The sequence below is a fragment of the Corapipo altera genome, unplaced genomic scaffold (assembly GCF_003945725.1).
Source record: "Corapipo altera isolate COAL_440 unplaced genomic scaffold, ASM394572v1 1, whole genome shotgun sequence".
NCBI classification, from domain to species: Eukaryota; Metazoa; Chordata; class Aves; order Passeriformes; family Pipridae; genus Corapipo; species Corapipo altera.
Genome location: NW_020884873.1, coordinates 8,507,172 through 8,572,310, shown reverse-complemented (window position 1 = coordinate 8,572,310; position 65,139 = coordinate 8,507,172). Strand labels below are relative to the sequence as shown.

At 39.5% G+C, this 65,139-nt stretch overlaps 1 protein-coding gene across 1 annotated transcript; it reads right to left on the bottom strand.

The window, feature by feature from the left end:
- Positions 1-7,952: 7,952 nt before the first annotated feature.
- STMP1 (short transmembrane mitochondrial protein 1) lies at positions 7,953-14,475 on the bottom strand. The gene is made up of 3 exons (XM_027666593.1): positions 14,353-14,475; positions 10,960-11,013; positions 7,953-8,410 (listed from the first exon to the last, which is right to left on the bottom strand). The coding sequence occupies exons 1-3, from the start codon at positions 14,365-14,367 to the stop codon at positions 8,330-8,332; spliced, it is 150 nt and encodes a 49-aa protein (XP_027522394.1). The 5' UTR covers positions 14,368-14,475; the 3' UTR covers positions 7,953-8,329.
- Positions 14,476-65,139: the final 50,664 nt, after the last annotated feature.

Below are 65,139 nucleotides of genomic sequence, written 5' to 3'. Positions count from 1 at the left end.
TGCTGCTGTTTCAACATGCAGTTACAATTCCCCTGACAGAGACAGGACTGTCTCATCCAGGATGGCACTTAGTGCTGCTCCATGAGTAAGAAGGGAGAGGGCTGAAGTGGAGTGGTGCTGGTGTATCTCCTCATCCTGTGCATTCACTTAAACATCACGCCCATCTGCTCTCCACCAGCCCAGAGAACAGAACTTCAAATGTAGGAAAATCTGACATAGAGCAGATAACTACCAAACCAAAAGCCCACCCTCTTTATCATCAGCAAAGTGAATGCCCTGCTTTTCTGACTGGATCCCTGTGATATTCAGAAAATTTCATGTATTATGTCCTGGTTTTCATAATTTCTTTAATGTCGATACATTTATGCTGTATATTAGGATGATTGGATCTCATGTAATCACACTCTTCAGACATACACTTTAATGGATGTTTATGCTTTCCACTTATAATCTAGGCTCTCCAGTTGCTAGTGTGAATGTCTATTCTGCAAAAATAAAATGTCAATAAAATAAATTATTCACTACTGCACAATCAAGTTCTCCGTGAGAATATAAATAGGATATATTTCACCTCATAACCCACCAAGCCCTTAGGGAAGTAGTGCTGAGACAGCAAGAGGTGTTGGTTTACTGCTTCTGTCAAAACAGAGGAATCCCACAGACTTGTCTTGGAAATAAATAGATACACTAAGAGGTCATAGGATGGCAGAGGGGGAGCAAAGTGGGGAAATTACAAAAGCATGTCCTAGCCCTTCTACCAAAAGAAGTAGGCAGCATCTGTTAGCAAAACAACTGCTATTCCTAGTAGCTCCTATAAATTTCATTTTGAAAAGCAAGGTGCTTGTGCATCAGTGGCTCAGTGCATCCCCATGCCCTCCTAATCCATGAAACAAAACCTCAGCCTCACTTTTTCAACTCAACTCACCAGTTCCTGTGTTCCCTCTCTTGAGCCTGCTGCTCTGCTGCACTCCAGCATACAAAGCTCATACCTGCCTCTGGGATCCAGATCCTCCCCACCACTTGAGCTTCACTCCCTTATTGTTTTCCTGAGCCCCAGCAGGAGGCTGATTAACACAGACCCCAACACGGAGCTCAAAGCAGAGGCACTCTGGCCTCCCCCAGCACAAGCTCCACCCTGAAGCCACTGGAACTGAAGGCAGAGGGCTGCAGTGCCTCTTCACCAACGTGGGCATGTTTCTCTGTGAACAAGCACTTCATTAGCTCAGAAAATACCAGCAGTCCTGTCCCCACACACAACAAGCAGAACATCTCTCTGTTCACAGTGCCTAAAGTTACTTTCAACCCTTCTCCCCCTGCCAAGAAACCCTTTCTGGCTTGCTTTCTTCCTAAGGCTTTAGTTGCTCTGCACCTTTTACTGTGCACTCATCTTCTAATCCTTTTCACTTCACGCTTCATCCACCAGCACCTTCAAATTGCCTCACTGCTCAGCAACAAATCACTTTCTACCCTCCTAATACTAATTTCTCGGCTCTGCTCAGCTCCCATCACACCTTGCTATCCCAGACCTTTCCCAGGGGATATGAACACAGGATATTCTCATTTGCAAGAGATGAGCAGCTGGCACACCAGTCAGCTTTAGGGAGATCTGGAATTACTCACAAATCAAACAGAGTGTCCTGCAACACTCTTCAGTAATAACAGCAATAACAGTAGGTAAATGGAAACTGCTTGGTGCTGTGTTGCACATTTCAAGCAATATTTCTTCAGAAACATTTCCATGAGGCGCTGGCATAGTTTGTGTCTCACGGGATTGGTGCAGAGAATTTGGTGTGGACTCAGGCAGTGAATTTCCCCAACAGATTGTTTCTCCTCTTTTGGTGCTCTTGGCACATTTCCATGTTCACAGCTGCTGGCACTTGTCACTGCCATGTTCCACCAGGCAGTTGCAGGAAGGCAGTGTGCTGTACTGGCCCTTTTTCCATATCAGATCAGTCAGTGCATGCCCCATGCCCAGATTTCACCCCTAGACATACGAGCATACATAGCAGCAGGTGAAGAAGTTTAGGATTGGGCAAGCTGCATGGCTCATAGTGTGACAGCAATGGCTGCTGATTGCTGCTTGGTTTTTTAATTTTTATTTTTTTTAATTATAATAAATGGCAAACAGACGAAGTGGGAAATTCTCATAGGTAATTTATGGTGCACTGTGACTTGACTTCAAATTAGCCTATACCAATAACCAAAGCAGAAGTATTTTCTTAAGAAGGGAGGCAAGCCTGATTTCAAATTAAGCAATTTCCAGATGCTTTCAAGATTCATTTTTCAAGATTCAGCACATACATCGAGCCTTAAAAACAAAAGTTCTGCTTTCAGCCCAGAATTTAAGATTCCTGTCCAAAGAGTAGAACCACATTGACTAGTAGCAGTACACTATTTTTATATTTTTATATTACCTTTTACTAGAATTCTATTAAGGCTACATATATTTTTTTTCACAGTGATATAAAACCTGAACAATTTAACTGAAGGAAACTGAGGTGATTTACAAGGAGGAATTATTCATTCTGTAGCCGATAATGTTTTATTTCCCAGAGAAAAAAAGCAGAGCATGATAGCTGTACTTAATACTTATACATGGGCTGTTCAGTTCTCTCTAGATTGCAGAAAATGTGAATAATAGAATTTAAAACAGGACCTTATATTGTTGTGGTTTTTTAAATATATATGTTCATTAATAAGGAATACCTTAGATTGCATCTTTGGGCTCAAAAGGTGCCGATGACAGAGGAAGGCTCTAATCTGTGTAACTAAATGTTGCAGCATCCCTGTTTTCACACAGAAAACCAATAGAATATTCCACTCCAGCATTTGGGCTCACGGGGTAGGAAAGTTACTAGTGTAGTTATGGTTTGAGCCAGTTATTTTTCAGGACTGAGGTATTTAGGTACTTTTCAGATGTGTTAAAGGCGAGCTGGAATTGACTTTGGAAGGTAATTTATGAAATTTGTTTTATTTTTCAAGAAAATAAAATTGATCATCTGTGGTTAACGCATGTTTCAGGTAAAAAAGCAGATAACCTCCACAATTATGTTATGTCAGTGCCAATTGAATAAAAATTACCTTGGCTTGGGACTTTTTAAAATAAATGTTAACATATACCATCAAGAAGTTTAACAAATAAAATTGTATATATCTTTCTTTGTCCCTCTGAGGCAAAAATAAATTGAACCACATAGAAAACTTCCTCTGGATTTTATCAGTAATATACACCCTCCCATATCCGCCATCACTTCTTAATATTCAAAGTAACTCTGCGTCCCATACAGAATACTGATATTGATTTTTACATACAAATGTCAATGCACAATCTTATTTCTGCAATAACCTAGGCTTATGAAATCAACACCTTATTAATTCTGAAAATTCCAATTTCTTTCTTTTCAATGTTTCATTTTCACCAGGGATGGAGCACACATCAGGAGACAAGGGGCTGTGGTTCTGCATAAAACAGAACCACTGAACATCCATGTTACTGAAGTTCTGTGAGGTATATCCACCACCTTTACTTGAATTCTGGTACCAGTAAGCTAATAATTAGCTTTGCTATCTGGAATTTTGTATATTTTCAGTACTGACCCCTTATTGTGTTCAGTGGAAGATGGTCTTAGAGGAGCCTTAGGGCAGCATTTTCCATCACGGGACAATAGTTTCAATCCACAGGAAATATTTTAAAAGCTTGTTAGTAGCTCATACATTCCTTTCCTCCCGTTTTGCCTTGAACCTTCAGCTCCTAGGACATGTCTCAAAAGAATCAATACAAAACAATGAATACAATTGTTTTTAGCAAAGGAGGGAAGACTCCATATTTTAGCTGGCAATCCCAGCTACCCACATAGACATTTGAAATGGGCAGAAATTCACAGGACTCATGTTAAGTGGGAAACTTGCTCCTACCTATCTTCACAGTGCGTCCAGCCTTTACACCCTATTATGACACCACTGCATCCAAAGCACTCTGAGCCCCCAGATGCAAGATCTGCATCAAGCGGTCATTATTTGTGCATACCCTCTACCCTCTGAAAGATAAGGTTAAACTTTAGTATTACCTAGGATAACCTCAGGTGAGGTAAAATGTTATATGGCAGTTGCAAAGTTGACAGGAACTGTGTTATAATGTGTTCCGGATTTGCAGCAACAAAAACCCAGCTTGAGCTAAAATGGGAAGTGTTGCAAACAGTGTGAAACACTTCAGAAGTCCTGTTTTTAATATTAATGAGCATATATTGTTTCTACAGCATTACAGCTGTAGCTCATTCACTTGCTAATATGATAGGAAAAAAACAAACAAACCCTAACATCTGCTTGGAATACTCAGCTCAAAAGAGCTTCAAATTACACTTTTAAGAGTAACACTGGCCTGTTTGGCAACAAATACAGATATTTTGAATATTATTTCCCTTCTCATTGTCATGTAAAGAAAGGGAAGAACATAAAGGAAGTTTGAGGAAAGAAATAATCTAATTTTAAACAGTAACATGATTTTATATGGCAAGCAAAGAAATACGAATGGGTTAGAGCCAGTATTTTTCAACAGTATGCTCAAGAATAGGAAAGAAAGATGTGGGAGGGTGGGGAGGAAGTTTAGGGAAACCAAGTTCATCATATCTATGAAAGCATCAGAACAGCTGTGCAGTGGTATTTCACTCTATGGAAAAGCTTTTGTGCACGGCAGAAAATTCTTTCAGTCAGGTCTGAAGTCTATGAAAGGTAATGGAAACCTTGCTCAAGAACCAGAGTGTACAGTACTACTTCAGTAAAAGCTAAACCTCACTGTACTTTATTTGTGAACTGCCTTCACCAAGCACATTCTGGGTATCTTCAACACATACTACCACCACAAGGTTTCTGATAGCTAATGCTAGTTGGTAAAACCACTTCTCCCTGCTGGAGTTTTTTTGAGTGTTTTCCCAAGCGAGAGTTGGTAGCATCACTACTAAGACTGTCTGACTTGAGGCAGCTTTTAAACTTGTCAAATAACTCTTTGCAAAGACAGAAAGCTTTTATGTGAGCTACATATTTCAGGGCAGAGGTGAAAGAAAGGATGGAAAATTGCAGGTGAAATATTCTTTATATATATTTATATTCCTTAAGGAGATTCCTTATATGAGGAATACTTTCCTCTGTTGCATGACTGCATTGTGGAAGAACTCTGTCATCACCAAACTCTGGCAAAAGATGCAGAAGTTTGGTGTATGGTATTCTGTGAATTTGTCTTTAATGATTAGGGAGAACTCTTGAACTTGGAATCCACTCAGATATATCCAAATTAAAGGCTTTGGGGTCAGGACTGAAAATTACAATCGGTACACAGAGAGTCCTGTACTTAAAAGCTTTCATGCTATGTTTATACCAAACAGTGCACTCCACTGGGTCCACTAATAGAGCAAAACAGTTAGTCCCCAAACCTTGGGATATTTTCCTTCTGAATGTCTCCAGACCTGTCTAATGGACTAAACACCCATTAGAGATCAAAGCACATCTTCTGATTTAGTCTCTTCTAAGAGGAATCCAGTCCATGTGCCCTACAGATTTCCTGTGATGAGAATCAAAGCATGATAAAAGGACAATTCGCTCTGAAGGCACAATCTTTATCCTAACTAAAACACTAATGGATAAACACTCCAGGTATGCTTTAATCAAGAGCCTGGACTAACAGAGGTCATTCACTATGCTTGTTCCTCCTACTTGTCCATACCAGCCTATCACAAGGTATTCCTAATAAAAGCAAGAAGGATGTCTTTTTGGCACTTTTTTTTGTCCTTCCTATCCTGCAAAAGACTGTCAAGTGGACTCAGTGATTTAAGCCACCTCACAAAGCTGATAGAACTCTTCTATTTTACAGGAAAAAAATGAAATACATTTTATTTGGCAGATTGTTGCATTAATAAGATTTACATCTATTCAAAATTTTTATTCAGAATTTACAACAGAATTTGTGCAAAGTTATGGTTTCAAACAGAAGTGCTACAATAAGATGTGTATTTTCTCACACACCAAGGATTTTAGTGGCTGCAGTGGGTCAAAAGTAGCATACCATCAAACAACAATGGGGATAGCAGATAACTAGTTCTAATCCTTAGAAAATACATGGTAGACAACTGAACCAAAGGCAATGGGCTAAAGACCAATACACACAAACGAGGAATTAATGAGAATACCAGACATACCTGAGAGAAATACTGAGCTCTGGCCCTTGTTCCACACCAAGAAGCAGTAAAAAAAAGCATACTTAGAACAACTACACACAAACTGGACCATTAAGTACATAAAATGAATGGTTTGGATTCACAGCATAACTGCTGATCTCCACCTGCCCACCATTTATGGAAGATAGTTCTTCTCTCTCCCATCCTCCACAGCAATCCAGAGACATCATCAAGCAACCAAGCAGAAAGAAGGGGAAGAGACAGTATAAGAAGCAAAAGACTGGAAGAAAAAGTGCATTTGAAATGTAAGTTAAAGTCAAATGTGTGATGAACTAACTGAAGCTGCCATTTGCCATCTCTCTAAACCACTCAGGGGCAGGAGGTAGAGAACTCAGGAAAGAAGAGGGTGGGGGGAAGGTGTTTTAAGAGACAGTTTTATTTTTCATTATCCTACTCTGATTTAATTGGTAATAAACTCAATTAATTTCTCCAAGATAGTTTTGCCTGTGACAGTAATTGATGAGTGATCTTTCCCTGTCCTCATCTTGACCCACAAACCTCTCCTTCTATTCTTTCCCCTGTCCAGCTGAAGACAGGAGTGACAGAGCAGCTTTGGTGGGCACCTGGCGTTCTCCGCCCTGTAGGGGTGGAGAGTGTGCTGGTGCTGGTGTTGGCTGGGGCAGAGTTAATCTTCTTCACAATAGCTGGCTGGTATGGGGCTGTGTTTTGGGTTTGTGCTGGGAACAGTGTGGATAATTCAGGGATGTTTTGGTTCTCGCTAAGCAGTGCTTACACAGAGTCAAGGCCTTTTCTGTGTCTCACCCCACCCCGCATCCAGGTCTGAGGAGGCTGGAGGGGCACAAAAAGTTGGGAAAGGACACAGCTGGGACAGCTGCTCCCAACTGACTCCAGTGATACTCCGTGGTGACATGGCTCAGCACCTAAAGCTGGGGAAGAAGGAAGGGGGAGATGTTCAAAGTGATGGCGTTTTGTCTTCCCAAGTCACCATTACACGTGTTGGAGCCCTGCTTTTCCAGGCATAGCTGAACATCTGCCTGCCAATGGGAAGTGGTGAATGAATTCCTTGTTTTGCTTTACTAGCATGTGGCTTTTGCTTTACCTGTTGAGCTGTCTTTGTCTCAACCCGTGAGATTTCTCACTTTTACTCTTCCAATTCTCTCCCCACCCCACAGGCAGCAGCGAGTCAGCGGCTGCGTGGGGCTGAGTTTGCCAGCTGGGGTTAAGCCACGACAGCCCTGGCACTAGCCTCGAATGTGGGATCTGCAGTCTTCCCTCACCACGGGGTCCAATGCAGACCAGAGCTCAACAGCACATGGAAATGAGACTGGCACCACTTACACCAGGAAAATGCTGGAGCCTGGCACCAAGACACACGGTGCATTTGTTTCCTTTACCTGGATACCAGAACACTCCTTGAAAGTACGACCCAGATCTGTTCCTTTTGACATGACCCATAACCTGCAACCCAGATCTGTGACCTTTCACCAAGACTCACACTGGAACAGGGAAAGAGTACGAAGAGCCCTCCCCCTGAGAAGGAAGGAGCAGCAGAGATGAAGGCCTTTTACAATTTTTGAAACCAGTTGTTTGTGCAAAGTCTGCGCTGCTGGAAGTGATCATTCAGCATAAGGGAAAAAGCAGGAGCTCCCCCCCTCCCACAGATTCATACCTTGACAAATGATGTCTGGCATCTCCAACAATGGAAATGGATCTTAAAGACAGTGAAGTACCGCTGCTCACAACAAACGACAAGAAACCTGAAAGTTCCTTCTTGATGCATTTAATTTCTTTTGTGAAGTTCTAAGGACTAGGGCATTACAAAGTGTGAGGTACACATAGTAACAGGGCTAACAACTCCAGGTGGATCAGGTAAAAATGGGTTACAAAATATTAGGAAAAGAAATAATGAAAAATACAAACTTATCCAGTCACACATCAGCTGCAAATCGAAATTCTGAAACCCTTGAAAATCAGTCCCAGGTAAAGTTCACGGCTGCTCTCTCAAAAGAAGGACATTCCAGTTCTAGGAGACTAAGAGTGGAGGAACCTCCCATGCCAACCCTCTACTTGACCCTTGTTGCCTGAAAGGTAAATTGCATCCTTGATGCACACACAGAGGTGACCTGGGGAACACTGCTCTTTCAGGATTTGTCACTGGGAGGTTTCTTCTTAGCCTCCACATCCTTCTTAAAATCTTCAAGCTTCTTCGCAATGTTAGGGATCTTTAAAGACAAAAGAAAAAACACCTATCAAAACCTACACAAATTAACAAAATACTACACAAATTAACAAAATACTGAGCTACATTAAGTCTCATCAGGAAAGACAATACCACAAACACAGCAAGAAATTCTATGATTTCTAAATTCTATGGTTTCTAGAAGATACTTCCAGTACCTGTTACCTTGCACAGAGGTTAAAATCAAAGCAATATCAAACAAAGAGCAGATGAAAGCACCTCACATGAGGCTTCAGGAAATATTTTAGGTTGTTAAGGCTAGAAGTCAGCCAGTGGTGATGGGAACAGGAGAAAGGAAAAAAGATCACTGTACAGGAAATTTAGTAAGACCAGTCTGGTTTCCTCACTGAGAGAGGAGGAACTGCTGAGAACAAGCAGATTTAAACAGTGATGCACAGACTTTTGAAGGGGAAATTAGATTGCACTATAGTAGTCACAACCTGAGAGAAAAGAGATGTTCAAGAGCATCAATTATGTTCTCAAGAAATTTATTAAGAAATAAATTTCTTGGTTTGTCTTGTGGGAAATAAAATCCCACACTATGGGGAACAAAATCCCACAGTAGAACAAAATTCTATTGCATTGCAAATTGGCAACCTTTTGCAGTTTCACACTTGAATGAAAATTCAATTTACTGCTTGTAAGCTTCAAAACTTCAGCTTTCTCTTGCAAATAAGAGAATTTTGATCAAATAATCCAACAGTAAATTTTGGTAACTTGAAAAAAAATGCTGCAACTTTTAAGGGTGAGGAATAGATTATCTCATGACTCTAGCTAAAACTGGGAAGTGACAATGTAGGATTTTACAAGCTAGCTGATTAAAATTAAATTTAAGACAAGTTTCCACAAGTAGTTGTGAAAAAAAAACAAACATGGGCTTTTACTTCATATGTAACCTGACCACAGAGCAAAAGTTAATCCAAACAGACTGCAGTTCTCCTATTGGATGATCTGAGGCTGATAGTACCAGTAACAAAAGTTTCTCTTGCTTTCCTTTTCAAAAGTAAGCTCTGTTGGAGTAAACAAAATTAAGAGCCCAGCCTGACATTTAAACTAAACCAAGAGAACTCCACTGCTGTCACCAGAACCTCCCTGTGCTTACAACTGAGCACACATGTGTACAGTTGCAGAATTAGCACCTCATTATGACAAGTTTATCTCAGATGTCATCAAAAACAAGTCATCTTCAATACCAGCAATAAAATTACCATGTTCATCCTGCAAGTCAGTGTTATATTCCCAGGGAACCATTTCCTGCAAACTAAAAGCCTGAGTCCCCCTCTTGTGGCAATACTTTATTAGTGCTGCCACCAGAAAAGCACTATACCATGTTTATGATACATATTGATACATCCATATTCTTATGACTACATTTTTGTAACACTTTAAAACACATACTAGAAAGAAACACTAGCCTTTCATTAGTACTCTCACTGGAGTGACTGACAGGAGACATCACGTGCATAAACAAGGAGCAAAATGTATCAATTTTTTTAAGCAAGATGACTTCAATACTGAAGATGAGAAGAAAGCAAAAGATAAATGCCATCAGAGCCTCAACAACTTGCTTTTGTTTTGATTTCTTTTTAATTTTTTTTATTAGGCTAATATAGATTGCATAAGAAACAAAAAAAAAGAAAAAAGCATGTTAAATGTTATTAACTCCTCTAGCCTGTCAACTAAGTGGCACTGCTCTTCCAAAGAATCCTCCTGACTCTACAGAAGTTTAAAAGCATATATTGAAGACTCAGCTTGAAATCTTCTGCCCTTTCACACTGATAACTCAGTTAACTGTGAGAACCGAGGAAAGAAAGTTCCCTTTCTTTTCTCATCGTGAAAAAAGAAGGAAAGATAGATTGCAGGCCAATACACTTTTTGAAGTAGGAGCAGGTGCTGAATTTTTGAAAAAAGCTGGTAGAATTTATTTTCATTATTGGCACAGAAGACAGACATTTCACATACTCTGAGGATTTTTAATTAACAAACAGATAGGCTATCGGAGTCAGGAAACCAGTATTTTAGTGCAGGTAAAACCCATGAACAATTGCTAAATCGTTTCCATTTCTCCTGTCTCTATCTATGTAGATGCCTGAACAGCAGCAAAGGCTTTAAGAATTACATTGTCACAGAGAAGACGCCAGAGAGGTAAATGTTTTGGTTCCACTTTTTTGTTTTGTTTTTTGCTATTAAGGTTGGAACCTTAATAGCAAGTCCAATCGAGTCCAATCTTTGATCAAACACCACCTTGTCAACTAGACCAAAGCACTAAGTGCCACAATCAGTCATTTCTTGAACACCTCCAAGAATGGTGGTTCCACCACTTCTCTGGACAGCCCGTTCCCATGCCTGACTGCAGTGAAGAAACTCTTCCTGAAAAAGTCTGAGTTGCTCTGTAACTGAAGTCAGTAAGATCTCCATTCTGTTTAAATAAAATAACCCAAAATAAAAACCGATTTAGTTCGAAATGAGGGAAGACAGTCTTATATTTTCAGTTCAGAATAGGTTTAACTCTGAGAATACAAGGATACTCACATCATAGTTCTGAGCAATATACATCCCAACCACATTGCCAAGAGTAAAACCAAGCTAAAAAGGAAGAAAGGGAGAAGAGTTAACATTCTTTCATTAAAAGCATATTTGGTTAAAATAAAGAGAAAGAAATACTGCAAGTCATGTAAAGACTAAAGGGTTTCAACTCCACTCCTACTTAATTGCTCATCTTTCATCCAGAAAGGTCCAGTTTTACCCATCTCCCTCACCAGGAAAACCTTGCCATCATTTCCAAAACACTATGCACAGTTGTGTTTTTTAATACACATCTCTAAGACTATTTGAATGAAGCTATGATCCCCTTTGTAAGGTTCTCTGCATACCCACAAAGGCACTACCTCTTACAAAAATGGGGGAGATAGCAGTAGGGACCTACATACCACAAAACTTTTGGTCCGTGACGGGAAAGCCTAAAGCAACACCCCACTAAAATGATGCTCAGTGCTGGAAAAGGACATATATATATTATACTGTGTTATTTCTTTGTATAAAGCAAAAAAAAAGGTTCACAAGCTTGAAGGTCAGAACAGAGGCTCTGATTGCACAATGATCACAGTCTAAAAAGGTCTAAGGGTACATCAACTTAAACTGGTGTAAACCTGCTACTTCTCTTCTGCAATAACAACTGTCCATCTTCTAGACAGACCCTTCTGATCCTAAGCCTCTAGTTCTCAGCCAAATCCACTCTGATTGAGGGGCTCCTCTGAGGTAGGAAAATACTGTTGGTTGGAAGCACAACTTCTTTTGACAACTATGCAAACCTGTAGTTGATGAAAGGTGTCCATAAAAATGCACTTGGGAATAGAGGCAAAAGCAAAAGAGAAGCAGTTTCTGGCCCAAACCCTGTTTGCCAGCTGAGGAAAATCCTCAAGCATAAGAACAGTTCTGAGTGAAAGAAATTCCTCTCTTCAAAGACAGGTGATAAAATTTTCATTCACTAATATCCTACATTTTTTATTGTTACACTCCAAAATAAGTATGTCCTATACAAAGAAAGCTCATTTAACTGTTTTGAAAGGGGACACTACTAACACTGTGCTTTTGTTCACTGTCAGCAAACAAATCATTCCCTATGACAGCTGAGGCTAGTTCTATTTAAGAAAATTGTTATTGCTCATGGTCACTATTTTGAGAAAAATAAATCCACTGTCCACAAAACAACTTTGCCATCTCATACTGACCAGACATTTTTTCCATGCCAGAAGCAGCACAGAGCACAGCTCATCTTCTCAGTGACTCAGACTCTGTAAGCATCACTGGTGAAAATCTATCTATAGAAAACTAAAATTTGCTGAGAGGTGCCAAATGAATTATGACTGCAAGTTACCTCAGTATTTTCTTAAACAGATTTTTGGACTTATTCCTTATTTATTATTACTTTTCAAGGAGGTTGGCTTTAACAATTTAAGAACAAGTAGTATTTTTTGTGTGTGTATACTGCACTGGTTATCAAATGCTCTTGCAGTTCCAATTATCAGCTAAAGAGATACTCCAGGAGAAACTAACAAATACCGCACTGATGCAAACCAGATTTTTGATTTCTCTTAATGCAGAACATCACTTTAGCAGAGAAGAATTTCTTGCATCCTTAGTAGTGTCTGGGAAGCTACTTGAAAACATAAACCCAGTCCTTGTTTATCAGCAGTTTTCTAGGCTTTTACCCTAGAACATTTCCAATATATGTCTCATTCTGCTGTGAGATAAATCTTATTCAGTACAGACAGTACTGAGATCAGTACTCCATTTTAGTGTGTCCTTATTTGAAACGTCTAGCACTGCACTGAAGAGGAATCCACCTGTAACATTTATTTTTAGAGTCGACAATTCAAGCAATGGGAAAAAAATTCACTACTCAGACTTAAATTACATGGAAAGCAAAACATATAGCCAGTTAAAATGTGCATGTTGACTACAAACAACAGGGCTGATGAGAGTTTAGGGTCTTCCAATTTCTACCCAGCATTTCGAGTTGCATCACTGGCAAATGCTTCTTTAACAATTAACTCTGGGCAGCAAAACACAAGGTTTGTGAGATTATCCCTTTATCTCTCTGTTACAGCCCTTACAAGGGAGAGCAAGAGTCAAACACCCAATTTACACCCAAACAGGGAAAAAAACCAGAATAAGTATATCTTTTTTCTAACTTTCACACACTAATCAAGAAGTCATATTTTTATCTAGCAACAAAAAAACATTAGCAGCAAGCAGTAGAGTTGATAAACACAAAAACTTTGAGAGTGGCTAACCATATTCAGCCTTACTGTTTTCACTGGAGTGGAGAGGGATTATAAACAGCTACAGTAATGACTGAGGCTTTCATCTTTGTTATTATGAAGTTGGGATAAGAAATAGGCCTTATTTATTCATTATAAAAAACAAGCAAGGCTCTCTCAACATGCAACAGGCCATCTCTTCTTCCTCTGTATCAATGCCTGAAATGAAACTTATGAGCCAGCTGAATTATCTTCCCCCAACAAAAGATGAAAGAATATCACTTATTTTTTGTACTTACTGGGACATATCAGAACACAACTAAAACCCTAGGGCACCCCTCACATTCCTAGAATGAAAAATGGGAAGCTGTTTCCATGTTTTGCAACAGCACAAACAAGCACGTTATTGGTCACGGAATTTATTTCCACATCTGGCAGTAAATACCAGCATCGATCAAGTATTGAATGAAGAGCAGACTAACTTCAGGCATCTAACTTCAAGCACCCAGAGGAGTTTAGGAGATCAGGGGTGTTGAAATCAGAAAAATAAAAAAAACATTCGGTCTATTAATTCTGCTGTTCTTAAGGGGGTGTAATGAAAGGCAGCAATGAAATACGATCCCTTGCCCTAACTTCTATATATAAAAATCCGCATCTCCAGCGATAAATTTTTAAGGGTGCACAAAATGGCAAAGGGCCGACACTCCTGCTCTCACCAAAGGAGGGAGGTATTATGCTTATACAAAGAAATTTGAGCAGCAAGCGGAGCATCACCGTGAGCAAGCAGAATCAGCTGAATCTCCAAGGCAAATTAAGGGCACGGCTTGGAGGAAAAACAAGGCAGGGACTCCATTTTCAGAGCAGTTCTGCGAGAACAAGGGGGTCCAGTCCGGCTGCGCACGGCGGGTACCGAACAGCGGGGCCGGGGCGGGTGGGAAGGAGTCGGAGAAGGAAAAACGCCCAAGGATGCTGCCCTGCCGGGAAGCCAAAACTGGGCGCGGCCGCCAGGCTGACACGGAGCCGGGTCACACCACGGTGACCGAACACACGGTGACCGAACGCAGCACTTCCCTCCCCCGCCCGGGCAGCGGCCCCGCCGCCGCCCCTCTCGCCCCGCCCCGCCGCGAAATGGCGGCGGCGCCGCCGCCCCGCGGAGCCTTACCAAGAACTGCAGCATGGCGCCCTCCTGCCCCTGCTCCCTCCCCGCCCGACAGCCGGGGAAGTCAGGCGGGCGGTGGCGGCGGCTCCCCTTCCGGGCGCCGGCCCGCCCTCGCCGCCATGGCCGGGGGAAGGGCCGCGTCGAGCACCGCCCGCCCGCGCCCCCGGGGCGGCCCCGCCGCCTCCGCCACAGCGGGGCCGGGGCCGGGACCCGCCCGGGGAGGGCGCGGCCGCCGCTGCCTGGCGCTGAAGGGATAAGGGGCTGCGCAGGGGCCGCAGGGTGCCGAGCACCGTGGGAGCCCGAGTTTTCACTTCACGTGTGGTTTCAAGATGGGGTCCTCAAGGACCGGACGGAATCCCTTATAATCCTGTGTAATTTGAGTGCCCCTGCCTCGCTGCTTGGAAAATCTCAGCCTCCTCCATGCCGGAGAAGTCTGAAAGAAAGCTTTATTTATTATTTCTGTTGTTGTTGTTCCTTCCCCACTTGGCGCTCGCTAGACCACATCTAGTGTAACACACGGCCCCAGGTTTGGGTCCCCAGGGCAGGAAGGACTTGGAGAAGCTGGAGCAAGCTCAGCAGAGGGTTCCAGGACGGATCATACTGGAGACCTCCCTGCGAGGAGGCTGGAGGAGCGTGACAAGTGCAGCCATGGCAGGGATAAAAGAACACTCTCGGCCTGCAAGGGATATTGGTCAGGTGGGGCCATGGTCTCCATTGCTGTGCACGGCTGGAGGGTGAGACGGCAGGGACAGGATGGAACGAGAGGACTGGACTGGGTTTACAGACTGTTTTGTCACCTAGGGAGGCAGGCACAGATTGCCCAGAGAGATTGTGCCATCTCCACTTTCGGATACTTTCAAAACTCATCTGGGTTAAACTGTGAGCAACCCACTCTAAGCTCAGAGCTGACCCAGCCCTGAGGAGGAGGTTGGACAAGGGACTTCCTGAGGTCCCCTCCTGCCTGAATCATCCTGTGATTGATTCCACAACAGCTTTTAAAAAACCTGTGCCCCCTGTTTTTTTCCTTCTTCTTCTCCTTTTTTTTTTTTTTTTTTAAATTTATATGTTTAGAAAATGAAGAGTATTTGTTCTTTGTGAAACACCCTGGGTTTAGCTTCTTGTAAAGGTTACACTTAATTGAGATTTGGGCAGTAAATGTCAGTTACAAAGATTTCTCCTGCTGAAAGTGAGTAAAATATTGAGGACTATATTGCAGATCTGTTTTTTTTCCACATAGCATTTCAGGTTAAAAAGAAATAAATTAAGAAAACACAAGATGTGTCTATTGTGGAACAATTAGGCCACTCTCCCTTGAAAGCAAGTTAACTGAAATTAAGTCTCACTACTCAGGAAGCTCAAATGCTCCACCTAATAGAAAACATGTAGCTTCCTGCCTTTCTGGGACAGGCACCTTGTGAGATAAAGAAGTATCTATCTCCTACCCGTTTTATGAAAGGAAGCACAGAAAGATATTAAGTAACATCTTTTTTTGTTCTGGTGATACTGTAGTAAGATCCCAACTTGAGACACTTTCTCCTGAATTGTGCTTCCCTCCCTGGGCCAGAGCTGACATCTGAAAACAACACAGAGGTTTGATGGATGTGTCACAAAAGCCAGGGCTGTGGTTCCTTGCCCTCTGGAATGACTGATTCTCCCGGGAGTTTCAGACATGAGCTTGGTTCTGGAAATAGGAACAAATCAGCTGCTAATAACCATTTTCCTGATGCTGAGGCCTTCTACCTGTGTGCAGGATCAGAGCACTAAGATAATATTACAGACCCCAGCCTGAGCATGTCAGAAATCAGAAGGAGGAAACAAGTCTTTCAGTAATAATGCCTCCACATTCACCACATTCACACAAGCAGATAAGGCTTTTCCTGCTTTCTGCTCATTTAAAATGTTGTTATTATGCTTAGACTATAATAAATACAACATGTGTTAGACAGTCCTGGCTCTACAGTACTGTACACAGTTATTTTCCTACATGCCATGGATTTCCTGTGACATTTAATGGACAGCCAAAAAATTTTTTCCTTTAAAGTAAAACCATTCCATTTACATCAGCCAATGCTGAATCACTCTGGATTAGAGACTGTAGAGGGTGGGTATTATGGATGGCATGTGTTATTGGAAGGAAGAGCTCAGTCTATTAGTTATAAATGCAACCACTGTGCTTTTATATTTGGGGGAGGAAGGGAAAAGCCAAACCAAAAAACCCCAAAACCTTCTTTTTTTCAGGTCCCTCAAATATTCCTTCACTTCAGACCAGACAGTCTCATTAGCAGGCAGCACTTACTCCACTCTGGGCATTGGCCATAACTTGGTTGGAGGGCATTTACTTATTCTTGAAGAAGAGAATGAATCAGGAAGAGGCCTCATCTCCAGCATCACCAGTGCTGTTCTGAACAATGTTCAGGGTGTGTAGGAAGTCCATTGTGCTGCATGGCACCCATTTTGTTTTGCCTGCTTGGGAAGGGGTTGGTTACATGGCCTGCTTTTCATTTCCTTTGCTTTTGTCATTCTCTGCTTGTGCTGCCAGAGGAAGATACAAGTCATAATCCTCCTCAGACCAGGGGTGCAAGGCTATCTGAGTCTTCTTTAAGGTAATTCATGCAGCTTCTTCTTTTGTAGCTACCAGCTTTGGTGATAGAGGTTGGTAACTGTGTGGAGAGTAAGGATGGAATGAGAAGCAGCAGCCCAAGCAGGAGTGCATTGTGTTCAGCTGACTACCCCAGGAAAACCTGTGCTCAGTGAGACTGACAGCTGACTTACAGCATCTTTGCATTAACTCCTTTCACCTTGCCATCACACAGACATATCTTAGGAATAGAGTCTTTTTGTGAGAAAACAGCATGTTTGAATTCAGAAGTGTAAATACCTTCAGTGTAAAGAAGAGTGTAAAAGTCATGGAGTGACAATGAGATCCCAGGAGCTACTGCATGCATTTAGTCAAAACCAAAGCTGAAATAACAAGTCCAGTGAGTTCTTCAGTCACTTGAAGATGAGACATAGAGATATTCTGATAAATTTGAACAATAAATATGTATAGGCAAGTTGTACCGGCCACAGTAATTCATACCGGCCACATACATTCAACGAACAACATCTTTGAAAACAAATTTGTCCCTTGTAACCAAGAATCTAGAAGAGTAAGCTACTTAAAATGAGAAGGGTTGGAAAACTCATTTTTCTAACTGAAATAGAGACAAAAAAAATGTATAATTTTTAATACATTTCCTGCTGGTAAAGACTTTCTCAATGTTACCTACTGTACTCTGGTGTTCTACAAGTACAGTCAAGCCCATGAGGTATGCAGAAAGCTTGTTTGTCAGGAAGTACTGGCTCTTCTACATTATTTTCATTTTCTAAATCATATTTGAAAATGCATTCCTGTTTATTTGATATTATTTTTATTGTGCATGTGCGGTACATATGTAGTCCACTTTAAGGAAAGTGAGAATCCCTTTTTTAAAGAATAGTATTTAATTTACCCAGTTTTTTACAATAAGTTTGATCGTTTATGAACGTACCAGGACAAGACAGTGTTGTATGTTGAGCCCAGTAGAAAAAGAAGGGTGTTATGCCACGATATTTTGAGAAATGCTAACAAAGAAGAGCTTGTATTCTTATATCCACATAAGTCTGTAGGCCTGGATGAAATCCACCCCAGTATGAGAGAAGTGGCTGACATGACTGTAAGGCCACTGTCTATAATATTTGAAAAGTTATGGAGATCAAGGGACATTCCTAATGACTGGAAAAGAGCAGATACCATACACGAGGGCCCAAAGGAGGGCCCAGAAAACTAAAGACCCATTAGTCTTACGTCAATCCCTGGGGCAGTGATGGAACAAGTCCTGATAGAAACTATTAGAAACCAAGTGAAGTGGGTGATTGGGAAAAGCCAGCAAGGATTTACCAAAGGCAAATTCATGCCTGACAAACCTGATCACCTTCTGCAACAAAATAAAATTTTCTGTCAATATGGAGAGACCAGTGGATGCTGTTTACCTGGACTTTAGCAAAGCATTTGATATATTTTCCCACATCCTTCTCCTGGACAAACTGGCAAGATACAGACTGGATGGGTGGGCTGTCATATGAGTAGGAAATTGACTCACAGGCCTCACTCATAGGGTGATGATCAATGGTTTTTGCAGGAAAGACTGGATGAGTTAATTCTTTCCTCCCTGGAGAAAACAAGGCTTGGGGAATACCTCATTGCAATATTCCTGCACTTAATGGGCAGCCACAAAGAGGACAGAGATTCTCTCTTCACCTGGAGCCACATGGAAAAGACAAGGGACAAGGGGTACAAGTTGCTCTGGGAGAGTTTTCATCTCACTATTTTATACATCTCACTCTATATTTTATATAGTGAGAATAATCAGTCCCCCTTCCCAGGGATGTGATAAAGGCCCTGTCACCAGAGGTTTTAAAAATGGACAGGGTAATAGATAATCTCATAAGCTTCCTTTGCCACAAATTATAGAAACAGATGATCTTTTGAGGTCCTTTCCAACCTTATTCTCTGGTTTTGTGATCTTAAAAGTGAAATATGTCCCAGACTGTATGTCCACAAATATTTGACCCAGTGAGCAGTCAAGCAATGATCTTCTCACTCTTTCTTCCAACTTGCTTTTTCTGTACAGTCAGTAAATATGTTATTCTCTGACTTGAAAGCAGCACCAATAAAAGGTTTGATGTGGAAACTTTTGGTATTAGTGTTGCATTTGTTGAATAAAGCAGTAGTATTTGAATAAAGCAGTAGTAGTGATGATTTAGCCATCATGAAAATGTAAGCAAGGCATGGTTAGTAGGAAGGAATAGTATTTTAGCATTCTAACTGATATCTTAAGGAAAATTGATAATTGATTCTTTGCCATAGAAGCCCTTTCTCAGATCTGAGTATGATTTAAGTCACAAGATATAAAAAGTGATTTAAAAAAGTGTTCTTCTTTTAACTTCACAATAACTGATATACAGCTTTGAGTGTAAGTCCTCAGGATACATAAATTTAAACATCCTTTCAATACCAATCCTCATTTCCAATGTTTGGAAAGGGGAGTGGAAACCAGATTTCCCTAAGATAGAAGTTCTGTAAAATAAACACCAGATGGAGCCGGGAAACCATATATTAGGATTTCTGTTAAAGTTTTATTATGTTTAATCCATATGTTTTGGTTTTAGTTCTGCCCATTTTCTTTTCTTTGCTTTAGTAAAATGTCTTTTATATAATCTGTGATGTGGTTTCAAGGTTTCTGAGGAGTTGTAATTATCTAGGACTTTTTTGTCTTGGCATGGAGACATGCACTATTATAGTACACAATGGATACAGAATGTATTGTACACATAATACATATTCAAAAGTATGTACTAAGAAATCAGAATTGCAGGGCAATCAGCTTATAAAAAGATTAGCAGAACTTACTGCCTTTAAATATACCAACTGTAATTGCCCACCTGAAAAGAAACCTAATCTCAAATCTTTTCTGATGGAAGTGCAGTTTAATGTTATTTAAACCAGTTGAAAACATCTTCTGCAAAATAGGTTCCACTCCCTTCTCTCTCCTCTTAGATGCTCTATCCCAAAGACCCCTTGGAGTTCTCAGATGAGTAGCCCAGTACATTTTTCACAGAAGAACAGATGGCGTCACTGACTCACCATGTGAGACTGAAGTTGTTTAAGGCCAGGTTTTCAAATGTAGTTATGAATAGAAGAGACAGTTGGTTTATAGTGTCCATATTAATTCTTTTCAAGTAATTTTTTTTGCACAGAGCAGCGAGAGCAAACATAATTCTTGACACCACAACACACAGGCAGTTCGCCTAGTTTAATGCAGGAAAAGAAAAAATGAAAAACTAGCACTATTTATGTTATAAAAAAAGGTGTTTGTTTGGGTTTGGGGTTTTTTTGGGTTTTTTTTAGAAAAAAAGAAACTACATATTCCTCATAAAGTATGTGAAAGTATTAAAGTTTCCCTTGTGTTAGCTGTACCCTTGAGTCTGCCCAGCTCTGTGTGAATGATTTGGCAGGGGCAGAAAGAGCAGCTTAGTTCTTCCTGCCAGCCCTCAGACAACCTGCGTGTGCTCCTCTCTGCTACCCTGGCAACAATGGATCTAGAGTGAAATCCAGAGCATTCCCTTGTCCTAGAAGTACTCTTTAGCAGAAAGATAGAAACTTTAGAGCTCATGAGGAACATGAGCCCCTGGAGAAGCAGAACAGAGAACTTACAGAAGGTCTCTGAGCAGCAGGGCGGAAGGGCAGCATGAATCACGAGTTGCAGTTGAGGGCTCTGTCACACTCCTGGGGTGACACAACAATGCAAGAGCCTGGCCTACCTTCAGTGAAGATTGTTTCTGCATTTTCCAATAAAATGAGTGATTGGTCCTTATTCTCGTGACAGGGTCTGATGGTGGCTGTCCTAATTCAATCTATAAATCTAAATATCTGAAGCTTGTTCCTCTTTACAGTAGCACCACAAATTGTTTAACACAAAGGGAGGGACTTACAGGGACTTGAGAAATAGCCCAAAAAACCAAAATACCAGCAGAATTCTCTTTATGTGCAAAATAATAATAATGGGATACTTCTAAAAGAAACCAACCATGTGAATTTTAAATATTTTGCATGAAAAAAAGAAAAAAAGGTAATTCAACCACCCTTTTTTACTATAGGTGCATGAAACTACATTTCCTGACCTGGTAAGCCATTCATTCCACCCTAGAATTGAAACTTAATTCTGCATTTCCACAAAAGGACATCAGCTATCTCTATCTAATAATTTATCATATACGTAGCCTACAGATGGCTCTAATTTACCTGCTTAATATCTGACTACACACCTCAGTGCCTCTGGCTTCCCCCATGTAAATGGCTCTACTTTATTCTTTCCTCTCCATTCCTTCAGGATATTTATATTTATATGTATAGGCAAGTTGTATTTAACTTGGACTCAGCTTTCAACTGTTTCACCATGAGGTCAGTCAGGCAGTGGTGCAGCTTGACCAGAGAGGGTGTGCTATTTCCATCTTCAGATGTTTTCAAGACTCAGCTTCATAAAGCCCTGATCAACCTGGTCTAAGCTCAGAGCTGCTGCTTGGAAGTGGAGGATGGACTAGTGACCTTCTGAGGTCACTTCCAACTTGAATTATTCTTATTTATGATTTTACTGTAATTTTTGTTTGTATCCGGTCATTCATTTCTTCTTTCTTTTGATGGAGAAAAGAAATTTTTTAGTCTTACCAATCCTTACGTACAAATATAAGAAAATAACTGACTACCCTTCCAGGAGAAGTAGAAACCTGTCCAGTAAAAGTTCTAATGTATAAAGAAAGAAGACTGATAATTTTATGTGTAGGCAGGGTAATGGAGAATCTTGAACGCAAATGAGTCATGATTTTAAGTTTTTACTCTTGGAGCTACAAGATCTAGAAATGTTCTCTAAACAACACCTCCCCCAGCCAACTGAGATGTTCCTGTGATCATATGCCTCTGGAACAAGGAATTCAAGAACTGAAGGCTGAGTCAAGCGAGAAATTATTGAGTTATGATACCTTTGAACTCTAGCTGCTGGGCTGTGGCCTGACAAGGGCAATATATGAGAAGGTCTTAATTCTCCTGAGGTTCACAGAGAGGCATAATTGCATGAGCAGATAGTAGATGTGTAATGAATTCTGCTGAGCCAGGCCTGCAGATGGCATGAGTGCCACTCGTGGAGATTTAGCTGACAGCTTCAAGCTGTAGCTGTGGATGCAGCTGGGGGAGCTCCTGGTTCAGCTCCTCACATTCTGGTTTAGAGACAATAATCACAATCACATCAGATGTGAGACATTGGAAAAATAGTCTCATCACTCATAGGATGACAGCAATCACCAGCACACCAATTTTCTGAAATTGTTTTTCAGAGCAGCACTAGAACCTTTTAAGAATTCAAGCCCTATCAAATGTGCAGGAAAATGAGCAAAGAGAAAAACCTATTTATAGCTAAGCTTTCTTGCTGTTGTTAGGGCCCTGAGTGCACCAGCAGGCTCCACAGTCTCGACTGTCACATCTGGGTTGTGAGACAGAGCTGGGAGAAACCTCACTGGGGTCCTCTGTGAAACTGCATGGGTACTTCTCAGTTTTTTCTAAAGCAAGGCTGCTTCTGTCCTGGTCCCTGTCACAGCCTGGCTGCCTTGTTAACCAGATCCCTGACCCTCTAGGGCCTGCTGGACCACCCACCCTCAGTGGCCAGCATCCTCCTCACACGTGCTGGATAGTTCACCCCACTGCTCCTGGAGCACTTACTTTGTTCTCAGCAGCCAGAGTGCAGTCACTTGCTCCTAAGAGAGCTGGAACATAAAAGAACTTGACTGAGCAACCTTTATGGAAGAAATATCAATGCCTTCAGAACAGCTGTAAAAAGACCTATGTGATATAATTAAAAAAATATAATTAGAATGTGACTGGCAGAACACCTGAGTAATGACCTGAGACTACAGTATAGCTACATCTGAGCGTGAGTGGGGAGGCTGTTTATTGCATTGGATGAACATTGCTCTCTCTGGTGAATACTCCTTGGTGTAATGTTGTGTATCACAGCTGGGTCTCTGACAGAAAAGCAAGCTCAGAAAAGCTTTAGAGGGGAACTCAAGAACTTTAGTGCAGAAGAGCTGCATGTTTTTTAAGGCAGTGTTAAACGATGCTGTAATTTGGCATAAATCTGTGCTGGAATTGGAAAGGACAGTCCTTGTCTTCTCTCCCGTAGGGAAGCTGAAAAACAGGTCCTACTTAAAAGAAACAAACCAACAACCTTTTCCATGCTTAGGTTAGTTCTTCACATGACTGAAAAGTGCTAGCAAGAAGCAGGCATCTGTAAAAAATGACTGTATTAGGACAGCATGTACCATCCTTTTAGTGTCAATGTGGGTTTATTTAATATCACCATAGGTCCTGAAGTTCTTGAGCATGCTTTTGGCTGCCAAGGTGTTGCTGGTACTATAACAATAAAACATCCCAGTGGTATTAGCTGATAGCTGAAGATACATAAGCTTTCTTTCACGTGTTCAAGAGCCATGCAAAGCTTCTGTAGTTAAGCTAGTGATGTTGTGTACAAGTAAAACACGTGTAAGTGAAACAACATACTGAAACTTCAGAGTGATGATCAGTAGGTGGTGCTCTTTTCCCAAGTAAGAATGTAAGAAATATTTTTGAATTATCAAAAATATTATTAATCTCTTTCAATCTTTTTAGTCCAGAAATAGATGATATTTATTTAAAAAAGTTTCAAACACCTTTTGGCTTTCAAAAGTCACTCCAGACTTTCACTATATTTCATAAGAGACAGAGAGACACTGGTTTCTCTGATCCACTTCATTAAACTTGGTGGAATAATCTAATTGTGGTGTTGCACTTTAACAAGTGTCCTTTCAAAAAGAATAAAATTATCTGTCCAGATTTTAATTAGCTCTCCTCTTTCTATCATGATATTGTTCTGCTTTTTATGAAAACAAAACCAAACAAAACCAACTCCCAAACAAAAAACCTTTTAGTGTCTGGTGTTATTTTCTTAGACATCATTTCTTCAGTTAATTAAAACAATCTGAATGAACGTAGAGATCACATGAAGGGTCAGAATATTTTACCACCTGTTTTTCTTAGAGTAGTAATGTCAAAAATAAGAGATTTTTTTTTAAAAAAGTGCTCCACAATTCTTATCTTGGAGAGACTTCCAGATTTGCACTGGGAGAAGTTCAGGTGACTTCATGGAACAAATCACAGAAGTCATGCTTTTGCAGGACTGTGGCTCTAAATATTCAATTAATCTCTGATACAAGAAGATCCACACTGATGCTTTCTGCTGATCCCTGCTCATACCCCTTTTCAGTCTTTAGTGCAAATGATAAACCTTCACACATCACAAAGAACTGAGAGACCCCACTTACTTGATTACAGTTATTTGATTTTCACTTACTTTCTGCTTTTCTTTGATGACTGTCATACTCACTGGCAAGCAGAGTTCAAATGCTCCCAGTTACCAAGTAATTTTGTGCTGGTGCTCCTCAAGTTTCCATCACTGCACAAGACAGCCCATTCAACTAAATCTGGGAAACACAACTTCTATGAATGCTTTTTGGCAGCCCTGCCCCTGTCTGCTGTGCCTGGAAATCTCAGAATCCTGCTACTGAGGAATTACAGCCCCAGAGCATCTCAAGCCTTCTCCTGGCTTCAGGGTTTGGGCTAAGTAATTGTCCTAGTTAGAGAAGCTGGGTGGGTGTAACCCACTGTGTGGGTGTAACCAAACTGTGTATTCTACACCCTATATGTCATTTCCCAGGAACTGTTAACAATTGACCATTTGCAGCAGCTGCCCAGAGCACACCTGACCCCTCAGGCTATAGGCTGGATGTTAAGAAGCCTGTGAGATAGGAGGATGTTCCTATCCTCACACCAATGACTCAGGTATGATAACTCCTCTCTGGGCAGTCATCAGCACCCCCACACCCACCCTGAGGGATCATGTCTGCTAATGGGCCACCAAGGATTCCAAAAATATCTCACAACTCACCCATTGTGGCACTCCCCACTCTAGGGAGTGGGCATTCCCACTTGAACCTGAGTGTATATAATCTTAGGGTCTTGGGACTTCTGGGCCCACTCGTTGGATCCAGAGGAGGACCAGAACCTTGACCAGACTGTGACCACCACTCTCACCAGCAGGTCTTCCTTTCCTTTTACTTTGGACTCAGGGAGTCCACATGAGGCTCAGCACGGGGGCCAAAGAACACCGTTCTGTTCATGCCCGAGGGTACTGGGTTATACATCTGGGTTTTGTGAGTTAAAACGAATTGTTTGTCTGTATAATTGTATTTATTGTATTATTTTTATTAAATTGTAATTCTGATTTATAATCTCTTTTGAGTTGGGTTCATTTCTCCTGCCGGTTTACCTTTAAACCAGCACAGTAATTTAAAGGGCCCATTGAGGATTTAGAGTTTCAAATCCTAATAAAATCTAAAAGACTTCAGATGTCTTTCTGAGGTGCTGGTCTTAACTATAGAAAGGCTTGGGTTTTTAGTATAAGGGCTAATCTCATTCTCATCACTATAGTATCTGAGAGAGCCATCATCTGAGCCTAGCAAAAAGAAGAAAAGTGAAAGCTACTTCACGTGAAAAACTCAGACACTTCAAAAATGTCTGTAAGAAATGCTTTTTTCCTCATAGATTTCAATGTTTGATTGATAATCATTATTTTTATCCAATAGGATCTTCAAAAGTATCCTAACTGTGAGGACATCTTGACCTCCTCTCTGTAGGTGTCCAGTGTGTACCAGATTTCATGTGACAACTCCCCCTACAGAATGGAAAATTTACAAGAATTTAATAAAAGTGAAACAAAAAGTCTGGAACTCATACTATGCACAGTTTTTCCTACAATGATTTTTTTAATCCTTTGAATGATTCTTCTGTTTAGGCCAATGTAGTATTATAGAGAGCATACAAATCACTGTGATTTCATAGAGCTAAACTGAGGATATTATAGATATTATACTCTAGCTTAAGCAATTTTTTTTCTAGATTGATGAATGTAAGATAAAATCTGTGCTCTGTACTTGTCTGCAATATGTCATTTAGAACAGGCAATTTAGTTCTGTTTCAGTAACTGAGTGCTCCCTCTTTCATAGACTCGTTTAGATGTGAAGAATGAGATCCTTCACAGCATAATTTTTTAAAATGAACTGATAGATATGTCCCTGTTATGCTTGGGAGCATTGCAGCATAGGTTTTAAACTCCATGGATGATGAAATGTGATCAATTTAAAGGCCTAACTCCAAATTATGAAAAGCATGGGCAGTTAGGGCCAAATTTACTAAAGGACTAATGTAATGCCTTGCCTTCTGAAAGGTTATTGAAGTAACAAACTGAGATAATCCAGCTGACCCTAACTTCTCTTTGATAGTATTTCAAGAAAAAACAAGGCAAGTTCATGCTTTCCATGAACAGACAATGTTAATCAGACTGCCGCATTTGTACACTAATTAAATAACACGCTGTGTTATGCGTGCCACGTAAGCTTTGTATAATATTGCATTTATATTAGCATGGTGTAAAAATCTAAATTAAATTAAATAACATGCTCTGATGATTCTGAATGAGAAGAATTTTCACTCTCGAGGAAGCATTTTGATTTATTATTTTTTTTTAGTTCAGATTGAGGCATCTGTTGCCATTGATATTTAATTTCTGAATGGGAGAGGTTTGACTAAGCTTAGGGATGAATTGCTATGTGCATTTGATTCTGTGATCTTGTGGAAGGCTACACAAAGGTGTCTTAAGAGCTTTGTGAAGTGCTATTGTGTTGTACAATGTGTACTAGTCCTTGCAAGTCCTTACCATAATGTTCCTGACCTCTGCAAACTGTCATAGGTTCAAATTAGCATATATTTCCTCATTCTCATAATATATTCTCAGAATGAACATGTTATTCTTGTTTATCACAGGAGAAAAAAATGGGGAGATACAAGTGCTTCAATTTTACCTAAAACACTCCATATTGGTCGTGGTCTTCAACAACACATAGAGACAGATATTCTTAATCTGCTCCTGTACGGCAGTTCTTGCTTATCAGTGCAGGTATTTTAGTCCTTTTTTTTTTTTTCTAATTTGACAGTGCTTTTTTTCAGGAGATCCTGAAACAGCTCCAGCTGTTTTTCAGTCGAACTCCTTCAGAACTGTGTTTACAAATTTTTTTTAAATTATTTTTTATTTTATTATTATTTTTATTTTTTATTACATGGAAGCAAAAGTTATTCTTCAGATACAAAGATCTGTGCTTCCTGAGAAGCATACTAATATACTGATGGTGGTTGCAAGTTCTTTTCATATTAGTTCGTGTCTTGCTACTTAGGTTGAAGTAAAGAGGTTCTGGCAACATCCATTTTAGAGTGAATATTAATAAACAATGTGATAGCTAATGAGTATGAGCATACAGACTTGAATAACAGGTATTGAATGCATTCTCCTGTTGCCTTAGTAACCATTCATTCCCCACTGAGAATTTAACTCATTATTCAATGTAAATTTAACCCTCAAATATTCAGATATTTCCCTATTATAGTAATGGGAAACATTTCCTAAAGCCTGAATAAAATTGCTGGAAGAAATAGTAGCTAATTTGTAACATTATAGCAAATTTTTGGCTCAATTCCCTGATCACCTGTTACATAACCTAAGTATAGGACACTTTCCCTCACCCTTTTTGTTTAAGAAACATGCACATAAGAGTCAAAACCCTCATAAAAATCCACTTTATATCTGAGGACATGCTTCTGTGGAAAACCACAGGTAAATAAATAAGATTATTGATACCTCTTTAACAAAATGGTTATCAAACACAGGAAGATAATATTATTTTCCCCTTCCTGTCCCTCATTTCACAAGATATCTACTTGCACATAGACACTGAATCATCAAGAAGAAAGATGGCTAAATATATACTTCTTTCACTTTTTAGCATCTTTCTTTGGTGTAATATTCAACATGCCAGCTATCTGTAGAAGAGCACAGAACTGCAAGTAACTACCGGCAAAAAGCAAAGACAGTTTCAGTGTTATAGTGAGAAAGTAACTCATGGATCTCCTTCTCCTTTTTGATATTTCCATATGATGGCTCTGGAACCAGGAACCACTTTTCAATTTATGCGACAACCCTTTCTTCTCTTATTGTTCTCAGAGGGATTTCAGGAGAAAGCAAAATCACAGCTTGCAGGTCAAAAGAGATCAGGCCAGGTCTGGGAGACCAAGAGCTGCACCCTAGGGCACACCAGCCTCTCTAGCAGGCACAATCTAAGATAACTTAATGGCCCCTCTGTCCTCTCTCTGTACACGGGGTGCCCGGGCAATTATCCTTGCAGCTCATTGCAGAAGCTGGCTCTAATTATTATGGTTACATCTGCTGAGGCATGAAAAGAATTAAGTCAAAGCTTAAAGTAAAAAAAACAACCAACCAAACAAACAAAATGAACAAACAAACAAAAAGCAAAACAAAAACAAAACAAAACAAACAAATAAAAAACAACAAACAAAACAAACCCACAAAAAAACCCAAAGAAAGAACAAAAGTGTTAAGCTGCAGTTGGAGCTGCTTCTATGCTCAGGGAATTTTGCACAATACACTGTAAGTCATATCTTAAAGATACAAAGGGAGAAAAGGAATTTAACTGCTCTCCCTTCTTGTCTTCGTGGATTAACCCCTAAAAGACATGATATCAGAGGAGCTCCGTAGAAGTCAAACTTAAACTAAAAGTTTGTGCTGGGATTGCTCAGGGACATGAGAGGTGTGATCCCTGAGTGACAGACCTGTGCTAGCAGAGAAGCAAGAAGCTTGGCAAGAAGCAGTTATAGAAAGGAAAAACACACTCCAATGTGTCCCAGGGTTCACTGCTTGAAGTGCATCTGCTGGAGCTGTGTTAGCAACCATAGCCATTTGCGTTTGCTCTACCCTGGGGTCAGTGAAGCTTCACTAGGCACTGTCCTCTTATTTAGTTTTGCCAGATGCATATATTTTTTTTCTTTTCAGAATCTTACTTTGGTGTTTCAAAAGTTTCATTTTCCTTCTGTCTAAAACACTCTGAAGAGCACAGCTGTGTCATGCCACATGGCTCTGTTAAGGCTGTTGATGTGCAGCAACATATAAAACAAGTTAATTTTGAAAGGTCTATTGAGTTGATGGCCTGGACCTCAGGCAGGAATGCTTAAACACAGTCTTCAGAGAGCCTTGAGACCTCTTTATAGAGAGAAGGGTGCCTGCTGAGAAAAAGAGCATGTAAGCATGAAATGAAAACTTACAGGATTATGCAGGAGCAGAATTGCACAAAGGGAAGAAGCAGAACTGAAAGGGTCTCTTTAAACCTAGTAGTCCCTATTTATTTTTTTTTTGTGTGTGTGTAGTATATAATTATTTTGCATGTAGTATGTTCTTTATGATGTGAATGCCTCAGGTTGAGCTAAATGATTTTCGAAGTCCCATTCCACCTCAAATCAAAGACCCATAGAAACAGCAGAAAAAGAAGTGAATTATGCAAGTACTCTTACTTGGAGAAACAATTTAGTTGCTGTTCTTAAATTATCTTGTCTTTTATACCAGTTAAGCACTTTTCCTGCCATCATCATCTCCGTGCCCTCTGCCCAAGGATCCTAGACAGTTTGCCCTGACCTTTCGACCTCAGTGTTCCTGCCTCCTTTACTCCTTGGCAAGGGTTAAAGCCTAAAGCTCAGAAAACCTGAGAAGAGCCTTTGCTGCAAAAACCAGGCTGCAGAGAAGGTAAAATAAGAACATTCTTTCCTGGTACTTGAATGTGTTTCTTCAAAGAAAGACAGTAAACTAGACAAAACAGGCAAGGTGCCATTGCAATGCTTTCCTTGAAGAGATGACAGTAATCTCTGTGATGGTCTTTGTTCTTTTTTGTGGTCCTTCATTGCTTTCTTCCAGCAAACTCATATAACATTACACATAAAGTGGAAGCAGAAAAACTCATTCTGAAGAACCCACACAGCTGAAGTCATGAACTCAGCAGTCTAGCAAAGCTCATCAATGCACCTCTAAGTTCAAGACATGAGCTCAAGGGCTTGCTGTGGTCAGGGGCCACTTCCCAGTAGCCTAGGAGTATATAGAGAAAACAGGGCAGCAATATTTGAGTATCTGGCTTTAGTAGCAGGGCTCTCATGCTATGAAAGTGCCATGGTTCAGGGTGATAAAGGTTGCTCAGCTCCTTTTACAGTCAGGAACATCTTAGGGTGCTGAAGGGGCACTATACCTTGTTGTGGGCTTGTATTTGCACACTCTGCTTTGCAGTAGTGTCACCATCCACTTGGTCCTGCAGTGAACTGGTTCAAAAATTAAACCAGGCAAAACCAAATCAGACTTTCCTTCTAGGCCTAATTTTCATTTGGTTTCAGTCCCTGAACAATTTGTTTTCATTTCCTGAGCCAGGTCATAGGATCAGAAAGGTGGGAGAATGCAGCATGCAGCAGGAAGAGGGAGATAGTGTCACATTAGAATGGTTTAAAAGTATTGCACTGCTACATATAGTGGCTCTCACCCTGAACAGAAAACTAATCTATGTCCTGCTTCTTTGATTCTCTGGTAAAATAATGGGATGAAGGGAGTGCAAAAGCTACAAAATCTTAATTTCTTAGAAAACTTGAGTATTGGAAAAAAGGTCCATTTCATGCACATGTTTTCCTCTCACTACTTTTGCATTTCATATCTTGCAACAAAGAAAAGTTGTTGGCTGTCGCTATGTTGTTAGTAACAGAATTTGAAAACGTTTTTGTGTCTACAGACTGCACATGTGTTGGCTCTCAGGTGTTACTCAGATTTTTTTTTTGCTTTCAGAGAAATGTATGGCAACACTGAGAAAAGTACCAAATAACCATCCTACAGTTTAGGTTTTGATGAGCATGAAGATCATGAGGCCAGACAGTCAGGTAGCTGTTCGGGACCTGCTAGGGTGAGAGCGTGAAAAGGAATCAGTGAATAGGCCCTAAAATCCAGAGGGAGAGTTTCTCTTTCTCTTCTTTCTCCTTGTGTCTCTGAGACTCACAGGGAAAAACATTAACAGCATGCGAGTTAGCAATATTGGAAATTGTGGAGAAAGCAATGCTGAAGGGTACAAATGCAGCTGACACAAATGCACTGAAAACTCACATTATGGATCCCTGAGTTCTTTGGAGCAATGAAACCTTTCTGTGTTCTCTGTGCAAGTGCTGTGACCTGATAAGACTTCTAAATTGTAACACAATGCCAATGGAAAGAAAAGATAAGTGCAGTGAAAAGCAGCATGCTGACTAGGAGGTAAAAACACTGACACTGACACAGGCTTTTCTTTTGAAATCAAGCTAATGGCTATTACTGTAACTAGCTCATGCTAGTGAGAAAGAGCTGTAAGCGATTTTCAGTCCATTAATATGAAATATTTTTCATTGGCAGATGTCAATACAGTCCATGACAAAGTCAGTATGATTGGCATGATTTTACAAATGGGGAAATTGAGGCATAGAGAAGTAAGAGAGTGATTCAAGGTCGCTCATCTCTCTGACAGTATCACAGTCAGTACAATCCAGGAATCTGTAGCCTGAATCAAACATTTTCTGCAGTATTATCTTATTTAAAGTGTGAATGTGGGGAGGGTGGTACTTGACATGTATACACTTGAACTAGGAGATATTCTAGAAATATCTGAAGGCATAATTCTGTACCATTCCATACTAGTAATCACCTTGTCAGGAAGGCACTGAGCACATCTTATCAAAGAGAGTTCAGAATAATCTTACCTCTAATCACTTTCACCTTTGCAATCCATTAAAAGGCACATCTCTGTTGTGCCTTCCATCTAATTTTTTTTAAAGAGATCCTACTGATCTGACATTTATTGATCTGAGCTTCTCTTCCGAATTGCTAATTTGTTTATATGTTCCCAAATGACTCTAACCCTGTTTTTCTACTGGTATTCTGGTAGATTCTGGTAGAATCTGAAATAGACTCTTTTTGATAAGCAAACATGCAACTTGTGTAGTTTTTAAAATAATATTTGATTATTGTTCATCCTGTTTTTACAAAATACTTCAGTATAGTAAAAGACAACACCAACCTTTGGGTACAATGACTAGTTTTGTAAATGCTGTAACTTATCATTTCAGTAAACCCATTTAAGTAAGCCTAAGCTAGCCTACCTAAAATTGTCCCAAGGGAACAATGGGATCTAATTTTTTTTTGTTTTGTGAAAGGTACCTTTTCATTATCACAGACTATGAAAATTAAAGTCGTATTGGCTATTATAGAGACATAATAACTTAATAGTACAGAATGCAAGCCACTAAGAGAAAAAATTCAGATTTTTTAAAATTTTTCCTGTTATATTAGTCATGTACTTAATTTGTTGTGATGCTGTTCTGATTCTCTGTGATTTTAAGAGTCAGAACTGATTAGAAATTTCCTAACAGTACTTCTACTTGAAATCCCTTTTTTATCTACTTTCTTTGGATATTTGTTTATGTTTTCATTAGAAATGGCAGTATAATGGTTCCATATTGTTGTGGGAGTCAATCTCAGTGTAACATCTCAGAAACTTCTTTCTTGAAGAGATCACTGTTAATCTTCAAGAGACTTTGCTAGATGACATGTTACAAAAATCATAGAATGGCTTGGGTTGGAGGGTACCTTAGTGGTCATCTAGTTCCAACACCCTGCCATGGAAAGGGACACCTCTCACTGGACAAGGTTGCTCAGATCTCCATCCAACTTGGCCTTAAACACTTCCAGGGATGGAACATCCACAACATCTCTGGGCAACCTGTTCCATTTCACTGAAATGAAACACTTGGAGAGTGAATTTGATCCAAACATCTTCTGAGGATATTACTAAGTTAGATCATCAGAAACTCCCATTTCTAAAGCCACTATTGGGCTATCAGGAGAAGATTGAGGACTTTTAGCCAAGTAAAGTCTGTAGGTTCCTGGTGGTGGAGGTGACGCTCTTCATTTTGCAGCAGATGGCTAAGAGATTCTGGGGTAGGACATGGGTTCAAGCCAGATGGTAAGAGGCTAAGCCCACCTGAAGCCACACAGTTTGCCCTCCTTGGCAGGCTATTTTCCTTAGGGATCTACTAAATTCCAGCTCAATTTGTGGCACTTTACCTGTCTGTACTCTCAAGACAAAAACAACCTCTTCGTTTTCATTCTGAACCAGTAAGTTTTGCACACTCGCTGGCTGTCTGCAATCCATCTCATCAGGCTTATTACAATCTAGCGACCAACACAAAGGATTTTACATCTAAGTGTCATGTTTTCAACTCAGAAAACCCAGGAGAAAAGGTCTAGTTCCAGAGAGAGTGTATTACCAGCAACTTAAATGGACCAGACTTTCCTCGCTCATCCATGCCATCTTTGGGTCTGATCACCTCTACATTTTCTCTCTCTGTAATACCCTGTGATGTTCCTCCCTGGCATATGTTTTGGATGCTTCAAAAGCAGAGGGAAGAGATGGAAAATTTGTTAACCACATAAGAAATTCTTCTCTTACTGTGGAAGCAGCAAGTCAGTCAACTTGAGAAGCTAAAACCACCAAGGAGCAGAAATGTTCTTCTCTTTCATGCATAGAGTAAGAGCTGCACTTCTGAGAACTGTAGAAGTACAAAGCCTCTATGCAGAGCCTGGGCACTGTAGCAAAAGTTCACAGGTGCCTCTATTCTACGGCATTAGCTTTGTGAAATTAAAGCACACAGTGTAAGTTGATACCTGAGATATTTATGGCATTTTTGAAATTATATTTATAAAATAATTTAAATGCTTTCTCTCCCACTGTAGTGTTGCAGTTATTGACTATGAGCTAGAAAATTAATTTTGCAACTCTCAGCATGAAGAGAAACGTGGAAACATGGATAAATCTGTGAAGCTTCTTCTCATTTGCTGGTAACTCATAATGTCCTCAGGAATTGTGATAATACAGAGGACAACTTGGTCTCGGAAAACCAGAGGACATAAAGATATCATCTTCTGTGTACACAGTATTTATCAAACCTTTGAATGTGAGAGACTGATGTTTTACCAAATTTCATTGTGGTCAAAATTTACATAGACAATGCTTCTTTAGTTCTTATGGATAATCTCAGTATTTAGTGAGGCTCCTGAGGGTCCAACTGAGTGCACATGTACTTGCCTACTACCTGCCAATAATGGTTCATCTGAACATGCACTGCCAGTAAATGAATAAAAACAACCAGAGGTCAAGAGCCTTGACCACAGAAGACTTCTCCTCATTATAACAAACTGGCTGAAGGCCCTGACAATTTCTTTCATTACAAGCCTTGTCCACGCAGACAGACTTTATTCTATCAATGATCAACTCAGAACAGGATCTGTGGAGTAGTAGTTATCTTGCACTTTTCATTTAGAGTTGTTTTTCTTTCATGTTTTTCCCCTAGGTTTTCTCTTAAGACAAATTTAAAAGGCACATTTCAATCAAGCAGGCCGATATTGTCAAGCTCATGCACTGAATTCCCATGGGGGAAAAAAAAAAACCACCAAAACTTTCTACTGAAAAGGGAAAACCAAAACTCTCCACTCCAACTATGTTAATCAGGAATCTGTCTGCAGGAAGGTAACAGAGTTGATTGCTGGTAGACTCCTCGCTCACTGCTTCTCAGAGAGGATTTCTGTGGTGCTATTCCCCTTAGCCAGGAGGAAAGGACCATGAGGTTTCTTCTCTGGATTCCAGTGGTTAAAAGTGATTTATTTGAAACTCCCGTGGGCTTTCAAGGTCTCTGGGGGAGGGTTCAGGAAAAGGAACGTGACTGGGCAAAGGTCCGGGGGAAAGGGAGTGGCTTGAAGGCTCTGCTAGCTGATGGGGGATACAGGAGGACCAAAGTCCAAAACCAAATCAGGGATTGGGGAGAGACAGATGAGATAACCAATAATGGCTGTGCAGGGGCGGGGAGTGGTTCAGGGATGGGAGACAACATGGCAATGTGTGGGGAGACCGCATGGGTAAAGGGAATTACAGAGTTCAGGGGAGAACCGTACAATAAAAACACAAATAGTCGATGTTTTTCCACTCCACTCTATCCCGGAGAGCTGACGCTGTGATGGACCCGCTTCTAGGGTCATTCTTTCCAGGATTCATAGTCTTTGCATTCTCCCACAGGAAGGGAGTAAAGGGCTGAGTAGAATTAATGGAGGAGAAAAAAAAATATTATTTTTATTTGAGTCAATGCACCTGACATCTTGCACTCCAGGGGCTTTGCTTTCAATAAAAATATGCCACCAAATATTGTTAAAGAAACCGTACAGCAGCATATCCTCTTTCGTAGGAGATGGGAATGTATTAAATATACATCAGAATTATACAGTCATAGAAAATACACCTGGAAGGGACCTCATTTAATCATCAGGCTGGTATTGGCACTTCTTCTTTAAAACCTATTTGACAACCATCTGGAAAACCTTGAGCAGTGGACATCCCAGAGCTTTTTTAGACTAGCAATTCTCTGTCCTTAGTCTCTTGTGAGGAAGCACACATATTTCCCTGAAGCTATGTCCCAGTCTACCAAAACCCAACCTTTTACAGGAGGAACATAAAATGAAGCTGAAAGAGGAGTAAATACAACATCTGTAAGATAGTATGGCCTAGTATTGGCTGGTTAAGTTCTGCCAATTTTTCTCTGAGTTGCATAACAGGACTAATGAAAAGTGATGGCAAGTGGTATGAGAGTAAATACAGCTGATCAAGACTGATAGACCATGAAGCTTTCAAGCACTGTTAATCAGAAATTTGGTTAAATTCATGTTTTCCCCTCCTTTTTAGTATAGCAGTTGCCATCACGTGCCCTTGCCACTAGGAGGACAGGAACACCTCCTAGGTATAGACAGTTTCAGCTGTGCTCTGAGCAATTTGTTTTCAAACACAATCAGAAATTTCTAGAATTGTGGGGTTTAGGTGGTTTTGGTTTCTGTTTTTTCTTTTTTTAAATTCTGTTTTCCATCACCTGTCAAGTACCATGTCAAGTAGTAGCACATGCTTCATAACACCTTGTTTCCTTCATTTCCTGGAAGCTTTTTACCTGGAGCTTTGTAGCTGTGTACTGCACAAATCCAGACACTCTCCTTGTGATGCTTATCTTCATATCATCTACAAAAAAGGTTTTATTGAAGTTTAATGTCTAGCAGCATCTGCTATTTGAGTGTGATTTTCACAAAAAATGAAGTTACTACCATAATTGCATTCTTGGCTCTTGAAAATATATCTGCTCCATATTTTTAGCAGAAATTTACTTTCTCCCAAAAACAGTCTAAAATATTTTACTGCTTAATTAGGATAATGATATGTTATATTTTTTTAGCAGAAAGTGAGCCTATTCCTAATTTAAATGATGTAGACTTTTAAAAGAACTGATGTCCTTACATTATGCTGGGAAAACCTACCATTTTATGGAACAGAAAATTCAGCCACAACTGGTAAAATAATTAGGAATTCCATTTCTTCATAGTGTGCAGCAAGAAACAAGCAACTCCAGTTTGTTTGCTTGACTGAGTAGACGGTTTTAAAAATTCCATTGACGCCTAGGAGCACAGAGCTCACACAATCTCTTCTCAGCAAACATGCCCCCTGATGGACCCATCTCATATCAAAATAGCCAGGCAAGTCACAGTGCATCCCTGGCATCGTGATAAGGACTCTGTTTTGTTCTCTTTGTTTATGCAAAATTTCCATGGGAGCAGAAGTGTTTTGGTTGTGAGTGTTTTCTGTTTGCACAGTAGGTAGGTTTGCTGAGGGAGGAGAAGGGATTAAGCCTGCTGTGAGCTCTGTGCTGCTCTGTATAGGATGAAAGCAAAGAGTTTGGCTGTGTCCTTGTGCATCACCCTCCTCCCTTCTGCCCCCACCCTTTACAGGCCAGCTGCAGCCAAGCTTTATTATCCAGTGAGGCTCATTGCCCAGGATGGTGATGCTAACACCATGAAAACAAGGCAATAATAGGCAAAATCAGCAGGTTGAGGGAGGGAGGATGTCCCCTTCCCTTTAAAGAGCGTCCGCAGCACTCACCCTGTTCTCAGTCAACAGGAAAACATCTCCCCCCCCTGTTTAAATGTACTTTTAAACACACTTTATCAGTCGGAGGGAGCTTGGTCTCTTTAAGGGACAAAGAATTGGCAGAGAAGTGCCCATTCCTGAATCAATGCTTCTCTGTCAGAGGGTGAAGGATGCGATCTGAGGCAAACTGGAGAGGCAGGAGGATGATTTTAGACAGCAGGCTCACTGGGTAATATATTTATCTATTTATCATTTTAGGATTTGTTTATAAAGAAACATACTGGCTTTATCTGTAAATATTTTAAATACTTCAGTTGGTGGGAGGTGTAGGAAGGGGATCCAAACAGGGATTCTGGACGTTTTCCTTGCTGTTCCTTCTGACATGTCAGTTCAGAGCAGTTGGTAACATAGCGACAGGCTGCAGCACTTCATTATCATCACAATCTGCTACCTTTTTAATATAGTATCTGACATTTCAGTCAGACAGAGATCTGTGTCCTTAAGCTGTCAGGAACTTTATGCCTTGCACTCGAGAACATCGCCTTGGTGAGTGTAGGGACCAGGCAAGGCACACACTGCCAGGTCTTTATCTAGATATGTCAAAGCATGGCATTCAGGTGAAAGCAAAAACAAATAAATGTTAGTGGAAAATCTCAAACAAGGACCAAGCCATCCTCTGTGGTCTGGCAAAAACGTTTCCCTGTTATGCAGTTACCAGCAAGAGCTTCCACAAGTGTCTTTTTTGAGAGAAGAAAACCCAGAGGTTTCTTGAACTTTGGTGGCAGAGCTGAGGTACCCACTGGGGCAGGTGCTTGTGTTGCCTGTGCCATGAGGTTGTGGGGAATGTGCTGACACCAAAAGCCATAGAGGGACACAGGGTTGCAACTGTGTCAGCCAGGCACAGGCAGGAATGTATTTTTGGGGTTGCAGTGCAGGGAAAAATTTGAGCTTCGAAAGTTCTGATTTAAAAGAAGTAACCCCACACCTAAGTCTTTTGCTTAGGTATATTAGAGATTTATTATTTTAGACCTGTCTTCTTTGCCTGAATTTTTGTGGCTCATTTGGACTGTTCTGGTTTACTCTGCCTACTTGCCCTTATTGGGAACTAGCTATCAGAAAACATAAATAAATGGCAGAAATAGAAAAGTGTAATAATACCTATTGTTTATTTGAATCTCTGCATCTTGAGATCTGTATTATAAAATCTTTAATAAAATCAGACCTGGAATGTAGATACTACTAATATTAATTTTCCGATGGGAAAAGAGGCACAAGCAGTTACTGGCCGTGTACAGGCTTTACTACCTCTACTGGGTAGCAGAGTGTCTCCCAGGAAGCCTGTGAAATTTATATATTACATGGACATATTCATTCCATATGCATGAAAATGATAGGATTTGGCTCTAAATAAGTAACCTAATGTTGAGATCTAAAAGGTCTGGTTTTGTTGGATTTTTGTTTTGCTGCCTTAATGCCACTGACAGATGTTTCCTGTTACAGTCAATTGAGATTTCAGTCTGGGGTACCAGCATGACTGAGAAGTCTAGATGCTGTGTTAGATGCTGATTAAGAGAAGGGTTGCTGTGTTTACCCCAGAAGTAGCTACAGAGGAGTAATGTGTGAAATCCTCATTGTTTGTGTTGCTCTCTGTGTTATCCAGCATGAAAGACTAGATAGGCTTTTGTTAATATTTCAGCAAAGATTATATCTTAAAAGAAACAAATCTTTGATCAAAGTCTAAAATCACCTTGTTTGATCTAAACTGACTTAACAGATAGAACTAAAATAAGAGAGTGATTTTCAGTACTTTCAGTTTTATCTCATCTGAAATAGTTTTTCTCCATAATTCAGGTGCTACAACATCCATAATCTTTCTTTTATCAAGGCTAGACTCTTTGATTTAATATTAGGTTTAAAATGTCACATAGGGTAACTGTAGGGGTTCTGTGAACTGCATTGTTGACAGCACTTTTCTGCTTTCTAATTCTCTTAAACCACAGGCTGATTATGGAAATAAAAGCCTGTAGCCTTTAAATTATACTAACACATGATGTTTATTGCCGTGAAAAAAAAATAAAATCTTTTTTCTTATCAAAGAGAAACAACTCCACAAATCATAATCCTGATTTGTTTTGTGATGATTATTTAGCACAGTAATTTAGCAGAAACTTTCCAAAAATGCTCCAATAATTTAGGAATATTTATCTCAATTTTTCAAAACATTCACGACCTGGGAAAGCATAATTTTCATCGCGAGCTAAGGAGACTTGGACTCCTAAGTCTCTAAAGCCTTTTGGAAAATTATTATTAAATTCTCAGAAGCCTATTTTTCCCTCTAAAACTCTCAGTTGAAATTTAGGGGTGTCTTTAATGTTTTAAACTGCCTTAATACCAATACAAGTTTCCCTCAAAGAGTCTTTCACACTGAACGAGTATATGTGTGAGATGAGTAGGATTCCATGTTAGACCAAAATGCCTTCAATTTATGGAACTGTGATTATCTTTAAAAGCAAGGCAATGGAATTGTTATTTGCTGTTAAAAAAGGTCTGCCACATGCAGGTAAACAAACCTCTCTGCGTAGATCTCCACTACTGCACAAGACTGACTGTGCCCTGTGTGCCATACTGAGGTACTGTGCAGCTGAGACTTAGAGAAATCAAAGGGGATTTAGTCAAGTGTTTGAACAGAACAGAGTTATTCTATAGGTTTGTGAGCGCCATTAAGAATTCACATAAATGTTTCAAAATAGCCCAGAAGAGTGAGTCAGGCAGTTAATCCCCACTCCTTCTTTCATCCAATATTGTTTCTGGAGCAGAAAAAAATGATAAGTCTGACTACGGAGGCAGGATACTTGGTTAAGGAATTGGTCACCTTTTCAAAGAACAAACAAAGGGTTTAATGAGGAGACGATCTTTCCCAAACAAAACTCTGTTGTAGTTAAACAAGATGTCTGATTACCACTTTAAAGAATCACTAGTTTTGAAACACAATTTAAGCAATAGCTGTGGTAATGGGACTTGACATAGTTTCTTGTCCTTAGGAAATACCCACCACTGCAGTTAGCCACCATAGGTTTTTGTGTTGCCAGCATCCTGACTGACCACTGGAGTACATTAAAACGTGATACAGGCCAAGGCCAAGCAGTACTCTGAAAGTTAACGCTTGCACTTAACATAGCACAATAGTTTTAATGGCTTATGAAAATGTAAGTTTTCTAACACTTGGGACACCACGCTGATCTGGCTGCTAAACAGGGTCCTCATGCATGACATGGGTAAGACTGAACTTGCTCACTGAGGTTCACTGTGTAGTGGGTTGACCCTGGCCAGATACCAGGTACCCACTAAAGCCTCTCTCTCATGCTCCCTCTGCAACTAGATAGAGGAGAGAGAAAAAAAAACAAACAACTAAGGATTCATGAATTGAGATAACAGCTGGGAGAGGTCAGTGACTGATTACCTTCACAGGCAAAACAGACTCCAAGTAGGGATAGTACTTAAATTTATTACTAACAGGATAAGAGCCAAAGAGTGAGAAATAAGACAGTCTTAAAAAACACCTTCTCCCTACCCCTCCTTCCTTCCATGTTCTCCCTCCTCCCCCCCCCAGCAGTGCAGGGGGACGGGGAATGGGGGTTACAGTCAATTGTTGTTTCTGCTGCTGCTCAGGGAGAGGAGTCCTTCCCCTGCTCCCTTGGGGTCCCTCCCACAGGACACAGTCCTTGATGGACCTCTGAAACGTGAGTCCATCCCTTGGGCAACAGTTCTTCCCAAACTGCTGTCCTGTGGGTCACTCCTCCATGAGGTGCAGTCCTTCACCAATGAGCTGTGCCAGTGTAGGGCCCCACAGGGGCCACAAGTCTTAGCCGGGAAAAAACCTGCTCCAACGTGGGCTTCCCTCTCCATGGGCTGCAGGTCTCCAGCAGGACCTCGCTCCGTCCTGGGCCTCCCACAGGGTCACGACCTCCTTCATGCATCCACCTGCTCCAGCATGGGCTCCTCCAGGGGCTGAAGGGGGTGTCTCTGCACCCCGATGGTCCTCCATGGGCTGCAGGGGCACAGCTGCTCCACCATGGTCTGCACCACAGGCCACAGGGGCCTCTGCTCCAGTGCCTGGAGCACCTCCTTCCCCTCCTTCTGCATTGACCTTGGTGTCTACATTGTTATTCCCACGTTCTCAACTATTACTTCTAATTGGCTTGGCCTTGGCCAGTGGCAGGAAGTCTGACCTGGAGCCGGCTGGCATTGGCTTCAAGGGGCAGGGGAAACTTCTAGCAGCTTCTAACAGAAGACACTCCTGTAGCCCACCCCACTACCAAAACCCAGCCCCAGAAACCCACTACAACTGCCTGTGAATAATAGAGTAACAAGATACCAAGAGAGGATGCTGATCATGCGTTACTTGATTCAATGCACTTCTTGCCCAGTAGAGGGCTAGCAAGCACCAATAGACAGCACTTTTAGTCAAAGAAGGACATCACACAGTGAGAATATATCTGGGAATCATCCTAGTGCTGTTTCCAGATGTGTTGAGCGTGCTTCTCATAGTGATTGGAAGTCACCAGTGTGTTGGTGGTGTGATAAAGTCAGCAGTCAGCTAGGAAACGTCAGGAGATACCAAATGGCAGGCATGTGAAGAGCCATTGAACTCCAGCTCACTGTCATGGGAGCCGCAAGACAGCTTGAGTCTGCTGTGCAAAGGTTCCTGCTATCTTTTACATTGTGTAACAGAAATTGATTGACAAATATCATCAAAGGATATGAAACAAACACTTAGGGCTTAAGAAGCTGAGTATCTTCAGTGCTAAGGCTGTTTTCCACTGTTCTGCTTGTTCAGTATGAGGAGAGAAGGATTCATCACCAGTATAGCACTAGACTGTACATTTCTTTGCTGAGACCACTCTAGACTCTGCATCTCACTTCGTAGCAGCTATTTCCCTGACAATAAGTGCTTGCTGAGTGTTGTGGTTTAACCCCAGCTGGCAAATAAGCCCCACATGGCTGTTCACTCGCTTTTCCTGGTAGGATAGGAGAGAGAGAATCAGAAGAGTAAAAGAGACAACTCAGCAGTTTAAGTTGTAAAGCACAAGCCAAGCAAAACAAGGAATTAATTCACCAGTTCCCATGGGCTGGCGGGTGTTCAGCCATCCCCAGGAAAGCAGGAGTCCATCATGCATGACAGTGACGTGGGAAGACAAACCCCATCCCTCCAAATGTCTCCCCACTTCCTCCTTCTTCCCCAGCTTTGTGTGGTGAACGTGACAACACACAGTATGGCATATCCCTTTGGTCAGTTGGGATCAGCTGTCCCGGATGTGTTTCCTCACAGCTCCTTGCGCACCCCCAGCCCACTCTCTGGTGGGATGGTGTGAGAGGCAGAAAAGGGTAAGCTCTGCTCAGCGCTAGCTATCAATACTGTTGTTGTAGCATCAACAGTGTTTCCAGCACAAATCCAAAATATTGCCAGTGCTAACTACTGTGAAGAAAATTAACTCTGTCCCAGACAAAAACACCACACCAAGGCAGTCTGGATCTAAAAATAGTGCTGATGCTAATGGAAGAAAAGAATGAGATCTGAATGAAAAATTGAATACATTACATTGATGTTTCAACTGAAGAAAGATTTCTGACAGTACTTCTCCTGCAGTTCAGTAAAACAGTATTTCCATTTTATTAACAATGACTGAAAGAAATAAATAATTACCTACATCTTTTTCTGAGGCAGCAGTTTCTCCTTCTGAAATCCTGATAATGAGTCATCATTCTCTCTTCATTTCTCAAACCAATTTGTTCATAATTGCTATCTTTGAAAAAGAACATGTTTGAAGATTTCAATTTTCGACTTCCAGTCCAGGTCTTTAAAGTTGGGAGGCAAAAGAAATGAGCCCAAGCTCAAAATTTCTCCTGTTTTTTTGGGGTTTTGTGTTTGTGTTCTCATTTTGTTGTTTGTTTTGTTTTGTTTTGTTTTAATTTTGTTGTTTGTTTGCTTATTTGTTTTTACAAAAATAGGAGCCGAAACAACAGTATAGGCCTATGACCCATGATGCTCTAAACCTTTGTAAAACCACAAGAAACAGAAGTTTTCCATCAGAAAACTACCTAATTGTGAAACATTATACAGCTTCATAAAAAAAAAAAAAATAGAATGTCTACCTAACTGAAAGTACAGATCGTTTGTATTCTGTGGGGAAAAGATATGTGCATCTCATAATTCATTATCTGATAAAATACAGTCTGTCAGTTAAAGGAAAGGAACCTGCTGTAGGTCATTTTTGGTACATTGCAGAGTCTATCATTGATTCACAGCACAGCACTGAGCAAGGAACTTGATCTCTTTGCAGTCCAGTTTATACAACTATTTAAAAGATGTAACGAAATCTACCCCACAAGGGTTTTTCAAGCCTTGTTGTTTATGAGATACCAGGACAGGACCAGTCACTAGAGAGATTTCAAAGTATGATTAGTATCCTAAGATTACTAGAGCGTTTCATGCTTAGGTGGAACGCAATTAACTCTGTAGGCTGTTTCAAAGTGCCTAAATCTCCAAATTCAATCTATGAAACACCGAGAGTCTCAATTTACAGTAGCACAAAAACTGGATAAAGAAAGGATAAAGATAAATAAATGAAGATAAGGATAAAGAGAAGATAAAGAGAAAACCTGTAAGTTCCTTTGGTTGGTTCTTCAAGCTATGCAGTGAGCAGCAAGTAAATGCCATATCAATCAAATTAGCAGTGATGAATCTGCTTCTCCTCTCAACTGTATACTGAGATATTCCTTAATTTGCTCCATGATGTTGATATCAGGAGTCTTGGATGTAAGGCAGGCATTTTGACAGTGTATCTGAATTAACTGTTTTCTATGATAATTAACTGAAATTGTATTATACTGGAATATATTCATCATTGCTGCTGATTGCTGACCTGAGTAAAGCCAATGGATAAACTGAATACTCTCCTTCTGGGGTAAATAAAAGGAGCAGTTAAACATTTGGATAGCCAAGGGACAGATGCAGCTCACTCCTGGCGGGAGGCACTGAGCAGTTCTCCCGTACCACTCAAGAGAGCAGATGCCAGAGCAGATGTCACGAGCAGGTTCAGGCAGCCCAAATTCACCCAGTCCCATGTAAATATGTATTTAGCGGTTCAGCTGGTATGGTGTTGGCTGCTGACAGAAGAGCTGGGAAGCATAAGGCTGAGCAGAAGATGAACACTATGGATGAGTGGGTTCTTGGGGGGGCTGGCTGCCAGGAAGCCGCCGGGGTACAGGCAGATTGTGGAAGGTTGTGTGCGTATTTGTGTGTGGCGAAAGTGAGAGCAGCAAGTGTTAACAACACTTGGAGAAAAAGCCAAGAGCTCTTATTTAATTTTATAAAAACAGCATTTTCTTTCTCAGCAAAGACATTTTTTTCCTGCTTGCTTTCTGGAAAGTTTGACTTAAGATGTGCTATAGGAGTCAAGTAATAAATTCAGCTTTAACCAGTTTCTCCTTCTGTCACTACTTGCATCTCACAGTTTTAAAGTTCTGCACTTATATCTTGGAACAAGGGTTTCTTACCCTTCCTGAGAAGATTTATTTTTTAAAAATTTCATTGGAAAGAAATTCAGCTACTGTTCATATGAGTAATAGAGAAGCTGAATATTTATAATTTATTTTTACTTTGCAGTTTGGGAATTAAGTCTTCTAGAGAAACTGAAGCTTGTCCCAATTTATTCAAAGCATTCCAAAGAAGAAATGTAGGTTTGTCATGAAAACTTTTGCTTTTCAAAAGTAAAAAATTTGTACATACTTCAAATTCAAATTGTCTTTACAACTCAGACCATGTCTTCAAATTTTCCCATTAGAAAGAGTCTAAAACTAGTTTTCAAATTAAAATAATACACTGGGATATTTGTAATAAAAATAAAAGGAAAATGCTCAAAAATACTGGAAGATGAATGAAAAAGTCAGCCTCTGTTACTACGTGTCTTAGGCTTACTTTGTATTCCTGTAGCCTCTTTCCTTTCTCTTCTTATGTGTATATATTTTTTCTTAGGAATATCATTGCATTTTATGCTGAAGTTTATGTTCTGCAAACCTATTTCAACATATGTTTGATTCTATTCTATCAGAACAATGATTTGTCTTCCCATATTATTTAACAGTCACCTAGACTTGCAGCATCACTTGTGTTTATTCCCTTCAGAAAGAGGCAAATCTAATTTCTCCTGCATTTTGTTAGAAGTTCTACAGTTCCTCTATCACATGGATCATCTTTGGTACTACTTCTTTTGCGTAAGGCTGCTGGAAGTACCTTTCTTTATTAAAGTTGTATTTTTTTCTCTTTTTTTCCTCTTTTCTCTCCCTCATGGCCAACAATGAATAGTCTATGTATGATGTCATTTTACTGCCAGTACTAAAGCAGTAGTTTTAAATGTTCAGAACCCCACTGCTTGTTTTGGATTGTTCAAAACCTGTGAATTTGGATGAAGATTCAATAACTAAGTTTATATGCATATATTAACAAAAGAACCAATAGTAGAAAAAATGAGTGAACATAGAAAAGAGGTGAAACCAGAATGGTAACAAACCTTACAGTTTCATCAGGTAGAGTACTGCTGGGTACAATCTCTCTGATGAAATGAAATTATCTGACCTGTGTAGAAAAGGAAGATGATTTTACTGCATCCCATACAAACTCAGCTATAGGAAGGGACTTTGATTGCAAAAGGAAAATGCACCAGAGGGGAATCTGATTCCAACGGGTGCCTTTCAAAGGGTCTGAATCTGTCAGCAGGTCTAGTCACCTGCAGCTTAGTTTGCAAAACCTTTTTAGATATTTCCTTAAATGTGAGAGTCATTATTTAAAAATGGATTTGTCAGATATTGTGGAAAGGGTCAGAACACAGCAGTGTTATCGGAAGAACAACTGGTAATCTTTCTGAACTCCCTGTAATCTTAATTTCACCTTCTTGATCACTTAGCATCATGCTCAGGTCCCACACTATCCAATCCCATGGAATAAGGGGTGGAGATTTTACTGGGTTTTTTTTGCTGAGATAGGATTAATTTTCTTTATGGAAGCTCATGTGATGCTGTGTTTTGGATTTGTGGCCAAAACAGTGTTGGTAACACACGTATACTTTAGCTGTTGCTGAGCAGTCCTTACACAGCACCAAGAACTTCTCTTTCTCCCACTGCCCTTCCAGCGAGAGGGCTGGGGGTGAGCAAGAGCTTAGGAGAGGACACAGCCAGGACAGCTGACCCCAAGTGGCCAAAGGGATTTGTTTGTGTGTGCCATTTTGTTTCACTTATTAAACTGTCTTTGTCTAGACCCATGAATTTTCTCACTTTTACCCTTCCTCTTCTCTCCTTCACCCCACTGGGTGGAGGCATGAGTGAGCAGCAGTGTGGTGCTGAGCCGCCTGCCAGGGTTAAATCACCACAGGATGCCTTTACTATTTTAATGGGTTTCTAAGCCAAAGGAGCAGTTTTCTACATGACACCTTCCCCTGGCTGTTTCCCAGGACATATCCTAGACAACAGTTCATCAGCTAGTAGGATATTTGGCCGTGTTAACAGCACGACCTGTGTTTTGCAGTGATTACAGAAGTCATCAGTCTCTGCAGATGGCATTTCCAGTCTTCATTGTAGATGTCTGGTATCACAGAAGCAGGCAGCTTTGTATTGAGTGTTCCAATCAGGAGGTGATCCATCAGCCTTGGAAAAGTGGCCATGACCTCGTATGCTGTGATCTGCATCAACCTGAGAGAATCAGTAAAAGGGGAGGGAAGTGAAGGTCTTTGTTGCACAGGCTGTTTGTATGGTCTGCAAATCCTGTTGAAAAAAGAGAATATGACCTGTGAATTTCTGAGAACACACATTTGAAGAGTTTTGTGTAATTGGGAGAAAAAAAATCCATGAAATTGGGAAAAACTCAGTGCAATAAAAGAATTGCCACTAAGTGAGCTAAAATGTCAACTACTTCAATTTCTATCAATTCCACGTACAGCTAAGTTTAAATATATTTTACAAATTGAGTAAAACACAAATGTTTTAGAAATATGAAGCACTATGCTGGCATTTTATTAGATACAAAATAGATGATGTTGAAAGCTGAAAAAAGAGTGAAATTTCAGCAAGCCCTGGAGGTATTCGTGCATGGGTACAAATACGAAAGGTAAAAGAAATTAAACTGAAAAGGGGAAGATTCAGCAGTGAAAAGTAAACTGAAAAGACCGTGACCAGGTTGGACAGGATCCATGTAGTGTCTGCTGTGATAAGTTTGAAGAGTCAATAGGAACCTTTCCCCTATTCCTTCTACTGTTGCTGTGCCCAGATGAAGTTTTTTCAGTGGCTACCACTACTTGACTAATTCATACCCATTTAATACCATTCATTTCCCAAAAAATATCACCCACAAACCCCACTTCTCATGAAAAAGGTAGAAAATTTAGTAACAAATGTGACTGTCAGTATAACGGAGACTTTTACATGCTTTATTTAAGGATTGCATTCTAATACAGGAGTTTAGAAGGTGACATTTTAGGCAAATGTCACTCAGCAGCTCATATTTCATGCAGTATTTAATATCTCTACTCAAAGGTTACACCTACTGTTTAAAAGAAATTATATTTCCCAATGTGTTGAAGCGCTGGGAATGGTGTGGAGTTGTACTATTTCAGGGGTGGCATTTGCCCCCAAGGAAGGCACTTTTTCTTCAGAGGACTCCGTCTCCCAAACCTCTCTCTTTTTCTATGAAGAGATTTCTTCCAAGAGTCCAGTTTAGTGTACTACCTTCATAATATGGCCAGACAATGGTTGATTCAGAGGAAAAATAAGTATTTGTGTTCCCTCTGTTGTCCAAATAAGAAATGCACAAAAAGAACAGAAAGCAGCACATGACACATAGAATGGCAGTGAGGCAGGTAAGCAGTCTCCTTGGTAAGAAACCTGCTGAAAGCAGAAAAACTTAATAGTAATCTTTTAAAATACATCAAAGCAGAGAGTCAACCAGAGAGTCAATCAGGATAGAAAATTATCCCAGTGTAAAAGGAGGGGGAAAAAAAAGAAGGAAAAAATTAAATTTTGATATTATGCCCCAGTTTTCACTGTGGAGAGGTTTAAAAAAAGGATCCTACATTCAGGTACAAGTCAGAGAACCTTTTACAAAAGGAAAGATCAGCAGAAGAGATATTTAGAACAATCTTATACTGTTGATAGTAGCAGTTAAAATTGTTTACTAAAGCATATAACTAACATTTAAAGTAAGACTTTGATCAGAAGACAGACTAGTAAGACAGTTTTTAGGAGTGACTTCACAAAAATATATTTCAGTAAATTTCACTTCTGCAGTAGGAGAACTGTCAGACATCATAATAAATAAGGAATAGTTTCCTGTTAAGTACAAAACATTGGTAGAAAATTGACATTTTTGTCATGCATCACAGATCTGTGGAACAGCTAAAGAGCAAGTGATAAAAGGGCCTTGGTTCATACGGCGTTATTGAATTTCAATTCAATTATTGAATTTTTGAAAAGCTACTGCAAATGTAAATAAATGGCTTACCATTGATATTTTCACTCAAGAGTCTTTTCTAGAGCTTGTGCTAATTCCTTGTATTGATAAATGATGTGAAAGAAGGGGAAATTAGTGAGATAAAATTTGCTGCTGACACAAAATTAGTCATAATAGTAAAAATTAAATCTGACTAAAGTTTTTCTGGATGGTCTATGACACTGAGATATAGAGATGTGAAATGAGAAATGAAATTCAGTGTTAACAAACAAAAGTTAATTTGCACAGAAAAAGCAAATACAGGAATACCAACACAAGGATAAGTTTAGGGGAAAAAATTGTCATCAAACAGAATGCTTGGAAAATGTCATAGTGCCATGTAATGCCATGCGTTCCAGATATTGAACATTTAGTTTAATTACTCAAGAAGGATAAAGCAGGCATAAAAAAGGTGCACAGAAGGACAATATGTATGGTGAGATATGAAGAGAGGCTAAATAGATTAGGAATTTTCAGCTTGGAAAGAAACAGCTGAAGGGAGATGTGAAACTCAAAGCAGAAGAGCTATAGGTGCTCTGATCTCTCTCAAAACTTATGAACAAGGAAGTTCTTTTTCAATGGTGAACTGGCAATTTTGGAATGTTTTCTGTAGAACATCATAGGTATAGAAAATGTTAGCACATTCAAAAGTTAGACAAATTCATCTAAATCCTGTAACTACTCATTTCCCCAAACAAAGCCAATATTCAGGAATAACTACTCTCTCCTTGCTTCTATGCCATGGTCTTTCCTGTACAGCTTCCAGACACAGAGACAGTGGGGAAGAAGAGTTGTGTCTGGCTTTCATTTCTATCTCCACCTGTCCCTGAATCCTTGTGGGAACTGGGTTCTGATGAGGCTATAGAAATTATACAGTGTTTCAGGTTAGGGACTGTAGTTTGGAGCAGCCTCCCTGTGACCCATGTGAGAAGTATGGGGTGATTCACAGTCCTGTCCTGCGGGTGCATGACAGTGGAACTCAAGAAAGATCTTGCTGGATGCTGCAGAATTCTTGTTCACCACAGCAGGACAATGTAGAAAACAAGCCCTGAAAAAAGGATCCCAAATCACCCTCAACAAAGTTCTTTCCCATATCATAAGACAAAGAATAATTTTTTTTCGATGTTGCATTAGAGACACAGTGATACTTGATGCTGATGAGAGGTTTGTCAATGCCAATTGTGGGGGAATGAAAGTTAATGTCCCAGTTAAACTACTAATTATTATTTATTAAAACAGTTCCCTGGTTAAGAAACCATGACACTTCTGAAAATTTTCTACCAGGAAAAACCTTTGTTTCACAGCCTAACACCTTAGGAAGCTTATAATGGTGCTGAAGGCCTCCAATAATCCACCCCAGATCTCATTTCTCTTTGTCACCTTTGTGTACTTGATCCTATCATGCTCCAGCTACTCATAATTAAACCTGTCAGTCAGGCAAATGTCCTGACACGTCCTGAGTGAGAGAAAAGGTAACAGACATTGTGCTGAGGTGTTGCTAATGTAGGAACCTGGGAAATTAAAGCAGTGAAATTTTGACAAGAAGAGGAAAAAAAGATGCAGAACTGTTAAGGGGATTGGGTAGAGCAACAAACTGCCTTTTACATTACAGTTAGAACTGATGTCAATATAGCATTACCGTTGTTGGTGCTAACTAAAATTGCTACTAAGAATCTCAACCACTTCATCAGGAATAAAGTTAAGTTTAAACATAAGGGGATAGGGGTAATGAGGATAGAGTGGGCAACAAAGGCCTAAAAAAACTTGTGTTGCTTCTTCCCATGTAATTTTTTTTTTCATCACAGAAAGAGATGACAGCCCTCACTTGCTTCATTCTGGCATCTTTTCATTATTGCTAAATTTGCTTTCTAAAAATCAGACACCAGAAAAGTTGTCTTTGATTAGAGCGATTTTAAAGCTGAGCTCATTCTTAAGTACCTTGCTGAATCAGTGCCCAGGCTTTCAGCTTCAATTCTTGGCCTTCAAAAATATGTAGACTTGTACTATTAGTTTGGTAAACCAAACAGATCTCTCAGGGAAGGGTGTATTTCTAGACCTGTGCTTTCACTCTTTCCCTTCAGAAAAACAAACCAAACTGTGTGTTACATATCTATCTAGATTAGCAGAGCGGGGTTTTTTTCCCTTTTAAACAATTGAATAGATTTTAAACCATAAACATTATCTATTCTGATTTACCACTTCATCTGACTCACTGAATTTCATCCAGTTGTTTCTGTTTTGAACCTAATAGCCTGTAAATGAACTAGAACTTTTCTCCTGGGTAGATATGCAATCAAGGAAAACATTGATTTTAGATTTGTGGTGTATTGTTTTCAAAAAGTGTTTTCTCTGTACATCTCTATTTAAAAATCTGACAAGAAAGCATCTTAAAACAGTCTCAGGATATTGCACTGTCTGGAGAAAGAAATTTCTACAAAATACTCATCTGACAATAAGGAGTGATGCAGAATATTATACTAGTGGAAAAACCCCCAGAACTTCATATTCAATTCTTGCTACAAAATCCTCAGAATAATTTCTAGGGGAAGCAAACTTATTATATTATTCCAAACCTACTTTAAATCTCGAAATTACATAACTGTATCTTATTTGCAAGTGATATGAGAATGCTGTTGTGTTGATACCCTTAGCTTCGTGAAACAGTCTGAGCTGTATTACTTTGCATGCAAGGGACAGTTTGCTCATGTAATTCACCAGAGTTATTTTTGTGGAGGAATAGAAAGACCCAAACCCAGGTATGGAGCTAAAAATGGGTTCTCCATTCATTTTTAAATTTAGAAATGTTTGTGTTAAAGTACATAAAACCTACAACACTGAGTCATACAAAAAGGGCAGTCTTTGTAGGACCAAATTGGGTTTTTTGGCACTGAAAAACACATTGTAAAACAAATTGAGGGTATTAAAAAAAAACATGTAAAGTTCTTCTCTTACTGAGATGTCGTCTGTGAGGTTGGGTTACCCTAACTACAAACAGAAGAATGTGCTGAAATTACTTCTGGGCATCAGCCATATATAAAGAGACTCCTTTAAATCTTCTCATACCCTACACACAGACAGGTGAGAGAGTGAAATCTAGGGACTACTGTGCTGTCTCCATGGGCTTCTGAGAGAGGTGACTGTATCTGTATCTATATTTTATCTATTGCATTGTTCAAAGTGATCGTGTCAGATCGTACATCGACCCTACAGCATGCCTTTAGCTGTGAGTTCAAAGAAATCATGATAGAGTTAAACTGCTAGGTACCTTTTTATTACAGAGTTCACAAATGTGCATTTGCCCTTCTGCCCAGCTCAAACACATGCAGAGGTTTCGTGACAGTTCTAGAACTGGAAAGGCTCCTGGGCATGGAGGATTCATGAAAGAGGAAACAAGAGGTGCTGAGGTGAGATGTGGAACCTGTTATTAGAGGTGAGGATGTTTCAACTATGCCCAGCATATCAGAGGTGTTAAAATCAAAGATTTGAGTGCATTGTTTACAGTGTGAAAGCCAAAACACAGGAGTGCACAGAGTATTTCACAACTCTTTAAAGGAAACCTGTATGGTGTCAGCTTCTTCTTTCTTCTCTTAGAGGTAGAGGGATCTTAGTAAAGGTCTCTGTTTCATGCCAGAAATGTTAAGAAGCTTTTCCCAATGGCTCAGCTCTATGGGAGAGCAATCTTTGTTAGTGTAGCTCCCAACGTGGTGCAGCTGCTTCCTGCTAGTCTGGCTAGAAATGTCAGACCACATAAAGACCCGAGAACAAAATAGCTGCAGACAGGTCTTCTCTCATCTGACTTTTCAACAGAAGCATTATTACATTTTAATATTTCCATTTACATTGGCTGCACTCAGAGCAGACAGTGTACAATTTTATCCTCAAGCACATCTGCTCCACTGTACATTCTACTACAGTAAACTGAGGGATGCACAATCTGCTTTACATTTTCTACACTATACATTTTATGGGGTAAAATTTTCTGTTGTCTTTCAAAATCCAGCCTAAGAACTTTCAAAAGGTTCAACCAAACAAGGTTATTTTTTTTTTCTCCCATCTCTATCTACCTCTGCCATATTTCTCCTTTCTAAGCCAAAAGATAATTAAATCAAATGCTTTTATAATGAAAATAGTGTCTGAATGTTAAGTAAGTTTCTCAGAGCTCAGCTGCCATCTTTCTGATGGGCTTCTGATGGTTAAATAAGATTTGGTTTTGTTCAATTTACAATTCTTTAAAGTAAATAAAGATAAAAATTATGCAGAAAATTTTTTTTTGATTTCATAGAATTTTCAAAGATAAATTAATTTCAAAGACTGATCAATTCACATATTTCCCTCCACTGTCTGGAAGAACACCTTTGTAGCTATCATTTAATTATATTTCCTTCTATTTCTCCATAGATTATATACTTCCACAGTAGAATCTTTGTTCCTATCCATGAACTCTCTGTCAACTTTAAGAGTTTTAGATCCAGATAAGGACAATGAAGAATATACCAGAAATACAGAAGGCTACAAATATGGTGGAAGAGGAGTTGTCAATTTTTTTTTTGGTCATGCTGTAGAAAATAAACTAAACCAAATTACTATAGTGAAGTCTGTTAGCTGACAGGGTTGATTTTTTTTTTTCTCTGTTGGTTTCTATTCCAATCTAACCAGTCAGAGCTTACTATAGAAAACAGAAGATGATAGTGATTTTCCAAATGGAAAAACAAACTAAAAGTGACAAAGTTCTTTTCAATATAGTTCTTTTAATTCTCCCTGGATCATTTTGTTCAGGCAGCTTTTACCATGTGTTCACACGTAACTTAAAAGACCAAGGGACTAATTTTTTAGCTAATAAATACAACAAACCACTGCACTTACCAAACATTTAGTCTGAGGGTTCATGTGCTCACAGTCCCTAATAAGAAGCCCACGAGTATTTGCAGGCCAGGCAGTGGTGAAGGCAGGGGCAGCAACTCTTGATATTGCTATTTTGTTGTCTTATGGCTCCCCATTTTTTCTTTTGTGGTTTTATACATCAAGTCTCCATGTTGGTGTTTTTCCTCTTAGACTCTCAAGCTGCTATGAGTTCAGAGTTTGAACTTCTTTACCTTGTATGACTCTATGCACTTCCTCAGATCCCTTTCTCACAAGAAAACATTGCTCTGACATTTATCCCCAGATTTTGTAGCTGGGCTGTGTTGGAGCTAAGCCTTGGGCCACAGAGAGCTGCATCCCTTGTCAGAGGAATACAGGGAGAGGGTTAGAGCTAAAAATGTGGTTGTATTGTCTATGTTTATATATTTTTAAATAGAGATGAGTGCAGTGGTTGATCCCACTCTGAGATATTTTTTCAAGGCATCTGTAGGTGCTAGAAGATTTGTGGTTAAAATTACCAGCCTGCTTGAGTCCTGCTTCCTCACCTGGTTCAATTTGTCTTTACCTTTGAATGACATGAGTTTTCTGTTGAAACAGTGGGAGTAGAAATTATAACCGTATGCACATCCTCATTTTGCTTTTGTTGGCACAGAGGTTTAGCTTCCTGCCCTACGGGAAACTTTGGATTGCCAAGACAACTCAGTGGGATCAAGGCCTTATATGAAAAACTACATTTGCCACGATGCTTTAAAACAAAACACAAACACATCAGGTAGTACGTGGCAGCTCTGCTGCCAGAACATTTCCACAGAAAAAGAAACTGGACCACAATTACTCTGTTCTGTGGAAATCATTAGATGTCTTTGCTTCACAACAGTTGGCTTTCTTCATCTCTTTTTCATTGTATTGAAATAATTGATGCAAATTAAAAGACAAAATTAGAAAAACTAGGAGGGAAGAACCTATACAAAAGAAAATATGCCAGTGTCTTCTGAACAGATGAAATGGTTTGAAGATGCTGAATAGAGCAAAAAGGAGCCCCATGTCATAAATTATGTTGGATTTGGAACAGAGAGCATGCTTAATCCTGTGAGAGTGTGATGATGTACAGGTGTGATAGAAATTATTGTCACCATTTATAATATAAATGACCTTATCTGTGTAACAGGGTTCATTACTAGATAATATCTTATCTGGACTGAAAAATTAAATTGTATAACAATAGCAGCACAATAGTTCCCTTGACGATAGAGCTGCACAGCTGCTAAACGTAAAAAAACTTCTGCAAGGTCATTTAGAGCCCTCCAGAATTCTACATATCCTGTGTTCCTCTATTAAACCATGACACTCACAAACCCAGTGATCGGTAGCAACCACTGTTTATTTTTTGAGTATGTAAGAAAATAGTTTTTATCGTTCGAAATGCTACAGCTATTCTTATATGTGGTTCCACTAGAAATCCACTTTATAACAAAAACCCTGGGCTTTTTGAGCAATACAGCTGCCAGAGGATTCACAAACACTCTTAGGGGGATGATGAACTAGTACTGGATTTACCTGTTGAAGACAAGAGCATCTGAGAAGCCACCATCTGATCACTTCAGACTCTTCTGAGAGAGCCTTGAGGGGGCTTTGTGAAGCTGTACTGACTCTTTCTCATGCTAAGCCCATAAGCCATATTCTATTGGCTGAAGCTTTTCCAATTTGTGGATGTCTTTGGCCATATTAAAAGGAATTTGAGAAGGGCTTATGGAGAATTAGAAATCCTTATTTAGAACCCAGTAGCTTAGCTACTAGTTATTATTCTGAGCTGTTGGTTTTTCTGATATCAATTTCAATGATTTTCATTTCAGAAAAATTATCTTAATAACACATTGGAAGCAGAAATAATATATGGAACTGTTTGGAGGCTACTTGCTTAATGACTGTAATTTCTGTCTAGCCCATCTATTCTGCCTGAATGTTTTTTACAGCTATTCATCTTTCTTTTCTCTCCCTTTTTGTTTTTTTGAACTCTTTTCTTTTTTTTAATTTTTTCTTTTTTTTTTTTTTTTTTTTTTAAGAAAAATTAAAATATACAAAGTTGAATATTATTTTGTGCTGAGGAAAAGTCATAGCTTTCTCAAAGGAATTTTAAAATTCTTGATACTTAGTATTTCCCAAAGTTGGAAATCTACCGTAACACCACTATTGGTATTCTAAGCATAGCTCAACTTCATTTGGGAACTAGAGGACAACAATAGTTGATCCTTTAAAATATCAACCAATAAGTTCAACTAAGATCACTCTTTAGACCATAATCCTCTTGTTTTACCCATACTAAGTGAATGCCAGTGTTTGCACATCCCCAAAGACAGAATCATTTGGGATATTTGTTCAGTGAGCTATTTTAAAAAAGAAATTATATGTAAAAGAAGTTATTACAGTAAAATTTTATTAAATTTTATTAAAATAAAATATTATGCCAAGGATATAGATTTAAAATTAATTTGCAGACACTCTATCCCAAATTTCTTCTGGTAAAATTGGGATTCATTAGATATGAGTTTAAATTTCTCCTCTATGAACAACGCAAAGAGAGAGGTACCTGCAAAACATTGATTTAGTCCACCAAGACCTTAAAGATCTGCACAGCTTTGAAGGGAACTTTTAAAGAGTAGAATCTTTGCTTAAATGTCTAAAACTACATGAGGCTAAACCAGCCTTTGTTTGTCCTATAGACTGTCCTATCTAATACCATGCAAACAGACTGTCCACTTTTAAGTCCACTTAAAGTTAGGTAAGGAAAGGTGAGCTTAGCTTCACCAAAACTTTTGTGGCAAATGCCACAGAATCATAGCAGAAAGAGTTGACAGAGTAACTTTTTTTTTTCTTTAGAATTGAAGGTTGACATTATGGTAAGAAAAAAAATGTCTATTTCAACAAACACCCTATGTAGAATAGAAGTTCAGTCAAGGGGTAAAAAATCAGGGAGAGGACAGAAAGAAAGCTACAAAGTTTGCTTGGGAGGAGAACTCTTTCATGTGAAATGCCAGGATAAAAAATCAATAGGTATAAATAGGTAAATATGTATATACTTGGAGACACAGTGTTGTGCTGGGAAGTACTAATGACTACCATCACTCATGGACCTGATGAACATATAGAGAAGACCTGTTAAATATTGCAAAATCCATATAGGAATGCTATTTTCTAAATAATTTCTAATTAAATTATAGTTAAAACATTCTATAGCTTTTCTATTTCCTTGTGTAATTTGTGCTTTTTAATGTTTTTTTACTTCCAGGAGTATACCAAGAAGTACATTGGAAATGTGACTTCTCTAAACGTATCAACTGCAGTAATCTTATACCTTTACAGCATTTGTTTATCTAAAAATATTAGGGTTTTTTGCCTGATCCATTGATTTTTTTGTTCTACAATTTGGCTTTGGGAATCCAGAGTTTTATCTTATAGTTTGACAGGTAGAAAGAAGTAAAACATGCTAAAAATTACTCTCATTTTTAACCTTCCAGACTTCATGTGAAACAAGGGATGGATCTTCATCTGGTGTCTAAAACCTTTATTTCACAAATACTTTTAAACTTCTCCATCTATGTGCTGTCACCTCCCCTGAACAAGAAACTGTATAACAAAAACAAGGTATCAACCTAGCTCAGTTTTTCAGTTTAGATCACTGTCCCAAGACTTGAGCTGACCCATGGGAGAGGGGAGGAAAAGGCCACATGGATTCCTTCTTCTTGTGCCAGTTACAGTGTTCATAAGAGCTATGGATTCATGTTCCACCCTCAGCTGTGCACTGCTAGGAAGATACTGAATCCAAAAACTGAATGGGGATGAAAAATAGTGCCATCTTTGCCATGGCACAGAACTGCAGTTGCTACTGTGTGTTGTGAGTAAACTCCACTAAATGTTTGGGGGTTTTTTATGGATAGATGTCTGTTTCTACTCTCACCTTTCTTTTGGTGCTGAAAGGCGTTAAAGTGTATTAACATACGATCTAAAACATCTGTTGGCACTTACTAGATGAAAAAAGCATTTACCAAGGTCAGTTCAGATGATTGCTACACCGAGCTGCTCACTGGTGCTTATAGAAGGTTCTCCTACCTGAATCTCATCCTGTTTCCTGATTACTTCAATTGCTTCTTTGTGCTCCACCAAGCCCTGACTATCACCCCAGCTTATATAGTGTTCAGAGATAAATTAACAAAGGAGAATATAACCAACATCTCACAAAAGGATGGAGTATAAAAGATAATAATGAGATCAGTGAGATAGAATCTAATGTTGCCCTAGGCTATATATCTGAAAATCAGTCATTGAGCCACTATTCTCGGAAAATAGTATTGAAAAAGTTGGTATCCACTGTAAGAGCACTGAGGAAACCTTGCCGCTAACTTCACTAAATATCAGATGCAATCCAGAGATCCAGGAGCTGATCATGTTGTAGGTGATGGATCAACTGCTTTTCTTGGAGAGATTCAAACTATGAAAGGATCTGTTTCTTTATAACATTGGAAGATATGAAGTATATGTAACTGGGGTTTATTTTGACAGCTTTCATATCTCCTTTCATTTCCATGCTGAGAGGCTCCCCTTTTAGAGGAGGCCTCTGCTTCCTTTCCCAGACACCTGTCAAAACAGTAGGTGCATCAAAGTGTTTGCAAATTTCCTGAATTTCTGTGTGAAAACATGATGCTTATGACCCATTTTCTGAGGTTCTGTGCCAAAATCCCTTTTCCTTGTTTGTTAGAACCTCTCCTAACTAGTTGTCTCCCTGCAAACATAAATACCTATCAAAATAAAAGGATCTCTTATATGAAGATGAAAAGTGATTAAATTAATGGCATTTTTTCTATTGAATAATTTGATTGGAAAAACACTTTTTTAATTCATCTAGGTCACAATTTTTAGCACTCTCACAGCTTTTAACCAGCATAAGGTGTTGCACAAAAAGTGTGCTACACAAACAAGAAGGGGATAATCTCTTCCTCCACCTGTTGTCTCTGATCTTGTTAATAAAATCCAGTTTGCAGTTTCCAGCACCACACAGGTGATTAATGTTCATCTTGCTGTTCGTCAAAACTCCCAAGTTCTTTCTTTCATGGTTTCTATTTAGCTATTCAGTCTGCAGTTTACTGCATTCTATGGGATTATTACAGCCCTGGTGCAGGACTTTCATTTGTCCTTGCTGAAATTCATGATGTTCTTGTTGACTCATGTCTCCAGCCTGTGAAGACCCCTCAGAATGGCAGCCCTACTATCCAGTATATCAACCTATCCCCCAATTTGATCTTGTTTGACACTAATTAATGAGGAATTTAAATAGTATCAGTACCAGTGTCAACCACCAAGAGGTGCCACTTGTACCCAGCTGCCAGCTGGACTTTGAACCTGACCATTAGCCCTTTAGGCCAACAATCCAGCAGTTTTCCATTCACTTTATACTCTGTCTATCCAAAATATAGTTCTTCAGCTTAGCCTCATGGAATAGCATACTGAGACTCTTTCTGGAGTCAGGGTAAACAACATCTGCTGCTCTGTCTGCTTGTCCATGGATCAAGTCATCTCCTCATGAAAAACAAATCATCTTGATCGGTTGTGCTTTCTATTGCTAAATCCATCCTGCCTGCTCCCAGTCACCTTCCTGTTCTTCAATATCTTACCAAAACCTGAGGTGAGATTCACCAGCTTGTAGTTCCCCAGGTTCTCCTTGTTGCATTTCCTCTTGCATGCTTTCCTCTCTCAGAGTGAGGATAGATGCCTCAGATTCAATTAAACACCTTTCCTTTTCTTTTCCATCTCTTTAGAGTGGAATCAGATTCTTTATTCATTCAAGAGATCTGAATTTATGGTGAGAAAAATGTTCATTCACATGGTCCTATATTCATAGCAGTAAATCTGTGACATACTGATGACAGAGAAGCCTAAAGCGATAAATAAGCAGAGGGTTGGTTTGGGATTTGGCCTCTGCTTTTGTGTCTTAATTCTAGTGAACCCTTTTGCAGGTACTATTTTAGGGTCTCAGCTGGCTTTCTTAGATTGGGGTTTTTTTTATGTATTGTCACATCCATTATTTTGTGAGATATGAGAAATCTTTGGTTCAGATGCAGTAGTACCCACTCTTTCTCACACACTTATAAGAGAACTGCCTTAAAGTTCCATTGGTGTCTATATACAAAATTAATTCCATGGTACCATCTGAATTTCAAAGCATTAAGCATCAGTAAGCACAGTTGGTCATGTTAAACATATTTACACATACAGGAGATAATTTCATTCAGTGAAATATCTTGTTACACAGGAGATCAATTAAGGAGACTGTGTCTGCTGGAAACTCAATTGGGACTAATCAGTTTCATCCTACTTATCTCAGAAAGGAGTTTGCTTATACTGTCAATGGGAGGATTTGGACATGTAATTTAAATCTCTTCCTTATTAAGAAGAGGTTTAATCTCCCTATTTCCTTAGATGTACCTCAAATATTTTGTTTTGTCACATCCCATCTGACAGTTCACAGGGTAAACAGTCATTCAGTTAGGGAATCAAAAATTATTTCTATTTCATGTAAACCCTCCTACTTTCTAGCATCCTGCTCTACAGCAAAGGAAACAGCAACAGTGTAAGATATGGAATCATGGAATCATAGAATCATAGAATGGTTTTGTTTGGAAGAGACCTTAGAGATCATCTAGTTCCAACCCCTCTACCATGGGCAGTGACACCTTCCACTAGACCAGGTTGTTCAGAGCCCCATTCAACCTGACCTTGAACATTTCCAGGCATGGGGCATCCACAACTCCTCTGGGCCCTATTCCAGTGTCTCATCACTGTCACACTAAAGAATTTCTTGCTAATATCTAATCTAAACCTACTATTTTTCAGTTTGAAGCCATTTCCACTTGTCCTATCACTACTTTCCCTTGTAAAAAGCCTCTATCTTTCTTGTAGACTCCCTTCATGTAATATCTTGATGTGTGTCTAAAACTAATGCTTAAATCATCTTTCAGAACTTTCAAACCCAAGATTTTGTTAGCTGCCCTTCCAATTCATATCTGGTAGTCTTCACCCAACCAGTTCAGACTGATCTTTGAGAAACAATCTGTCCTGTAGTTAGTCTGAAAGATATTTGCTGCTCAGAGTTTCAGCAGTTTTGATTCTGAGGCTGTTTCCATGGAATTTCCTGCTGACCTAACCCCAGCCACTTGCCCTGACCCAACAGTTGCTGAACCTGTCAGAATAGCAGCTACTGTTTCTTTCTCGTGTGTGTGCAGAGGATATTCAATCAGATGGTGGCCACAATGTGTTCCCTTTTCACTGTGGGCAGGCTGGTCTCCAAACGTGCTATCCCCAGCTAGCCTGAGATCTCCCAAAACCTCCATTGGGCAGAATTTCTCCTTGTCCCCAGTATTTAGCAAGTGAACAAATTCCTGTCCTCTCTGTGGGTAAGAAGTTAAATGGTTCAGAGGTTACTGAACTTTATCAAGAAGGTATCCCAATATAATGCGCCCTTTTTTCATCTTTATGAAGAATCTCCTCCTCTGTAGGTCACAGTGGTGTGATGGGGAAGAAGGTCTCCTGTGTTTGTATTCCAGACCACCTGTGCAGAGGGGTTCCTAAAATAGTCTCTCAGATGCCATTAAAAGTAGGATATGTCTTTGATTGCAGTCAATGTTTATATAACTTCCAGCTGATTAGTGGAATTCTTTAAAATATAAAAATTGAAATGCGAACATTGGAGCAAAGGTGAAACCAAAAGAAAGTAAGCAAAAGAAAACTACTTTAAAAGGCATAGACGTGGCACCACAGTTTGTAATAATCACTTCCTAAGGGAAATGGTAAAGCACATGAAGGAGCCCTGAACTGTTATTATAAAGAAATTAAATATTTCTCTGAGAAGGAAATTACAGGTGTTTTCTATCTAATGTCAGTGCAGGTTATTGAAAATACATTGATGCTTCATTAACAATTTGAGACCATCAAGTGTAAGGATGTTTTTTGTCTATTTGATTCACCTTTGTGAAGAAGAGAAAGAAAAGTGTTACATCTCTCATTTTTACAGCTCAAATTATACTTTTTTGCACTGAAAAAAGTCAAACCTACAAATTATATTTGACCAAGTTGATTCCTGTAACTTGGCGAGGCCTGTCAGCAAAAAGAACTTCTTATAAACCAAGACTGTGTGTAAAACATCCCAGTCAAAAGGACTCATACAAAGAAATCAGACACGACGATATATATTCATGAAGAAAAATAAATTATATTTTCACCTACCCTTATAATGTAATGTGTGTTGATAGGAGGAGACTGAAAACACATTCCAGAGTGCTGTTCCTCCTGAAAAAGCTGCTGCATCATCAGCTGGGACTGGAATTTCTTTGGAAAGAAGATAGAAACACATTCATGAAGACTCAGCTGCAAGAAATACTGACTGTTTTAATAATATAATCTTTGATTGTTTTGGGAGGGGATTGATTTTTATTTTTTTCAGCTGTTACAACTTGCACATAAAGATTTGTTTTGTTTACAAACAAAGGTGAAAAAGTCTGTTTGGCATCCTATATGTCCCGAATCCTAAAATCAAATTTAACTGAAGTGATATTACAACCATTTTTAAGTTTGATATCCTAAACCATAGAGTTCATGGTGTCCAGACATGTTTCTTCCCCCAAGAAAGACTTTCAAAGAAATAAAGATAGAAATGGAGAATATTTTTAACAGAAGTTCAGGATTTTAAGCCTGCACTCAAACCGTTTAAGGCACAGAAAATTGTCTAAATTTAGAGCTTAAGTTCTCTGTGTTCTCTGTAAAACCAGTGGAATGATTGAGACATTTCCAGAGAGTCTGGACTGATATTTAAAGGTGGCTCTATTGCTGTTGAGAGAACTTAGCATTACTAAGTTTCCAATGTTAAGTTTCTCAGTGTACAACTCTGTGTAAGTCTCCAGTATGGAATGGACTGCAAGGTATTTGAGGTACTGACACACAATCAATCAGTAGAGAGAAATTTAGTATTAGATATCCTTGGAAAACAGCCATTCACAACTGAAATGAACAGAGAATAATTTTTTGAGAGGATGAAAACATAAATTGTCTTGTCAAGGCTATTCTATCCTATAGATTAACTGTTTTAAATACAAAGAATAGATATGCAAATCACCAGTTCTCCAGATATGATCCATATGATACATATGTAATCTTTATTGTCTTCTCCTTTGTCACTTCTAAACTGCTTTGGAAAACATGTAAGAAAAAAACCCTAATAATTTGCTTTCCTAATAGCAATTGGTCACCGATTATACAGCCACGGTCATGTTAAACAATTCTGAATGAAAACACAATTCTTTCTAATAGGAATATGAGAGATGAAAAAGAAACAGTTGTTAGTATGGTATGGGACATACTGTGGCAAAGTATAACAAATTCCTTGTCTTCAGTGTCACTGTTAGCATCATTTACATGTGTAAGTATAATATATTTGGCCTGAATTGCTTTCAAGTTATAAAGTGGAAAAAAAAAATTAATAGTAACTGATTTGCAGAAGCCTGACTGTCTTCTATTTCAAACTCAGAGTAGCTGAAAAATGCACTGAATTGCCATTGATGCAATTCTAATGGAGTTATTTCTGGAATTACTTCTAATTAGACTGATAATCTTATTTCCTGTCTCTTCCCATTCTAGAATAAGTGCAAACCAGTCAAAAACGATTGTGTCCTATGGAAACCTGTATGTCTTATTAAGTCATTGTTTAAAAATAGAGTTTCTGTAATGCTTATGAGAGTCTAAGTGTATTTCTAATTGTGACAGCCCCCGAAAGAATCAGGATTCAGACAAATGTATGGATTCAAAGAGTAGCCTAAATAAACATTCTGGAAGCCCGAAAACAGTTTATATAATATATAAAGTAAATTATACCTACAGCTGAAAATACGAATGTATTAAACCATTGTCCAAATTGAAAGATCTCCATTTAGTGATCACTGTAAGAGCAGAGTTTAGCCCTTCATTCATTTATTTAGCTGCACAGTAGTAGCACCCAGTTATATCAGTGAAGAGTCAGTGCTCTGTTCTAGGAAGACAAGGAAAAGGAAGGCCTTGTTTGTATGAATTAATATGTGGATGCCACTGCAGCTAGGAAGAGAGAAAAGGAGTTTTTTATGTAGTTCAGATATTATCTTTATATGATACACTGGCTGTCTCTGTTGGCCACCTGTGACACAGTTGTAAGCTTTCTGGTAGAAGGTCTGGATTTAAACAGAAATTGCGTTAAACTCCTCATTCATTAATATGAGGTAAGAGGGGAAGTAGTCTGTGTTTCTGTGTCATCCTGGTAGACTTGTTGAGACTGCCATGGGGGCATGAGATTAGAGTGAACTTATTGGGATAGTGATGAGGCTCTCAGCTTTGATTGTTAGAAAAACAAGACTTCATTACTGATTGTGATCTTTTGTTTAGGAATAGTTCCATGCAAGGGGCATGAAATAGAAAACTCTGCATGGAGAAGTATATCCCTAAACCTGTTTTATCTCCAGGTAACAAGAGAAATAACATAAGGAACTTTATTAGGAAATATCTTCAGCCAGTTCCTCACACAGCTTCTTCTCATCCTTAGACTGTTCCACAAGGGAAAAACTGAGCATGCATGAGAATCAAACAGATCATAGATCTGGAGGAAGAACAGAGCCAGGAACCTCTCCCAGTGTACTTCCTGCAACCAACTATCTCCTGTTTTAATTAATCGAACACAACTGTGTTTTCTAACGTTCATGAACAGAATAAAATCCCTCAGTTTCAGTTGCTACTTTAACTGCACCACAGGATCACTGCCTTGGAAACTGTAGGACATTAACATAAGTACAGTCAGTGACAAAAGTAGCTTTAGGCTCAGTTATCAGCACTCAAAAGTAGAATTCAGCTCGAAGTCATATCCCAGTTTAGCTAGGAAAAGTGAATGTCCCCAATAGAACGACTATATTTTTTGAAACCGGTCAAAGGAACCCCCAAAGCACAGTGAAAGTTTATGAGCTCTGAGAGCAATCACAGAGCAAGCATTGCATCCTTCCTTTTTCTCCTGCCTCTTTTTGTTCTGCTGTCTTTCAAGGTCAGGGATATGTGGTTTTGCTGTTCTTTGGGATTCATCATCATCCACTCTTTGGATTTAACATCTACTTCACTTTAGTCCAGCCAATCTCCATAGTACCAGAGAAACCATTACGGGCACTACATTTTATATGATTTATAAACATATTTCTCTCATGCAATTATTACTTATACTTTGAAATGTTAACATTCACTCTTACCATTAGAGGGCTGTATTGTTTGTTACTTTTTTTTCTTTTATCTATTGCATACTTGTTCGTATCTGTCAAAAGCCATCTGTAATAACAACCATGATGCAATCAAGTGCCGTGCCTTTCACCCAATAAGTGGCATGTATCTTATTCACCATCAATATCAGGAGTCCAACAGAAAGAGGTAGAGTAGTAAATGTTCTGTAAAATTCCTTGGTTAACCTTAGAGGTCATTTCTACTACTGCTGATCACTAAACAGATTATTGGCCTGCTTTCTCAGAGGGAAACAGATAGAGCAGAATTTTATGGTGATGTCTGAGAGAAAGACTCTGGTGAGAAAGTCTGTCCTCACTGAATTCAGGGAGAAATTTGCCACTGAATTGGGTTCAGGATCTCTGTTGCTTCTGTTCTAATGCTTAAAAGTCAACAAGGAGAACTGCTACCACTGATAGAGGAGGTTAAGATGAAACTTTGCACATCATCACATCTGTTGGTAACTTTGCAGTTTAGAATTTATTACAGCTTCCTCTGAT

Bases quoted from the DNA above. Each gene is read 5' to 3' on its own strand.
- STMP1 (XM_027666593.1), bottom strand. The intron at 8,411-10,959 runs GTGAGTATCCTT...TTGTCTTTAAAG, and splicing joins ATATTGCTCAGAACTATGAT to ATCCCTAACATTGCGAAGAA.